We start from the raw sequence: 69695 nt of genomic DNA, 5'->3' as shown, positions 1-69695 counted from the left end.
AATTACTCATCCCTCAAGAAAAACCTCTCTTACAAAATTTATTAAAACCCATGTATATCACCTATGGTAAAACTATTCATTTTTGTAGGGATAATCAAGCCCAAAGAAGCTCAATTGCAAGGCTTAGTTGACCCAGGCCAGCTCACATGCAAATCCTAGTAGCTGAGGCTCACGTGAGCTGACCAACCAAATTTTAGCACAACTTAACAGCTGGAGCCCATTGCCATCAAATCCTAGCTTGTCCAATTAGATCAAAAGGACATGTGTCCTTTAGGGGTTAAACCCTTTCTTCACAAGCTGAAATTCCATCATTTCTCATGTGACATAAAACTGAAGTGACATGACAGAAAGCTGGGAAGTTTCAGCCAGCTGTCCCTTCTTTCTTCTCCAACCCATTCAGTCAAGAACCAAGCGAAGCCATGACCAAGCCATTAAAGCTCCTAAAACAACTTGAAATCAGTTCATTTTCATACTAAAAACGTGTATTCTCTGGTTCATGGGCCAAGCATATGAACCTCAAATGGGGAAACTTAAGGAAATGTGGTTTGAAGGGCACTAAGGGGATCCCTACAGAGTTCTCAACAAGGGCTCCAAGATTGACACCTGACTTGGGGTGATACAATATGCTCGGAACTCTGATTCTAGTAGCAGCATAACCAAGATCATTAGCCTAATGCATGCTTTAATCCAATCAGACAAGGCTAATCAGCATTCAATGTTAAGTCAAAATCTCAGCTGTTATTACCCAAAACAGTAAGAACCTTGTAAAAGTTGAGCTTACCACTCTTAGCCAAAATCCTAGGAATGGTTCTCTAAGGATTTTTTGAAGATTGAGGAAGATTTAACATAGATTATTTGCTAATTATCCCCTCAAACTCAAGTATAAATGGAAACTCTCCATTAACACTTACGGGGGAGTAATATACACTAAGAAACACACTAATAGAAAGGAGTTCTTCCTTAACCTCTCTGTTTAAGCCTTCTCTAAGCTCTGAAAAAGTCGCTGAGTTCTTAGTTTCAAGCTTAGAACTGTTGATGACTCTTTTTTTGGCCCACGTGGTACTACTTCATTGGCAACCCATGCCACATTAACATATTATTGATTTTTTTGGGTAAATCTCTTCAAAACTCAAAATAAGCTCATATCTCATTCAACTACATGGATTGGGCTCACATGGCCCGTGAGATCCTTAATTCAAGAGGCGGATTCATGGTCCAATTTCCTTTTCATCAATTGGGATCATAACCCATGATATCATCAACATCAATATATGGATCGGGCTTAAGCAATGAATCAAAGCTCACGGCCCATATTACCTCTCTTACACTCATGGCAAGCGGTTTCTTTAACAAGAGCCCATATTTACACAAAATGACAACAAAACTCGAGATACGTCATCTCATCTTCGGTTTATGATCCAAGCTCATAAGTCTCTTTAGGGAAACTTTGGGAGTCGTGGTTTGGAAGGCCAAGAGGTATGTTCAGTAAAGTTCCAGTAGTTTAAAGTTGATAAAAGAAATATGTTGCTTGGCGTGTCTTCTCTAACTCCCTGAACTCTGACGAGTCCGTGTGTAGCGAGTAACATATGGTAAGCATCTCTTATCACATAGCACTTTAGATGATAAAATTCCCTTTTTATCTTTTCCTAAAACTTAATATTCATTATGTGACAAATACTCAATATCTCCAACCATCTAACTGTTGAGAAAATAACTGTTCATTCAATCTCCAGCTGTTGCTATACAAATTTAGAAATTTCATTATATTATTCTACATAAATTACATTACCGCTTTCAGCTAAAATCCAATTCAAACACATGGCCTAATTTGATTGACTATCTTTTATCTCCAAATATATACAAAATATTCACGATATCTTTGATACACAGTTGTTGTTTGCCACAATCAGACCATATATTTCTCTGCTAGCTGCCAGAGCAGAGCATTAAATGCTCTTCTTACTCACCAAGATTAAGTCACAACACAATGAGGCCTTGACTAAATCTCTAAAGCTTCTTTAACTTTCAGCCAACCATTCTATTATTTACCAGAAATGTGTTGTAATAGAACCTTGCACCAAAAACAAAACACTCGAAAAGAGAAACATTTCCAACTGAACCCCAGCAGTGTATCCAGCATTTGACACCTAGCAGGAAGTGATATCATTAGCCGTTTAATGCTGAAATCCTAGTAACTAGTTGCTATACCCAAAATAGCAAGATATCCTTGAAAGAGATCTTACTATTTTTCAGCCAAATTCATGAAATGACCTCTCCAGCAGTCTGAAATCACCCAACTAACCTCATCTGCTTTTGCTCAAAGCAAACAGCTATCTTATGACAGCTGTTTCAGGATAGCTATCACAGCTTTTCCCTGACAGTTGGGATAGATTTTTCTTGACAACTGGGACAGTTTTTTTAGAATAGCTGTGACAGCTGACCCAGCCTGAGCATTACTGATTTTTCCACATTTGGGTAAAACCAAAACCAACTAAAGAAACTACCTTTCTCTTGCTAAAATACCTTCCTTTTCTGTTACTCTTTCCCCAGCAGCTCTTACCCAAAACAACAAGAACACCTTAAAGTTAAACATACCATTTTTGGCCAAATCTTAAGATGGATTTTCTGAAGATTTATTGCTAGTTATGACAGATTTTGGCTGATATTCTTTGCTAAAATACCCCTTTAAACTTAGCTCTAAAGGGGACCCCTCATCAACACCTCAAGGGGGACACCAATGGAGAAGGACAACTCTCTCATAAACTTCTCTCTCCCTCTAATTATCTTCTTAAGCTCTTAATTTAGTTCTGAACTTCTGATTTTTTTAGTTTCTAAATTAGGAACCAAATTCTTCAGCCCTTAACTCATAGATGCCCTTCATTAGCCTTCATACATCCTCCTGTAGAAAATCCCAGCAGCTTTGCTAAACACACTACAACACTATTACTCTCTTATACTCATTATCTCACTCTCCATATTCTGAAGATACATATATCTTGCTGCCCATCTCTCTAAAGATCTCTTTCTCCACTTCTCTTACACAATATCATACACACTTACTACACCATTACATATAACACACCACAACTCTTCTAAGCTTCACTCTTATACTCTCTCACTTTGAAATTCTATTGTTTTGCTGCCAATAAACACATCTCAATACTCTTCTACACCTATCTTACTGCTCCTATCTCCAAATATCTAAACACATCTCCATACTCTTCTCTTACAAAATCTCTCCTCTTGGAAAGCAATCTCTACAATTTCTCCAGCAATTATAATCTCATATTTCTACTATCTTTAACCTTCATACCTCTCATATTTCCATATATCATACATATCACAAATACTATATCCCACAAAACATCTATATTTTTTACCATCTCCACACTTCTCAAGAGATATCAAACACTCATACTAAAAGCCCTTCTCATGGAAGGCATGAACTTCTATTACTAAAGCCCTTCTCCTAGAAGGCACCAAGATCTTATATCAAAGCCCTTCTCTTAGAAGGCACAATTACTTCTTACAAAAGCCCTTCCCTTAGAAGGTACAAATTACATCTTACAAAAGCCCTTCCCCTGGAAGACAACACTATTCATAACTTCACAACAATTAAAAGAGCGTTGTCAAAGGGGAAACTCATTTAAGTGCATGATAAAAGGAGCAAGCTTAACCAGCCTCTACACATAGTTGGGCATACTCTTTCTCCCTCCAGTTGCACCCATTTTGCCCTTTCAATTTAGAAGTTATCATGGCAAACTGCCTCTCTACCGCTGGAGTCATTCTACTGGAATCCTATCAGCTCATTAAAGCTATATAGCTGGGGTTACAAATCATACAAAGATAAGTGACTTTACTTTCTTATCTTTAAATTTACATCATTCAGTATATGATTACTTCATATTTAAATACATATTACTTTCTTTCAACTATTATTACAACTATTAACCAAGGCTTAATTTAAATGCATGATAAGAGGGGCAAGCTTAACTAGCCTCTACCGCTGGCATTCTGCTGGAATCCTATCAGCTCACTGATGCTACACAACTGGAGCTATAAACCATACAAAAATAAGTGACTTTGCTTCCATATCTTTAGATTTACATCATTGAGTACATGATTACTTTACCTCTAAATAAATACTACTTTATTTCAACTGTTATTACAACTACTAATCAAAACTATCATATCAAACGCATATTGTATATTTATTTGACTATTATCGTGATTCTTAGACTTTGGCTTTAATGGTTTTGTAGGCTTAAAAATACGCCGGTAGCCATTGGATCACGTGACCCAATGTTGAGTTTTGAAGGCAACTCCCAAAAAAAAACCCGGGCTTAGTAAGGTCATCCCTCCAACAGACCACACGTGGTTGGGCAACCAAAAAAGGCCCCCGAACAGAAACTAAGTTCCCTAGCTCCTAGCTCAAAAACACTCCTCATAACTCTACTCATAAATACTCATCTACCCCCAGCAGAAAGCCCCAACAGTTTTACTATACACTCTCACTCATTACTCATACTACTCACAAATGACTCTCTCTACTCACTACCTATACTATATCCACGAGCATGCCTTGGCACCATAATGATCTTGCTGCACTAGCTAGAATCTCTCTCTCTCTCTCTCTCTCTCTCTCTCTCTCTCTCTCTCCCCCTTCATCTCATACTAAGTTTTTCTCATTATTTGTTATAATGGAACCCATAATATTCATTTACTATTGAAGGTTATGATGTAACTATCACTATAGAATTTTTTCCCTCATATTATTGTGTTAGAAGACTCTTCTCCAGAGCCAACAGATGATGAGTTTGAAAATGTGGATACTTACCTTAATTTGTGAAATAGTTAACAGTTGGAAGTTTATTCTGTTTGGTCTTACTTTACCGTTGGGCTATCTTCTGCAGAAACATTTTACCGCTGGACTATTTTCTGCAGAAACATTTTACTGCTGGGCTATTTCTTACGGTATGTTTTTTTTTTTTTTTTAACCATGTTGACGTGTTTGCTGTAGGGATTTTTTATGGGCCATTCTTGTCAGCCTCAATCTAGGCCCAAGGCATAAAATACAGTGAATTCTTTGGATTTTCACCGATAGCCTTTGGGCCATGCATCAAGCCCATCGTCGAGTTTCGGTTTAGGCCCCCAACCCAATATAAATCTCATTTGTCGGAAAGAAATTTTTTTTGCCCCCAATAGTTTTCAATATATATATATATATATATAGTTTAATAGCCCTAGCAAGTGTTGATTAGGAAAGACCGCCCAAAATAAATAAAAAATAGCTCAATAGTTTAAAACTTGACCCAAAATAAATGAAAAGAATCAATTTTGGATTGGGAAGAAAAAGCCCAAAATTGGAAAATATAACGGCTTTAAATAGTTCAAATCACGTCTTAAATACTGCGCTTCCCATGTGACCATAAAAATAAGATGTGGTGCGGTTATGATTTGACTAAACTGCATCACAAAGTGTGTTACTAAAAATGGCCTAAAACTACACCGCACTGCACTGCAAACACCTCTAGTACACATGCACAAAGTATTTGTATGTGTCATGCGTGCTTCATGCCTACATGGCGAATCAACAGTGATATTTTCATCCTTAGATAAGATATTAATTTCTTATCGATCCTGATGACTTTATTCATTGGTCAATATAAAATGGGATATTTATCGTTGTCTCTCTTAATATTGGTTAGGTTTCCCTGCAAACAAATACTAAAACTGAAGAGACAAATCATTTTGGTCAGCCAATGGGTTAAAGTCCATATACGTACATACGCATGCTTCAACAATGAATGTTGTTGACAAATAGGTTTTGAATAAGTCTTATACCACATAAAGTAGCACAATTCATACCACAACTCGCCCATGTGGCGAGTTGTGGTTGATGGAAGAGTGTGACATTTGTTGTGTCATGGGCGAATTGTGGTTGGTGGAGGAGTGTGACATTTGTTGTGCCACTTTATGTGGTACAAGACTTATTCATAGGTTTTTGGTAGATGATTTGTAAATCATTTACTAGCCTAAGAGCTACCTTGAAATCTATTCTAATCCACCTAGGGATTCACATTAATTCACCTTGGGATTTGTGTTAATGTCTTAAGATTTTTCCAGCTAGACGTATTAATTCAACTTAAAATTGAGTAATATTAAGGATATTACAAATTTTACAACATAAGTCTTACACATGGAGATGTCACTGATTAAAAATAAAAATAATAATTCAAACATTAATTTTATTATGGTGTTTAAGTGAGACCAATTATATTCCTGTTACATTAATTTGTAAGCTTTATATAGTAGAATGCGTAGCAAATATAACATTTTCCATTAGGACAAGTGTCATCCCATTTTGAGATTTTTGTCCACTTCGACGTACATGTTTTAATCCTCCTTTCCCACAAATCAATTTTTTACGGTGTTCTAATTTTTACATTGTAAGGGAATTCTATTGTATCACATCTTGTTCAAATTTCCTCCACACAAAATATATTGTTTTGCCAGCATCTCCAAAACCCTCAGGGGCAGAGAACCAGACACACTACAGAATGTGGTTGAACAAGGTTCACGTGCTTATTTATTGGCATGCATGTGGACTTACGTGCCAAACTAAGAAAAACAACTTTAATCGAAAGTGAACTGTACCGGCATTATCATTTCACAATTATTATCATTTTCGGACCTTTCTAGTGTTTAGTTAAGTACCTCAATTATAGGACTTTTAGGTAAGTCAGTACAAAAAAAACCTCTTTACGTAACCTTGAAAAACATCACACGTAAATATAAACAGCATTTAAAGATTGTGACTGATATTATTAGCCCTTCTGTCCACTTTTATTTGTCTACCAGTTCGGCCTTGGTGGTTGGGGGGGTTTTGTAATCACCCTTTCAATGGTGGATTGTTTGCTATTTGTCAACTATCCCATTTAAAATGTCTTAAAATATTGGTTATATTTTAAAAGTTTAATAGGTATAATTTTTTCAATTTTAGTTTAAAAATTATTATTCATTTTCTCTATTATTTTATTAGAGTTTAAATTAGGAACATAATTATGGAAACATGTATGTTTCAAACTCAATTAATATCTTTTTATTTGATGTGAGTTTTGAAAATCGAACTATATGATTGCATGTTCTTATTATATTCTCTATGCTTGCGAAATTTCAAGAAGATTAAAGATCAATAACTATGTCATTAATCAAATATTTAAATTTCAAGTCTTTGTGATCTAAAATTATGAATAAAAAATAAGTTTATTGATCGAATAGTAAATAATATCCAATTTGAATGAAATTTGACATGTATGTTAAGAACATAAGGACCATGATATCTAACGGTTAGATTTTCAAAATTCACATCTAATAAAAAGATATCGACAGAGTTTGAAGGATTTTTTTCCAAACTAGTTTGGAGAGAAACTTTTTTCTTAAAGGATCTTCCTTAAAAAAAAAAAAAAAAAAGATTTTCTAAAATGGATAAACAATTTTCTAAGATGGAGAGAAACCTTTTCCTTAAAGGATATTCCTTTAAAAAAAAAAAAAGATTTTCTAAGATAAATAAACAATTTAAGATGAGGGAGTAAAATTAAGGGGCCAATGTTAAATTAGAATGCTCTACATTTCAAATGAAATGAAGAGTATCCATGTCTTGGTGAAGACTTTGTTTTGTATTTTTTTTAATCTAATAATAATATATATTGTGTCATATTAGTTAAAAATTATAAATGATATGATACTATGTACATATTTAGAAATCAATAATACTTTCTTATATTTTCCAGCAAACGTGGAATTCCAAAATCAAACTAGAAAACCTTTAAAACTTATTCCACATGGACTAGATTTAACACCACACTTTCCTCCATATGGAAAATTCTTGTGTAAATTCATTTTCTTCTTATTTCCATTTTTATTAAAAGGGTAATGTTATTATTAGAGAGCCTTAGGGCCTGTTGGATTAGGGAGATAGAAAAGTGGGAGGATAGAAAATAGAGAGTAGATGAAAAATTGAGAGAATAGAAAAGATTTTAGTTTTACCTCATGGTGTTTGATTGGGGGCGAGGAAAAGTAGAGAGTTAGAAAACTCTTTTATTTATTTAAGAAGAAAAATGAGAGGATAAATAATGTAATTTGTATAAATTTACTCTCATGCCCCTATTATATATATATATATATATAATTTCACATTATTTTTTTATTAAAAATTTGTATATGAATGAACACTTCATTAAAAAATATATGTAAATGAGCATAAAAATCCAAAATAGATGAAAAAAAAAATCCAAATGAGAAGGGGAAAAAAAAGATGAACGCAAAAATAAACCAACAAGAAGTAACTGAGAGTAGGGATGACAATTTCGCTCCACTCAGTTTGATCCGCCCCTCCCTGCTTCGCCCCACGCGAATTTTCCCCACCCCGCAAAGGTGATGGGGTGAGATTTCAGCCCCGCACCATGGGCCGGGGCGGGGATGGGTTGGGTTTAGACTTTTTAGATCAACCCGCCCCGCATTGATAAATGTTAAATTGTAAATTTTTTGTTAGGTTCTAAAGATTTAGATTTAAATATTTAGAATCATATTTGTATTGTGTTGGCAAACCGAGAACAAAACATGTCTAGTCTAGGATTTTAGGCAATGCTTAAAAGTGGTTGTTTCAAGGTTCAAGTCTAGCTGATTGTAGAAAAATGGAGTGTGGTTCTGCCTTGCTTGACCGATCGAGAATTAGGCTCGACTGATCAAAAATCGTAGGTCCAGCTTTTTCTGCAGAATTTTAAACAGGCCCAAGCTAGCGAAAACATTTAGGGTTTCATTTACACTGTGTTTGGTTGGGGTGAAAATAGAGAGGATGGAAAACAGAGGGAGGAAAATAGGGTGGAAAACAGTGTTTTCCACTGTTTGGCAAAAGAAGGAAAATGCTGAGGATGGAAAACCCGATAGAAAATTTTCTCTCCTAGGTCCACAATTTTCATCCTCCCAAATTTGGGAGGAAAATTGTGGAGAGAAAAGTGCTCTCACAACACTTTTACAGAAATGCCTTCATAGCTACAAACACAACAATCTTTCTCTCAAACATTTCTAAACTCAAGCATAATCAAGCATAATCAGATTATCAGAATACATACTCAAAAACACAATTTTAAAATTAAACCTACTTGGTGGATGATTTTGCCTCACATAGGTAGGATTGCTTTTATAAAGAATAAACAGTAAATTGGTATTTGAGTAAGATTGTGACTCTTGAGATTAATATATTTTTTTGTACAAATATGTACATGCTTGCCTATGCAATTTTTTTCCTCTCCAACAAACATAAGATTGAGTGAGTATATAAGGGGATGCTGCAATTGTTACATAAAACAATAGATTCCTCAAAACACTCATTAAAGCACCTTCCATAACTCAAGTACACAACCCAATTCCACAAAAACCTCGTACCCATTAACTTAACACATAGCCTCCCCAGCCTACAAAATTGAGAAAATTTATCATGTACTCACCCTTTCACATGGAGTGGATTTCTACAAGGGTGGATACATGCATGTATTTGATACATGTAATATCACCTCAAATTGACAAATAATGAATACGCCATGGTAGAAGCACAATACCTTCCACAACTATTCAACAACAACAACCCATGTTACATTCTTAATAGCTCCTACCTAAATTTCGTTATTATGCACATGGAGTAGAAGAAGAAACACTTCCAATTCCAAACCCTACACCAATATACCCCACAACACAACTGACAGATTTGCATACTCACAATCAAAAAAACCCACACCCACCCGCCTAACTAGTCTCCCATTTCACTACTCTGCTGTTCCCCAGTTCCCCTTTTCTTGTGTAACCCCAAATTCATTTACAAATATGGAACTCAGTTCTTTAATCTAATGGTTAAATATAATTAGAACAACACATAAAGAACTGTACTTAAATTCTTTTCTAATTCAAATAATTTTAGTCTTTAATTTGTTTTATAACAAATTTGGGGTACACAAGAAAAATGGTAAAATTTAATTTAACGGTGAAATTATTAAAATAAACACAAATAAATACATATATATGAGTTACGTTAAGTTACACTTTTTTTTTTTTTTTTGAAAAATGAAGAACCTATTTGTGTTATTATAGTACTTCATAGTTCTTTTTTTTTTTTTTTTTTTTTTTTTTTTTTTTTTTTTTTTATCAAATGAGTATATTGAAAAATCAACCATTGGATTACATATTAATTTTATACTCTCCATTACTTACAAAATATCAAAATGATAAGAGATTAATAACCATCTCAACATAATTTTTGTTAAAATTTCAACCATTTTCTAATTTTAAAATCATAGGTAGAATATAAATGTATAGATCAAATAGTAAATAACATTTGATTAACTTAATATTTAGTCTGCATATATTAAGAATAAAGACAATATATAACTCAATGACAAAATTCTCAAAAAATTAATTTTATAAAAAGTTATGATATTGTTTAACATAGAAAAGTTCCACGAGCTTCCAATTTGAAGTGGTGCTATTTATCTCAACGCTGAAGGCATAAAACCTCCAACTAATTTGCTTGAAGTAATTAATTATGTTTTTTTTTTTTTTTTTTGTTGCCCACATTGTTTCTTCAATACTTTCAACCAGAAACTAATCACTGTTCACGACGGGTGGACCTATACCAAGATAAATCGCTGGTCCATGGAGTTTTTTCAAAGTACTGGTGCTTGGACTTGAACTAAGGAGCTTTTAGTCAAACCCAAGATAACCATTTTGAAACCGAGTGCCCAACCACTCGACCAATCCCACTGGGTTAAGTAATTATGTTTCTGATACTTGAAAACTAATCTTTCAATCAATAAACGTGGTACAATAAGTCAATAAGTCGGTGTCACAACTGTCACAACTATCAAGTGATGAGTTGTAAACAATAAAACTGTGTCAATCCACGCATGGACCAACTATTGACAACGACTCACGTGAACAAATTGCAATAAAAATTGTGAAAATTATTATATTAAATAGACATGCATTTTGAAAATAAGAATCTCATGAGAGGACACTTTACAATGTCACGCGTTTAAGTAAAAAATAAATAATAATTCTTTATGTGATAAATTATGAATAATAAAATTGTAGACTTACGTGAACTCATTATTAATAACACGTACGCTATATAAGTGAACTGTGATAAAAGTTATGAAATTAACTGCATTAAATAGACATAAATTCTGAAAGTGATAGGAGGACATTTATGCCACGTTTACGTAAGGAATAAATGAGGTTCAGTAAGGGCGGTGAGAAGTGGGAGCTGTATAAATGGAGGTTGCTGTGAAAGGACGGTTCTTCTGTGTTGGGATTGGACAGTCCAAACTCTACAGTTGAGTAATAACTATCCACATCTAATGGTCGAGAAAGTATACCATGTTTCGGTAATACCAATTCAGTATTTGTTTTAGTATTTCCTACTTAATAAATGAGTAACACTTGTTTCAAAAAATCATATCAGGCTATTCCAATAAATTAATCATAATTTTCTATACAATCGGGAAGATAAATTAATCATTTATTGGAGTAGTCTGATGTAGTTTTTTAAACAGGTATCACTCATTTACTGAATAAAAAATATCAAAACAGATGCTGAATTGGTATTACCGAAATATGGTATACTCCTTCTACAGGTCACCACATACTTTAATTTCTATAGAGGTCCGGTTGGCTATGTGGCATGCATCATATCCGTACTGACTTGGACAAGTAAATGTGAGACTATGTATAACAGACCTACCATAAGGTTGATTTGCACATATATGCGTCAGCAACAGAAAGTTCTATATTTGTATTTGTATTTGTATTTGATAGTTTTCTATGGCTACTAAACCAGGAATTCTCACAGACTGGCCATGGACGCCACTTGGAAGATTTAAGGTGGTGTCCTTATAAGCCAGTGCTCTCTCTCTCTCTCTCTCTCTCTCTCTCTCACACACACACACACACAATCTGTGACTTGAGTTTAGGTTGTAAATGCTTGTTTGTACAGTTTATTTTTAAGTTTTTGGATATGGGGTTGTTTGAAAACGTGCACTAAAATGTGGCATATGAACAATGGGCCGTATGATGGTGAGGTTGGTAAGTGTTTGAAATAACTTTGCTGCAGGGTTAAACACCTTAATATTTCATCCATGCACGGTGGATGAACAAAAATTCTCTGGTTTAGAACTATCTGCTACCAACATATGAAAACTAGGAAGACAATATATACACACACACACACCCACACTCTTCCCTATTTTTAATGTGGGTTAAATTTTCTCTTTTTTATGATAATCTAGGCAGTTTCTCAACACAGCTTCTTAAGAGCAAAAGTTAGAAAATGGTTTATTAAGGATGGTTGTAAACAAACAAGTGGTGGATCAATGCAAGTTCAATCTTTCAAATTTTTGTAAATTTCACAATTTTTACCACAACTATCCTACGCAAATAAACTGTGATTAGCTGAATATAATCACTTTTATGTAGACTCAATTCTTTTTACCACTCATAATTTGCGACGTGAAAAGTTATAACAAAAATTGTGGTATTTTGTGCGAGTATAGAGTTTTACTTCTAATAATTTTCTGCAATCGCCTTTCCATACTTTTTGGTGGTGTTTGTTGGACTTGGCTTGAGTTTGACTTAAGTATGGTGCTCTAATGAACTCGGCCCATTAAAATAGTGACACAAAAGTAAATAGTGTACCATAGGATTCAATGACACCCGTTAAAAGTGATGACACTAGACAAGACGGATTCAATGCAATCTCAATTGTCTAGTGTACTAAAGCTTTTTAGTTTACAAATGTTTGTCTTACATTTTATGTGTGTGTTGGGGGGTTGTGTTCAATAAGTATAACATTAAACTATATGTATTTAATTGATTAGGACAGCCTCATGAATTACATTATATATTATTTGATATGATAAGAATAGGTCTTTTCAAATATTCTTTCTAAGTGGGCATATAAGTTTATTAAAAAAAGAAAGTAGGGCATATAAACATTTTTGCCTTGTATTATTATTATTATTGTCGTTGTTGTTGTTGTTGTTAATCCAAACTTTTGGTTTCTGCTTTAACCAAATCATTGTTGTTTAATGTGCTTCTTTTTTTTTTTTTTTTTAGTACGTGATCCTGGCTCCTTGGGCCATTCATGGCACCTACTCATTCATAGTTAAGGATAAGAGTGAAAGGTCCCTTTCACTCTTCCTCATATTTCCATTTCTGCTATGGAGGATGCTTCACAACCAAATATGGATTAGTCTTTCTCGTTACTGGACAGCCAAAGGCAAGAGCTCGATCGTTGACAAGAGTATCGAGTTTGACCAAGTTGACAGAGAAAGTAATTGGTCAGTAATTATAAATTAATACGGATACATACATACACACGTACAAGTGTATACATAGAAATTATAATAATCTTAATTATAAATTTGGTGTGTTTTATTTTTTTTTCCTTACAAATATATTTGGGCAGGGATGACCAAATATTGTTCAATGGAGCCTTGTTCTACCTAGCAAGTAAGACATTGACTCAGGCAGAGAACCTACCATTGTGGAGGACAGATGGAGTAATTATGACGTTTCTTCTACATTCTGGTCCTGTAGAGTTTCTCTATTATTGGCTCCATAGAGCACTGCACCACCATTATCTTTACTCTCGCTACCATTCCCATCACCATTCTTCAATTGCCACAGAGCCTATAACTTGTAAGTTTTCTATGTATAAAATAAGGGTCCGGTTAGAATATATATTAATTATCTATTTTAAGAAATATTTATGAAAAATTGAAAAAGTTGACAAAATAATTAATTATTTTTTTCATAAAAACTTTTTAAAAATAATTTATTAAGTAAATAAAATATTTTTTTGCATTATTGGGCTAGTTACTCGCTCTGTTGGTAGGTGAAAATACTTAATCTTTTTTTTTTGATGGGTGAAAATACTTAATCTGACCTGTCCTGTTCATTGGACTCACATTTACCAAGAATATAGTAAGTTGCTATAAATGGTAACTATAAATATATTATTTAAACTGATTTTAAAAAAATATTATTTAAAAAGAGGGTTGTCACTTATAATCATTGCAGTTGCAACCCCATTTAATTTTGGCCACTGACACTGGACAGAAACCAGTCCCTTAATTTTAAGGCCATTTAGTAGAAGTGATTAAGTATTGTTATTTAGTTTTTAATGTTGTGAAAATACATGTTTGAATGTTATAAAAATTCGTATCAAAAGTGTTATTATTATTTAAACACTGAAAATTATTATTTAAACGCAAGTACCAAATAGCCTCTATATTTTCTAGAAAGATAGAGAAAGTATTTTGGTGTGTTGCTACATGAGAGATTAGGGTCACTAGTATTAGGACAAAATGGGCTTTTGCCCTTTTCGGGCAAATTAATTAGTTTTATACCCCCTTTCCCAAACTAAGTAGGGAAATGACTCTTTTTTAAAACTCGATTTATGATAAATCGAGTTAGAAATTTTTTTTTTTGAAACCCTATAGTGGCGTTTTAATAAGCTTATAGTGACGTTTTTAAGACCTATAGTGATGTTTTTTTAACTCAACTTCAATGAAATCGACTTATAGGCAATTGTTTTTTACCTATAACTTGATTTCATTGAGGTCGAGTTAAAAAATGTCACTATAAGTCTTAAAAAACGTCACTATAGGCTTTTTAAAACGCCACTATAGGGTCTAACTCGATTTATCATAAATCGAGTTTTAAAAGAAAGGCATTTCCCTACTTAGTTTGGGAAATGGGGTACAAAGCTAATTAATTTGCCCGAAAAGGGTAAAAGCCCATTTTGTCCCTAGTATTAACAAAATATTAGTCTATGAGACAGATTGTTTTACCCCACAGCGTCTCTCTCTCTCTCTCTCTCTCTCTCTCTCTCTCTCTCTCTCTCTCTCTCTCTCTCTCTCTCTCTCTCTCTCTCTCTCTCTCTCTCTCTCTCTCTCTCTCTCTCTCTCTCTCTCTCTCTCTCTCAATGACAATCTCAAGCTATTATAGTAAATGGGTTGTGTGTCCGTTAAAATATTGTTTTATGTTATTTTTTTTTTTTTGTTTAATGTCATATTTTTGACCAGCTGAGCCGATAGAACTAACTTTTTGAGTTCTGCTTATCACTTTTGTTGTATCTTCAACTTCTCTCATTAATTTATTTCAATTTTTTGTTAGTTGTACCTTACACTAAATCATCCTTAATTGTGCTCTTTAACATTTTCCATAATAAATTAATCATAATGATGATTTAACACATTTAAAAAATAGTTTAAAGTTTCATTTGGTTATATTTTTATTGATGTAGTATTTTATTGGTCTAGGTTTTAAAACAATTATTATTATAAAAACTTGGATGTTCTTATAATGAGAGGTAGGGCCTTTTTGTAGTGGGGCCATAACATAAGCCTAGGCTAATAATGTCGGCGTTTTTTCGTATTGAATACCATAATAGGTTTATATTCGGACATCATATGTTCGTATGAGTATGACTGAATGATTTTGCATTTTTTTTCCCCAAATTTCTTAACTGAGCAATGTTTTCCGATGATTTATTAGTAATAAGCATTTTATATTAGGATTGTCGTTAAATTTAAAAATTAAATTTCTATCAGGCACATATAAAAAATTATACTTAACTTCAGTTTAATAAATAAGAGAAAAGCTAACGAATACCTTAAAAGTATTGGTTTATAGAATATTTTTAGAAATTTTTATGGAAAAAAGAAAAAAATAATTGATTTTTTTTTTTAATTTAAATTTTTTTTTTATAGTCCTATAAAAGTTAACAAATACCCTAAAAGCACCCAAGCCCAATCAGCTGTAGCCTAAACTGTAGGACTATCAATATTAAGACATTATTACATGCACTTTGATACAAAATTTTGTACCTATAATTTAGTATGGTACCCATGATTAGGATCTTAATTGGTATGCATCATTAATCATGAATTGAAAAAATCCTAAAACATTGACATGATTAAAGATTATTGTTTAGGTTGAGTTTAAGGTCAACCAATAACTCAATCACGTGAGGGAGCCAGTACCATTAATATTATAAGACTCTTAGGGGGTGTTTGTTACTGTTGTTTAAATAAAAATTTTTGGTGTTTAAATAACATTACACGTATTTTCACATATTTTTTCACCCACATGTATTTCCACAAAATAACAACAATGCTACTAGAAATCTCTTACCAAACGGGCCCTTAATCATTGACTTTTTTTGTTATGAAAACTCACAAAAATTGCAAATTGATTGCTAGTGGTCCTTTATTTTATTTTATTTTTATAAATCCATTTGTTTAGGTTGAACTAAATGCAATCATGCAACAATATAAAAATCTTAAAATTCCAAACTTTTTACGTTGGTTCTCAATCTCAAACCGCAGATGACAAAAATGTCAAATACATATAGTCATTTGACTTTCAATTTTGGATGGATCACTAAGTATAATTATTTAACAAAATAAAAAAACCCCAACCTTACAATTCTGCATAACAATTAACAAATCCCTATGTATTATTGGTAAAGGGAGTTTGGCTGGGGGAATTAGGAGCATATATTCCGATGGTTGAAGACTTAGAAATTAATGTGAAGTTACATCAATTTTGGAAATGTTAGTGGGTTCCAGCTAGTTCAATTGATAAAGTTTTTAATGATTGACTAAGAGATCTGAGGTTCAATTCCCGCCTATATCAAAAATTGATTGGTGTGATGATAAAGAGTTATCACCAGGAACGAATGCCATATGTTGAAACTTTCTCAAAATATTTTTTTAAAAAATGTTATTATCAACAATATTATTTATATTTTCAATAATTGGAATAATATTTTTTGGTGTTCACTTTTCAAATGTTTCAAGATATCCTTACTTTATATATATATATATATATATATATATGGTTTTATAAGGTACAACTTTGGATTTTTATGTGAATATCAATTTAGTTTCTACATTTCCAATCTGAATAAATAACTTCTTAAATATTATATATGATAGAATCTTTCACTAATTTTTTTTTTTTTTTTTTAAATCTTAATGGAATTAATCATATTATATGACAATTTTTTTTTGTTTTTTCAGCTGTCATTCATCCATTTGCGGAGCACATAGCATATTTCGCGTTGTTTTCCATACCAATGTTAACAGCAATACTTACCGATACTGCCTCTATTGCATCCATTGCTAGCTACCTCACATATATTGATTTTATGAATAATATGGGTCACTGCAATCACGAGCTCATTCCAAAATGGCTCTTTTCCATCTTTCCTCCACTGAAGTACCTCATGTACACCCCCTCGTAAGTCTATCAAGCCCTTTCTTTCACCTTAATTTCTGTTGCCTCTGTCCCATATTGTTGGTAGATTATGAAATTTATTTATTCACTTTTCAATTAGGACTACATTTTGTAACATCTTAAAATGAAATTAAAAAAAAAAACTAAAAATTTAGAACGAGAGAGTGTTTTAGTTGTAACAATCTTTTTGGTACAATTTCAACAATAATTCTTCTTTTTTATTAACAATTTAAAAGTTCGTCACTATTACACTCCTTTATTTTGTTGCAAAATTTAATGCGTTTGTTTGTTTGCATTATATATAATTTAAGGGTTTTATTAATCTATGCTCTTAGAGCATTAGTATTCACTTTGGTATAACGCAAAATATACTAATTTTAGCATCAAAGCACAAAAAGCATACATTATCCGGACTTCCAATTGTAAAAAAAATAAATTATAATAGTGCTACAGTAACGTCTTAGATGAAAGACACTACTGTAGCGGGCTTGTATAATTTTTTATTACCTTTATTCTCTCTCCCTCTTTCACTTTCTCTTCTTCTCCCACTCTATCTCTCGTCGTGTCACTATTCTCAGTCCCTCTCTTACATCTCTCTCTCGTTCAAGACTTGCCTGTTAAATATTAGCATTGATACACCATATTGAATATGCTAGTATGGATGCAGAAGCGAAAGCATAGAGTATAGAACACAATAACACACGAGGGTTACGTGGTGCAGTCTAACGGCCTACATCCATGGAGGAAACCTTAAAGGGTTACATCAATAATATATTATAGTGTAGTACAAATCTTGTGTTATAATGAATCATAACATGTGTATATATAGTAGACTAAACCCTAGACTAATAGACTTCTAGTACAAGTAGGAGACTTGGTTTGCAAACAAAGTAGAATTAGACTTAGGCCTATACTAATGGGCTAATATATCTCTAACACCCCCTCTCAAACTCAAGATAAAAACTTGATGAAATCTTGAGATTTGATAAGGTTGAGAAGATCCCTTGAATGAAGTTTGGCTTTATGACGGTAGTTTGAGGAAAACAATGGTCTTGCAGTGTTGATGTGACTTCTAACAGTGGCATGACTATATCGGAGAGTTTTGACCGCAGTAGTAGGAAACTAAAGAAGATGAATGCAAAAAAAAAAACATTGAGGAAGACAAAGATTGCTTTTAAATATACTGCAAGGACAGAAAACTATGGCCACAAGAAGGTGGCTCTTATACCAAGTTAAATATTAGCAGTAATACACCATGTTGAATATGCTAGTATGGATGTAGAAGCGAAAACATAAAGTATAGAACACAATAACACACGAGAGTTACGTGGTGCAGCCTAACGACCTACATCTACGGAGGAAACCTTAAAGGATTACATCAATAATTTATTATAGTGTAGTACAAATCATGTATTATAATGAATCATAACATGTGTATATATAGTAGACTAAACCCTAGACTAATAGACTTCTAGTACAAGTAGGAGACTTGGCTTGCAAACAAAGTAGAATTAGACTTGGACCTATACTAATGGTCTAATATATCTCTAACACATCGGAGCTTCTTGGGTCGTTTGCATGGAGTTCATTTCGGGGCCTATGGGTTGTGGCGAGGTTGTGCGTGGAGATCGGCGTAGCGAGGTGGGTTTTGATTTTGGGTGGGTTCTGATGGGGTTTTGATCGGCGTGGGTTCCGTGGGGATCAGGTTTTGATAGGCGTGGGTTCTGTGGAGATTAGGTTTTGATCGGTGTGGGTTCCATGGAGATCGAGTTTTGATTGTGTGAGTCCCAAAATAATGGGTTTGTTAGTTTTCTAATTTAATGAGTTTGTTGGTTTTTTAATTTAATGGCTTTTGATGGTTGGCGTGTGGCGTGGTGGTGGTGATTGTTGTTTTTGTAGTTTTTTGTGGTGGTTGTTGGTGGTAGCAGCCGAGTTTCAGTGGTTGGGTGGTGGACGATGGTGGATTGAGTTGAGTATGGGTTTGGCTGGTGGTTGGTTGCTGGTGGCTAGGGGATGAGCTATTTGACTTCAAGTGGTTGGTGGTTCAAAGAAAGAGACACCAAGGAATAGAAACAGAGAGATGGGGGAGAAGGGAGAGGGAGAGTTATATGGTAATATATTATATTATTTTATTGGGTAATTTATATTATTTTAATGATTTGTATAATAAAATAGAAATTGAGATAATGAGTGTATTGTAAAATGGTATGGTATAATAGATAAAAAAACTTTTAAGATGATAAAATAAGATATTTCTAAAAAACCGGGTGCTAATGCTCTTAGAGTATACATTAGTAAACTATTTTTTTAAAAAAAATTTACGAAAAAAATGAAAAAGTTACCAATTGTTTTGACAACATTTTTAATTCTCCCAAAAATATTTTTAAAAATAGATAATTAATGTGTGTCCTATAAGGACATATATTAATTGGATCCATAATTTAAATTAAAAATGAATTATGTTTGAACACTTTAATTTTTTATTTACAAGATAGTACTATATTTTATCTGATGAGAAAAGAAGAAGAAGAATATAATATATTAAATGTTTGTCAATGAATAATGACCTTCTGCATTTTTTTTTAAATATTTTTTTTTTATGAACCAAATGACCTTCTGCATTCTGCAACACCATTCCCAAACTCGAAATATTGCATTTTGATGTATTTATACACACTTGTCAACAACAGCTTTTATGCCAAAGCTAACATTTTGGTTTGGTGCATCCACGTACATTTTACCGGTTGTTTTTAAGATAATTGTTAATAAATTATTTTGAAAAGTATTTAAACTTTTTTTTTTTTATGAAAAATTGAAAAAGTTGTTAAAATATTAATTACTTTTTTTTTTTTATAAATTTTTTTCTAAAATGGTTCACTAACAAATCCCCTTAAAGCATTCATTAACATTTCTCTCTCTCTCTCTAAAAATTGAGAGAGAGTTTTACTAATGTATGCCTAAATTATTTTAAAATTTTTTTTATGAAAAAGTAAAAAAATTACTAGTTTGTGTTGTAACATACTTGTTTTTTCCTAGTTTTATGATATTTCCTTATTAACAAAAAAAAAAAAAAAAAAAAACTTTTTAAAAAGTTTTTTTTTTTTTTTTTTTTCAATTCTTCATAAAATATTTTTTAAAATAAATAATTAATAAATATTCTAAGAGCATACATAAATAAACCCATATTCATATATAAACTTGTCCAGCCTAGGTCAACGAGTGGGTCGGGAAATTGCTCAACCCTGCCTGTTCAATTGTTAATGCATGTCATTTTCCAAATTAAAAAAAAAAAAAAAAACCAACAAAATATGCTAAATTCAATGTCACGCTCTTGATATATTTTTTGGTCGGAGTTTGGACCACTTCCGAATTAAGAATGGTTTTGTCTTTTCCTATGAATAGGAATATGATTGAATTAACCTTAAAAATAAAAAACAATAAAAAGAAGATTAAATAACATTTGGTCCTTTATTTTAATCCCCATGTAATAAACATGTCATTTTCATACCTTATTTTTCGTCTTCCTCTTTGAGACTGTTCTTAAAATATTTCATTTATGTGAGTGATGCATGTGTCCCTTAAATTTAAATATAAACCAGAACCTACCTCTGTGACAAGTTTTTTTTCCCCCTACCTGGGTGACTGTTGATATAATTAATTAAAGATGATCTTGTTAAAATTATAGCAGTTAAATGATTAAATATATATAAATTTTTAATAATTTAAGTTTTTTAGATAATTAATAATTTAATATGATTTCATATTAAGGAGAAATTTAGATCTATACGTGAAATGAAATATTAAAATCATGACAATGATTACATTTATCATTTTTTAATAATTTAAAATTTTGACACAATAGATAATGGGTCCTGTCAGCACCCGTTAAGAAAGAATTAAATAATAAATAAATTACACGTATATTCACATTTATTGAAGAAAGAGAAACATTTTTGAAAAGTTAATTTTGTTACAAAAATACCATTCTCTCTGTCTTTAACGTCTGAAGCCTTTCTCTCTCTTCTTCCCTTCTCACTCCTCCTTCAGTCCTTCTCTCTTGGTCTCTCACTCTCTCTAACGTTTCAATCCCAGGGAAAAAAAAAGTCCACCAACACCACCGCAACCGCCAGATCTGTAACCCATCCACCACCACCAGATCCGTCTCACTCCCTCTCTGCTATCTCAATCCTCTCCCTCGTATCAGCCATGGCCAAAGCCTTGAGCTCCACCACCGTTTCTGTTAGCTGTGCTCACCGGCGCCACCACCACCTCTATAGCCGTCGCTCTCCTTTCTCTCTTTCTGCCTTTGGTTCTACTTTTCCTTCCTTTTTTTTTGGTTGTATCTGGGTTACTTTGGTGAATGGGTTCAATTTGGAACGTGAAAAGCTTGACAATTTGGCTTGGGTTTGAAATTTGGGTTTTTGTAGATCTGAAAAAAAAGAAAAAAACTCAAAAGGTACCGGCTTTGAAAAGTACCAGCTGAGGAAAGGAAGATTGAAAGAACTTAAAAGGGTATTTTGGTCCTGTTATAAAATGCCTAATTTTTTATGCTTTACTGACTTTTTATGTCCGTTTGGATATAACAGGAAACTGAAATTGAAAATTGAAAAATACTGTAATAAAATAATTTTTAAATATGTGAATAGTATCATAGGACCCTAAATTGAAAAAGCACTATTTACAAAAGAAAAGTAAAAAAGTTACAGCTGAAAAAAAAAAAAAAAAAAAAATCTGAGACAGAAACGTGCGTTTGGGAAGCGTGTCACACTTCCCAAATGCACTCTTAGTGCCACGTTTCTATGCTTTTTTCTACTCTCAAATTCAACCTTAACGGCTGCTGAACAGCACCCGTTAACAGAAGCCATAGATAATTTAAGAGACACATCAATTCTAGCTCCAACAGTAGAAGATGACCCCAAAAAAAAAAAAAAAAAACTCTCAATCTCGTTTCCTCTAATTGCATCACTTTCAAGCATACTCACTCTAGATTGTCAGTGATTAGGACTTAAGAGTGGTGCTGGTGTAAGCTTGGTAAATTGTGCATGGGTTGGGATAGAATGGCAACAGAGCATTGATGAGGATGAATTCAATTGTGGATGTTTGGGTTGGTTGATTGGTGGGTTTGAGGATTAATTTTAGGGTGGCATGGTGTGTATTTGTTAGGTGGGTCTTTGCGTGGCTATACTCTCATTGTCGATTGCTGGCAATAATATTGATAGGAGAGAGTAGTGGCCCATGGTGGTTTCATGCTTTGTTTTTTGGTTGTAGTGGAGCTGTTTTAGCTAGGCGTGTTGGACTTAGTTGTGTTGATTTGTAAAGATTTAAAAGATATGGTGTTTAGCTTCATAAAATCTTGTTTACGTTGGTTTATTTAAGGTGAAAATATTATTTTGGTCTCTATATTTTGTGGTTACAATTAATTTGGTTCCTATATTTTGGTAACAGTTAATTTGGTCCTTGCTATTTTCAACTTGCGGTCAATTTAGTCCCTACCATTAACTTAGTAACGGAAAAAGCATACATGGCTAACGGTGTGCACAGTTGGCACATTTGATATTGACGTGGCAAATAAATTAATAAAAATAATGTTTAATAAATATTTTAAAATTCCACGTTGGCATTTCCCCCCAATTTTAATAGAAATAAAAATAATTTTTATTTTAATTTCACGGTAGAAAACAAAATTAGGAATCTCAGATTTTCTTTGATTTTCATGGATTCCAAACACAAAATCACCTTCTTTATTTTTCTATCTTAAATCCTTAAATTCATGAATATATTCCACAACATCTCAACTCTATACAATTGAGAAACATCTTGATTAGAAGTAGCCAATAAGAAATTGGAATTTTAGAATACAAAAAATTTCAACAAATTATTCCTAGCAAACTTTCTCGGTAACCAAACATAAACCAAAAAAGAAAAAGAAAAAGAACAAGAACAAACCCAGATGGAAACCCTCTCATTTCGGGTTGGTATTTTTTTGTTGAGTCCAATCCTATGGCTTAGATGGGGACAAGTCTAGCTAAATTTGTTTACAAAAAATCTAGATAATCTGGTGGCCAAATATCCCCTTGAAACCTCAAAAAACCAAATCAAAACACCAAACCCAGGGAATCTAAAATCAACCTCAAAACCCCATTTTCCAAAACCTAACAATCAAAAGAAAATCCATTACAAAGGAAACAAACTTAATCATTGGGTGGCTGTGATGAGATCTTTGTTCAGCGATGGGGTTTGGTGGTTGGTGACAGCGCAAGGCAGGAACGGTGGCGGCACAAGGCAGGATGGCGACAATGGCGCAAGGCAAGAATGATCGAATCATCTCGGGTTGGAGCATGTGTGGAGCTTCGATTGGTGTCATGGCGTGGCTGGTGGCAGCTCGGCACAAACCCAGAACCCTGAACACGCATCCCTAAGCTCTTGCTATATCTCTCTTTAATCTGGTAACCTTGGCTCTAGTTGGCGTGTGGGGTTTTCTGGTCTCAAAATTGGTTTGGTGATATCAAAGAGTGGGTTTGTTGTCTGTGACCCTAAAATGTAGGGACCAAAATGGTGTTTTCGCCTTAATTTAATAAATGAACAAAACTATCAAGTCTAAGAATCGACTAATAAACAAGTCACAATTGATCTAATTAAAAAGATGACATTGTTAGAATATAGTTAAATAATTAAATTCATTATTTTTTTTAATAGTTTAAGTTTTTTGGAAAATCAATAATTTAACACGAAATTATATTAAGGGAAATGTTAACAGGCACCGTAAGGTATTTGTTAAGGATAATATATTGTGGGGTTCGCTTAATAAAAAATTGGTATAAATTGATGAGGGGACTGAAAATATTAATAAAATGAAAAATGGAACTCAAAAAGTTAGTTATTTTTTTATTTTTTATTTTGGTTCTGCACCTTATAAAGTTAGTAAAAAATCTAACATAAGAGAATATGATTTGACATAAAGTTGTTTGTTAATGGACGCTTTACAGTGCACGTTAAACCTTTATATTAAAGGGTAGTTTAAAGTCCACATGTGTGGGGAAGTATTAGAATTATGGTTCAATGAATTAGTTATATCCAATTAATTCAAATAATATAGTTTTAACTATAATTTATTTATTAATTTAAATTAAAAAAATTTGTTAATCAAATATAATTTATAAGTAGAAATTTGTGAACAAGTAAAAATTTTATTCGTGGTATTAGTATATATGGAAAAAATAAAAAGTTTATAAAATAGTTTACGAACAAGCTAGAACTTGTTTGATAAGAAAATAAATCAAGTTTGAATATCTAATATAGTTTGTTGATGATCTTGAATTTGATTTATGTTTAATATAAAATTAAATAAATAATCATGAACTTTTAATATGCAATTTGATTCGGCTTGTTTGTATCTATAGATTTTGTAAAATATGAGTGCTCAATCATCATCATCATTCTCAATATAATTATTATTCCTATCTATAATGGTTTTGGTTTGGGCACAACAGGTTTCACTCTTTGCATCATACACAATTTCGTACCAATTATTCACTGTTCATGCCACTCTATGACTACATATATAGTACCACGGACAAATCTACAGACGAACTATATGAAATTTCACTCAGAAGGGAAGCAGAATTACCAGATGTAGTGCACCTAACTCATCTAACTACACCTGAGTCCATCTATCATCTCAGGCTTGGTTTTGCCTCTTTGGCCTCCAAACCATACACACCAAAATGGTACTTCTCATTGATTTGGCCTGTGACGTTGTGGTCTATGATGTTAAATTGGTTATATGGCCGTACTTTCATTGTTGAGAGACACCGTTTTAATAAACTCAGATTACAAAGTTGGGTCATACCAAAATACAGAATACAAGTAAGAAATGATTTTTCTATGTTATTAACTGTTTACTTATATTTGTTACTTTCTTTCAATCATATGTGATTTATATTTCTCAATACTTTTGAGTGCAGTACTTTTTGCAATGGCAAAATGAGACTATAAATAACTTAATTGAGGAAGCCATACTGGAAGCAGAGGAAAGAGGTGCTAAAGTATTAAGCTTAGGTCTCTTGAATCAGGTAAGTTTTAGTTCTTTCTTGAATTTTTTTATTTTTATTTATTTTTTCTATAATTTACTTTCCAACTCTAGGTGATATATTCATCATGATTTTCAACTAAAATACCCCTTCCTTTATTTTCTTTGCTATTTAATTTCTCCAACTTTGCTGTCACACTAACAATTTAGATAGTCAATTAATGTACTTTCCCATGCACCCATAGATTATATATATATATATATATATATATATATATTATTTATAGAATCCCTATAAATTTCAAGAATGATGTTAGAGATAATTATAAATTTTAGTATATAAACCTTATAAACTAATATGTTACCAATTACCAAAAAAAAGAAAAAAAAAGTAATTTAGACTTTATTTATTATGTTATTGAAATGATACCAACCACATTATTATAATTATGTCAGTTTATAAATATTTTGTAGTAAAATTGATAGTATAACTTTATGTTATTTTTACTTTTTGCTTAATATAATTAAGTTGGGTTGGGGATTCGAGCCCAAATTTTCATATTGAAATAATCGGATCTAATAATGTTGTTGAGTTATAAGACTCTAGACAAGTACAAACTTTAGCATTCTCTAGAATTTAATGGCCTTCACATGAAAACCTTCAATTTTATTTTGTTTTTTATAAACTTTAGTCTATAGGGTACATATCATTATTATTAAGAAAACCATTTCCATATGAATACATATCTGCATATTCCATTTCTTTTTTTGTCTTTCAAACTTCACAGTTCATATTATCATCATACTTTATCATTGGATGCAGGAAGAGGAGCTTAATAGATATGGTGCACTTTATGTTGAGAGGTACCCTAAGCTAAATGTGAAGGTCGTAGATGGGAGTAGTCTGGCAGTTGCTGTTCTGCTAAACAGCATTCCCAGAGGAACAACCCAAGTGGTTCTTAGAGGCAAACTCACCAAGGTTGCTTACGCCTTGGCCTTTAACTTATGCCAAAGGGGTATCAAGGTACGTTTATTTTGTTCAAGCCAACACAAAAAGAAGGGCAAACTCGATTTTGGGTCACAGGCCAAGTCCGGCTTAGGATATTATCATATTGTTTTTTTCTTTTTGGGTATGTTACAGTCCAATGGACTTTTATGCTAACACTTTCTTTTTTTTGATGAATTAATGCTAACACTTTATACTTTGAAAGCTTGGTGTTATTCAATGTTCTGTACTTTTGCTGCACTTTACACAATCGAATTAATTGATACACAACTTGAACATTATGAAAGTCTTCTTGGACTTTTTTTTTCTCACTTTATGCTTTACAGAATACAAAAGGTGGGATAGAAGATTTTTATTCTACTACACATGTATGTGGCAATCAATTTATATGACTTTTTTTTTTTTTTGAAAATGGAACGGATCTATTACTCATTTAAATGTAAGGAATCATAATACAATGCCTCAATAGCTAGTGGGAGAGTATCCTCCGACCAGACTATGTCTTCAGTTACATCTTTCACATATCTGGCTAAAACATGTGCCACCGTATTTGCACCTCGCTTAATATGACTAAAACAAACCCATCTAATCCCATTGGCCAGCCATTGGATATCCTGTATTATGTGCCCAAGCCGTGACTGATCAGCTCCAGATGATGAAAGTGAAGACATTACAGCTGCATTATCCCCTTCAACAACCAAGTCTATAAAGCCAGCGTCAATGGCGAACTCCAACGCTCTTCGACAAGCTAAGATTTCTGCCTCTTCACTGCCTCCAACCGGTGGACCTTTTGCAGTCATTGCTGCCATTACCTCCCCCTTGCAATTCCGGATTATTACTCCCACCCCAGACACGTTTAGGTCCGAGAATATGGCTGCGTCAAAATTCATTCAGAAAAAAGGGTCCGGTGGCGGTTTCCATGTGCTTACGCCTGTATCTGTTTGAACTGGAATATCCAACTGATCCTGGGACTGTTGGAATTCATTCAAGTAGTCGCATGCTCTCTTGTTCAGCCACCTCGGGTCCACAATCTTTTTCCCATGCACAAGTGCATTCCTCTGGTTCCATATTAACCAAGCTTGCACAATGAACAGTTCGAACTCCGGTATGGTCAGGCGGTTAAGCATTTCGATAAACAATTGAAGCACATCTTGTTGACCATGATGGCTTTTTTGCAACCTCCCACAACTCCCTGCCCAAACGTCCTTTGCCATGGCGCAATTCCACAAGGCGTGCACCCCTATTTCGGACTCCCTAGAGCAGAGCAGGCACACGTCCTCATGAATTATTTTCCTTTTCACCAGGTTTGCTTGGGTAAGGAGGGTGTTTAGGAATGCCCTCCATCCGAATACCTTCATCTTGTTGGGCACTCTAAGCTTCCATAGTTTTGACCAAACTTGCACTCCAAAAGGACCCGTGGATGTCTCAGCCATCTCTTCACTCTTCTTCAAAATTCTCACAGCATGGTAACCCAATCTAACTGAGTATTCTCCCTTTTTAGTATGTAGCCATGTTATTGCATCCAAGGCTTGTCTGTGGCTCAGTGGTATCCTCAAAATAGCATCGGCATCTTCTTTGTGGAATTTCGCAACAATTAAGTCGCTCTTCTACTCTTTCAGGTCTTGATTAATTAGCTCAGACACATACCATTCCCGCACCTCTTCCTCTGGTGGGTGAATCACCCCATTTGTTGGATGATTCAGAATCCACTTATCTGTTAACACCTTCACTTTTGATCCATCCCCAATCCTCCAATAACATCCGAATTTCAGAATTGGTATTGCTGCCAATATACTCTTCCATACATATGAACAGTTTGGTACTTCCTTTGCTTCCAAAACGTGACACCGTGGGAAATATTTAGGTTTGAAGCACTGGTACAGTAAGGAATCTTGTTTCTGTATTAGCTTCCACCCCTGTTTTGCCAGCATGGATAAATTGAAGGTTCTTAAATCCCTAAAACCCAAACCTCCCTTCTTCTTGGCCTCGGTTAGTTTACTCCAACTTGTCCAGTGGATCTTCCTCTCCTCTCCTTCCTGCCCTCGCCAAAACCTTGCACACATTGCATCGAGTTCATCATAAAGCTTTTTGGGCAATTGAAATACCCCCATGGTGTATGTGGGGATCGATTGTGCAACTGCCTTAATCAACACCTCTTTCCCGGCTTTTGATAACAGCTTACCCTTCCACCCTTGGAGCTTCTTCCACACCCTATCTTTAAGGTAAGCGAATGAGTGATATTTTGCTTGACCTACCAATGTGGGTAGACCCAAATAGGTCTCAAACTGGTCCACCTCCTTCACTCCCAAAGCATTTATGATCCGGTTTCTTTGCTCTACATGTGTATTCCTCCTGAAGTACACTGAAGATTTCTCCAAATTTATGCATTGTCCTGAGGCTCCCGCATACACTTGCAAGATTTTAGTAATCACCTGCACCTCTTGCTGCTTTTCTTGACAAAAGATTAAAGAATCATCTGCAAACAAAAGGTTCGTGATCCTTGGGGCTCTCCGACAAATAGAGACTCCATGTATAAGCCCCTCAGCCTCTGATTTCTGCAACAAAGATGTGAAACCTTCTGTACACAATAGAAACAGGTAAGGTGAGAGAGGATCTCCTTGACAGAGTCCCCTGGATGGAGCAATAGTACCATATGGTTTCCCATTTATCAAGACTGAATAAGCTGGGGTGGTGACACAACACATAACTCTATCCACCCATATTTCAGGAAAACCCAATCTAACCATAATGCCACGAAGGAAATTCCACTCCACACGATCATAGGCTTTACTAACATCCAGTTTAAGAGCAAGAGAGCCATTTTTTCCTTTTTTCCTACCATGCATGGTATGCAGTGTTTCATATGCTAATAGTACATTATCAGTAATCAGGCGGCCCGGGACAAAAGCACTTTGTGTTGGGGAGATTATTTGTGGGAGAATTTGCTTCAATCTATTGGCTAGGACTTTAGATATGATTTTATAAATTACATTATATAAGCTAATAGGGCGGAAGTCAGAAATTTTCTCGGGTGATTTTATTTTGGGGATAGGCACAATATGAGTGTAGTTTATTTCAGGCACCATATAATCAGAATTTAAAAAGTCTAACATTGCATTAGTGACCGAGTCACCTACAACATGCCAAAACTTTTGGTAAAAGAGAGCATTCATACCATTGGGTCCTGGAGCCTTCGTTGGTCCCATTTGGAATAACGCTGTTTTGACCTCTTCTGCACTAAACGCATTGGATAATATATGCTGCATTTCAAGAGTAATCTTTGGATTAATGGTGTTGAGACAATCCTCCATTCTGTCACATGCTCTTGCCTTAAACAAATCCTCAAAATAACCCACAACCACGCCTGCCATCTCCTCCATTTCCTCCACCCAAATATCATCTGCATTTTTTAATCTTTGGATATGGTTCCTCCTTCTTCGTTGGGATGCTTTTGAGTGGAAGAACTTTGTGTTTTTATCCCCATGTTTCAACCAATAAATTCTCGACCTTATTCAGTAAATCTCTTGCTTGCGAAGAAGAGCATCAAGGTTTCTACTAGTCACCAAATATTCAGCTCTAATCTCTTCAGTAAGATCAGCTGAGTTCAGTTGTTCAATCTACTTCTGTAGTCTCTTTATTTCTTTAGCCTCGGGTTGTACTTTTGATGAACCCCAAGCCTATAGGTCCAAAGCACATGCAGCAACTTTTTGCTTTACCACTCCAAGCCTTGTAGCTTCGGCCCCACCTCTTTCCCATGCATCTTTAATTACCTCCTCACAGTCACCAAACAAGAGCCATGCTTCCTCAAATTTAAAGCTCTTTTGGCCTTTGTACCATGACTTATTGGAACTTTGTACAGACAATATGATCGGCAAGTGATCAGAGGCGTGACTAGATAGATGTGTCACTGTGGATAATGGAAATTTAGTTCTCCAATCAGCCTTCGCTGTAGCTCTGTCCAATCTCAATCTAGTATTTGCTTTGCCTGGCCGCTTATTATTCCATGTAAATTTGTAGCCATTAAAGCCCAAATCTTCAAGTTGGCAATGATCAAGAGCATCCCGGAATGCATCCATTTGGCTGTGTTGTGGCGGTCTCTTGCTCAACTATTCAGTGGACTGCAAGATGGCGTTAAAATCGCCTATACATACCCACGGACCATCAACCAACATCCTGAGATGTTGAAGGAGTGCCCAAGACTTGACCTTCTGCCCAGCTTCAGGCCAACCATAAAACCCAGTAAGAAACCACACCAATCCGTCTTCCTCCACAACCTTGGCCAATATGTGATTTGCTGTATAGTTGATAACATCTAGCTGGACATCACCCTTCCAAAGTAAAGCTAGCCCACCCCCTGCATTTGGATACTTCACAATAAAATGGTTAGTAAACGGTAAGTCCCCACAAAATTCATCAAAGCCTTCTTTATTAAGTCTTGTTTCCATTAAAAAAACAAACCCTGGGAGCTTGATCCCTCACAAGATTGCGAAGGCTGCGAACTATCCAAAGGTTCCCAAGCCTTTGGCAATTCCAGCTTAATATTTTCATTGCTTCCGACAAGGGTGATCATCCACCCTCATCGATATCTTGTCTGAGTATCTGTCGTGAACTTCGATCTTACCCCTCTTCCCACCATGTGCTTCAGTACTCGTATCACCCTCTCTGTCTCTTATTTTCGTGGCTGTCCTTTTCCTTAGTACAGATTGAATTTCTCCACCCTCTTTTTCCTTAGGCCCACGATCCACATGTTTCATTCTAACCCACATAGATTTGGGCTTTGGCACATCCGGCCCATCTTGCATGTAAATGTCCACTTGTTTGTTTTGCATTGGCTCCATCGTGCTGGCCATATTCTCCATAATTGATACGTTAAACCCAGCTGTCCCATGCACATCAATGCTTTCCTTATAAGCATCCGTTGCTGCCTTCAAATTCAGATCCATGCACTTCAATGCATTAACTCCAGCCCCATGCACGTCACTACTTTCCTTACCGTTGTCACCATTACTCCATTCATTTCCTTTCTTAATTCTAGCTCCGCATTAATCACGGAATGTTGTAACGGAAGATCCGTTATGCCCCCTGAATCACGCGATTCACCATGCTTCCGTCTCTTTGCCAACCTAGGGTTTTCTTCAGAAACTTCCTTCGCCGCTACCACACCAGACTTACGTGTTACCTGAGTTCATGGGCATCGTCCCCTGTCTTCTCTTTCGCTGATCAGGCCTTTTGTGTTTGCTCTGTATGGCGTTTCCTTGGTGATTGGCTACGACCTCCCGTAGCTTTTAGCCATTCCCCATATTGGTATTCAACCTCAACACCACTCTTTGCTAGCTTAAAATGGCTCTCACAGTGGCGCAGGTCATGTCCCAATAGGCCACAATAGTGACAAAACATAGGCAGCTGCACATACTTAAATGTAACCCATGACCGTTTACCATCAGACCCTGCTAGGAATCCACCACGTCGGAGTGGTTTTGAGACTGGTAGCGCTACCTTCACTCTCATAAAATAACTGGGGTCGTCCTGCTTCCTTCTCTTTTCCACTTCCACTACTTCTCCCAATCGGCCCCCCACTTTCGTAGCCACACGAGTGGATACCATATCAAAAGGAGCCCCCCATATCTGGATCCAAAGAGAAGCCTGGTTCAATTACACATTCTCCGCTGTCATACCTTTTTGCCAATGTGTGAGCATGAGCAGTTGATTATCAAAGGACCATGGCCCACCCTTCTAGATTCTTTCCAAGTCAAACTTTGTGTTGAATTTAAATTGAAATAGGTTTGCACCCACCTCAATAATCTGCAGTTTTTCCTCCAATCCCCAAGCTCTCCGTAATGTATTTTTTGCAGCCTTTTTGTTGAAGGGTTTGCAAGTAAGAAATTTGCCAATCAGACTTAAATTGCAGCTCTCAATCTCCGATCTCCTACCTTCATCAGAGATATTTATTGTTTCTTCTTCCTCAACAGTCAGCTTCATATTCTCCAAACAATTGATCACATCATCCGCCATTGCACTCAGCTACTTGACACACTTAGAACAAGGGTAATAAGATGAATGAGAGTAATAATAGGAACAATACCCTTAGGACTAGCTAAGGGAGGGAGGAGCTCGTAATGTACGAGAGAGAAGAGCTCCTACAGAGAGGAGAGAATTTAAATGACTTTGGTTTGGCCTATAATATGGTAAGAGAAAATTTCTTTACCTTCTCTTAGAATAGACCCAAAAAAAAAAAAAAAAAAAAAAATGCATGAGCACGAAGACATTATGCCTTGGCCTTTACCTTATGCCAAAGGGGAATCAAGGTACGTTTATTTTGTTCAAGCAAAATCGACGTTGGGCCACAGGCAAAGTCTGGCTTAGGATATTATTATTATTATTATTATTATTTTTTCTTCATGTTACAGCCCAAAGCATACTTGGGGGGGGGGGGGGGGGGGGGGGTGTTTGTTTAAAAACACTTTCATACCTTGTAAGCATGGCATTCAATGTTAAGTACTTTTGCCGGGGCAAAAGAAATCTAGTGCACTTTTCACTGGCAAATTGATTGCTACATAAAGTGAACATTATGAAAGTCTTCTCAGAACATAGAAGTTTTATTTAATACAAAATTTATGTCACACTTTATGCTCCACGAAATATACAAAGTTTATTTATTTACTTTTTATTTTAAAGTTTCAACTTATGGTGTCTGCTCCTGATAATAACTTTTTATTATTAGACCATGACATCAATCGGTTTTTGGTGTAAGTGGAGATTGAACCCTATATCTAATTTAACTATCAGAGACTTTACCAATTAAGCTAACTAGAACCCACACAGAATATACAAAGTTGGGATAGAAGATTTGTATTCTTATTTGCATATATGTGGCAATCATTTTGAATAACTTCAGTTTGACTTAATATGGTAAAAAAAAATTTCCTTACCTTCTCCTTAAATAGGGGGAAAAAATGCATGGGCACAAACATGATAAGACATGAAACACAATGATATGATATTTTTTGCAAAATTAAGATGTGACATTGTGGGTATATGACAATTAATTAGTTAATTATATTAATCTTTAGTTATAATTTACTTTTAGACACATTTATGAATGTTTTAAGTTTTCAAAATATATAAAAATGATCAATATCTTTAAAAATATATTGGAAATCAAATGATTTTTTTTCCAAATAGAAAAACATTTTCTTTTTTCCTCCCAACAGATTGAGGACATGCCCCATGGAATGTCCCAAGCATGTATGTGTGTGACTTTTGGGGTGTTCATGCTTATATTTTTTTATTTACTTACAATACAGGGGGGAGAGGAATTCAAATTCAGGTTTTATAATTTCCTTATTAGGATAATTAGGTAATTCTATTGAACTACAAGACTATTTAGGAAATGTATTTGTGCTTCTTAATTAGTTAAACATTGGAGAGAACGAGTTCTTTTCTTTTTCTACATTCATATGTTGCCAAAAAAAAAAAATTATTCATAACAAGGTTCTAATTCATTTTTAATCTAACATAATTCAGGTGCTTACAATACGAGAGGATGAGTTTTTGAAGCTAAACAAATCGTTCAACACCAATTCTGAAAGTAATTTGATATTTTCAGTAAGTTATTCTCAAAAGGTAAGTCTATGAAATTTTTACTGTTTTAGTTCAATTATATTCATATTGTGTTATTAAAGAATACTAGTGTTTAACCCGCGCAATGCGCGGGATCATTTAAAATCTCATAAGTAGAAGAAAATACAGGTAATTGCTTTAAATATATATTATACATTGTTAAGACTCTTAGTCATTACAACTCTATTTTTTTTGGTATTTACGAAGGATCCTGACAAATTACATTGAAATAAACAAACATGTTTTTCACTGTATAACTAACCCTCCTAAAAAAATAAGAGATCAAAATGATAATTTGTGTATAGCTATAAAAATGGTTTCATTAGAAGTAATAAAGTTGTAAGAATTAGATATCATTATATTTCTTTAAAACAAAAAAGAGGAAGAGAGGAAAAGAAATGGAAAGAAAAATTTAGATTGTTAGATTTATATATCTGAACCATGGCATACTATTTTAGAAAACAACGTTTTTTAACTTATCATATTTCTTAGGTAAAACTCCATAGTGTTCCATTAAGCAACTGAGAAGAAAAAATAGCCACAATTGACATTATAAGGAAATTTTTTATGTATTCAAGCAGATATATAACTGATCCAAACAGCCACAATACAATTATATACACTATATTGACTTGGTAGAAAAATTAAAATAACTAAAAAAATAGAGATGCAGTAGCTGAACACACATAACTTTTTACTTTACAACAACAGAACAATAGGGGAAAATCTATTTATTTTATTAAAGCAAATCCTGTTGTCTACATTCTTCATTCAACTTATACACTTTGAAATCAACCATTTTGGGACCATCACAGTGTCTAATATACCGAATTGTGAAATATAATTACATTTTATAGTAACGCTGTTCTAATCTGTCAGCTTTATTCAGTACATTCAGTTTACTCTTCCAAAGAAAAAAAAAATTAACAATACTATGAAATACATAAAGACTCGTAGGGTAAGGTAGTATATACATTAGAGTTCAGTTTTTTTTCTTCTTTGTAGCAATTTGTTTAGTACTCTTTTGACATTTTTGAAGCATTTGGAGCGGCATTTGTAGCAATTTGTTTTAGTAATCTTTGAAATATATTACAAACCCTTTATTTAATCAAATATTCCTTCCTCTTGTATTTTATATAAATGGAATTCATGAAACTTTTCACTCACTATTATGTAATCTTCTATTCATAAGATAAATAAATAAAACTAAAGCATCTATAAGCACTCAATCCAAAACACTAAGATACACACAATAAAAATAAATAAGTAAACAAAATAAATAAAGCTAACAACAACATTTAAAAAAGCCTCCCAATAAACTGAGTCTAATAGCCTGAGCAGTACAAAAAGTTAAAAGAAACAAAGTCTTATAAGCATTCTAATAAATTAAAGACATATATCAATAAGGAAATATCAATAAAATTTACATTAAAAACTCAGTAATTAACATTAAAAACAAAAAATTTTACTTACTAAAAATTACAAAATAATTTTACTCCTCAAACATTCAGATCTTAAACCATCCATCTTACAAAACGTAAAGACAATCAGAAAGGAAAACCAAGTAAAAGCATTGTTAAATATTATGTGTATATATATATAGGCAAATATTCCCTTAGGAAAAATTATTACAGGCCAACACCAAAAATCTTATAAAAAAACTATCATATACTTATTCAAAGCAGCCCAAAACACCAAAACCTACAAACATTGAAAAAAAAAAAGGTTTAGAAATCAATCATTATTGAACAACTAACATGTTTTAGGTTGTCCCTCATGAATAAATACAAATCATCTAATGACTTACATTGTCCCTAATAACAGTAAATAATTAAAGATTATAACTTGAGGCCAAAACATTGAAAGAAAGAGAATAAACGTCCGGATTTTAATTCAAATTCAAATAACAAAAATTAGCGTGAGGATGTGAAATAAGAACTGAAATTAATGATTACATAATCATCACGAATAGAAATTCAAATCCTTCAAAACCAACACAATGTAATCATTGAGCTACACTGAATAGTAAAATTTAACAAAAACAAATAAGCCAAAAATTAATTGCAAAGCCGAGCAAACATAATAATTAAGATTCATGGACTAATGTAAAAAATTAATTAAAGAATAAATGAATTAGTGAATCAATAAAGAATAAATGAATTAGTGAATCAATATAAGGACACAAAATATTATTGTTCTTTGGTCATTCAGATGGAACCAAGAATAAAAAAAAAAACGTTTGCATGATACTTTTATTGGCTTTTAAAATAAAAAGGTTATGATGGTAAAGAATTTGGCTTCCATTAGCCAAGGATATATATAAATAAATACTTAAAGCACATCAAACAGTAAAACTTAAAGCAAAATTTACACTATATTTTGTAAATACAACATAATAGTTCAATGTCATATGACCAGTGACTTTTATGAATAAGTAAACTTAGTATATATTTACACCCATTCAAAATAACAGCAACAACCAATAGCCTAAGGTAAATTGTAATTGCGAACTTCTAAATTTTAGTATGTATTTAGTGTTTTAACTTAATTCCATGAGCTTACAGATAAATATAGTCACTATTCTACTAACAAATGTGCAATTAAACAATTAGGAAAGAAATACATTAATACATCAAAACAAAGAACCATAAACTTTGCATATGAAAAAGAATCCAACAAATTTAGACAATATTTATACATTTTGGTGAAAACAGATTCAGTTCTTACAAAATATAATCTTGAACAACATTGAACAAACAATTTTAATTTTAATTTCATTATATGGGGTTCTTATTGTCAAGGAATTCATACATAATAATAGAGCAGACATGAAGATGTAGGAAAAGGCAGAATAAATATGTTTTAATATTATTATTAAAAGACTTTTCTAAATTAGGTTGAAGAAGATCACTAAACACCAATCCAATCTAACCAACAACACAAATATACATCAGAATTGAATCTCACACCAAATACCCAAAACAAAATCAATTGTAACCCAAACACCTTAGTTAAAACAAAATCTAACCCATTCAATCATGAACTGATATAAAAAAAAGACTTTAAATTTTGTATTACCGTTCCCAAAACTACCTATTGCAAAGAACAAAAACCTCTTTCTTCACTTGCAACTCTTGGTTTCGCCCAATTTGGAGGTTTTCTTGGCAAATCTAAAAAATGTTAGTCCAATAAGAGAGAATAGAGTGAAAAATAAAATTTTCTTTCAAAGAATGAAATATGACTCAATAACTTGTATAAAAAAAACTATAAAAAATTTGTAAAAACAAAAAAGCTCACTGTAGAGAGAGAGAAAGTATGAAGAATGAACTATAGTTTTAGGTTTTTTGTCTAAAATAATATAATGAGAAATTTATTTGAAACAGTGTAGAATTCATAACTACCAGTAGAATGGTGAAATTGAACAACAATGGTGGCAAAGATAGTACTGAAATAGTTTGCTTAAGGGGCCAAACGAATAGGTACATTTTTCTGTGATGGTGTCCATCTATAACAAAACATGGAATGCATAGTGAACAAATCATCATATGTTGTTTAAAACAACCAAAGGCAATTAACTAATGCAGATACCAACAAAAAAGGACAACAACTTAAAAAAGAGTATGTGTTTTTTTAAAGATAAATAAAGCCTAGACAACAACAAAGACACTTCTTCTTCAACGTGATTAACTTTAAACAGGACATGAAAGAAGATAATAAAATATGAGAACGCAATAAACAACAAAATTACAACTTCCAATGTTCAAAACCTTAAATGACATAGAAGTATTAACTTGATTTCTTTTCACTCTGCTGCAAAATATGAAACAACAGATACCAACATGCGAAACAGAAAATTGGTTTACAAAAAGTTATTTAAAAACAATGCAAAAAGTTATTCAAAACAATGCAGATTTTATAAAATAGTGTACTACAATACAGATTTTTATGAGACAATGTGCAGTGTAAATTTTTGAGACATTTTATCAAACACACATCATACATTATTGTTGCAACCATTCCCTGCCTATAATATGATCAGAGAACTACCTTGTTGTCAAAAGAACTACCTATAATTTCAAAAATAATAGAATACCATAATACCTCCAAAACATAGTCAAATAAAAATTTCAACAATAAGTGACTCTAATATAGAGTATAGTCGAAACAGACAACACAATAGTTACAGTTCCAAAGCCAAAAAAAAAAAAAAAAAAAGGCCATTTCGAATCCTTTCAAAATCGTCCATGTTTCTATATGCAATCAAGGAAGACTCCATTTAGCCTTGCAATAATAAGTGCAACAAAGTATCCAATAGTGAAAACCCAATATGCACTTTAAGATATTTCATCAACATAAAAGTAACATTCTAGGCAGCAAAAATCCACACACTACAAAAAAACAACAATGAATAAAACATGACAAACATCAAAAGCCAAACACAAACAGAGAAACCAAGATATTGAATCAGAAATCTAACAAAAAAGCAAAAGACACTATACAATATTGATTTAGTATGCACTCTATAATGATTGCAAAATTACCCCCCAATTTATTGGCGGTGTGCATCTGTAACCATAGGTTTTACGAATCAAGTTTGTACCCATCTAAAATTATATATATGGCAAGCCACAGTATCCGAAACTTGAATTAATATATCACATATATCAATCCCAGCACACAGATTTATCGAACAATAGTTCTTAAACAAAATTATGCAGGAATCATGTCACTCTGTACTCTGCAGGCACTTATGTAAAAATGAAAACAGAACTTGACCTTTCAAATTAATTCAGAAACTCTTATTGAAGTATTATAAATGGTCTTATTAGTGAGAGGACCCTTTGTAGCATAAGTAGTTAGAAATGAGAAGTTAAAGACTTTAAATAAACTGGAAAACTAAACAAAACATAATCAGTTCAAGAAAATTAAACAAAACAAAACTCAAGAAATTGGGGGAAAAAAAAGGAAATTAGGGAAAAAGGCAGCCAAACTTTAAACCTTGATTGAGTAATGCAGCAAAACAGTATTTAACAGAGTCTTAAAAGGAAGCTACAACCTATTAAGAAAATCAACCCTTAATGGACATATATAATAAATATAACTTCTGTTAGCAGAGAAAGTAAAACCTATTATGTGAATAGAAAATCGATACAAATTCAGCCCACTACCTTCTTTTTATCTCTTCATTGGGTTGCGCAGCAAAATTTTCAATAAAAACTCAAGAACTAACACCAAAGGGTGAATGCATGCACATATGAAAATTTATGTGAACATGAAATACTTTATGAATCATATACTTTTAATCTGAAGTATAGGTGCACATCAAGTAAGAAAATGCTGACCTTGGGTAAAGGTGCACTTTTGTTTAGTATTATTTCTAAATTTACATTTCAAAGAAGGCAGTAATTAAATAATGAAAGAATACAATTCAGAATTCTAGGGTTCTGCCATTCTTGTCCATGCCATAAGAAAGAGAATGAACATTCGAATGAACAAAGCATCTAAAGAAAGAGAATGAACATTCGAATTTCAATTCAAATTTGAACTCAGAGGATTGATTCGAACCTTTCGTCGGTCTAGTTCCGATTATGTTGACCACAGAATTGCGCCGATCTCTATCTCCGTATCTCAAATCCCTAAATTGACAGCAACCCTAAAGAAGACAATAGGGTAAGAGATTAAACCAAAGCTAAGCCGTCTATTTACATAAATTAAACAAAACTACTCCTAACCAAAAAACCTAAATCATAAATAATTCCCAAATGAATCTCCCAACAAAAGCCGAACTTTGTAAAACTAAAAAAGAACATATGGGTGGCAACCCTAACTGTCGATCCCTAACTCCGTATCTGAATACCTCTGGGGCGAATGTTTGAGCGCAAGATTTTTTTTTACCTCCTTCCCTTTCTTTGTATTGCAATATCGATTGTTTTTTTGGTTTAGAGAGAGAAAATGTTAAGCGTTCTTATGAAAAGGAATCGGTAGGGTTTTTTTGATTGCAACGTTTTTTATTTGTTTATTTTATTTTAGTTGTGTTTTTTTTTCAACCGGTTATTTAATTTATATTTTTTTAATTGCAAACGTGGCAAAGATTTTAATATAAACAATTACAGCCAAACGGTGTTAATTTTTTGAAAACAATATAATGTATCGCTTTTTAAAGTTACACATGTCTGAATTTTAGGTAGGGACTTTTCCTATTTGTCATTATCTCCTTAATTCTAGGAACTCATTTTCTCTCAGCTTCTGCTTTTATATATATATATAGATATAGCAACTTTGAACCTTAGAAACAGTAAAATCATTATGAATTTTTGTAGATTTGGTTAGTGGGAGATGGATTGGATGAGGAAGAACAGTTAAAGGCGCCCAAAGGAACATTGTTTATTCCCTTCTCACAATTCCCACCAAAGAAATTGCGCAAAGACTGTTACTACCATAGCCCTCCAGCAATGGTGACTCCAAGGTCTCTCGAGAATATGCACTCTTGTGAGGTTAGTAGAGAATCCTTCCAAGGTCTCTTCATTGATGCCATTACATGAATATAGAGAAGTTAGAAAAAATAAAGTGGCATGCATGTCATATATTGTGGAAAGTGGAAAATATAATTACGTTCGAGCTAGTTTCAATATTAACATATTAACATCATGAAGCGTGCAAACTAATGATCAAATAGTAGTTACAGATAGAGGAGTAATTCTTATGTACTCTCAGAGTATGGTGAATGGTCCACTCATTAAATTCATGATGAGATTCACCATAAATGTGAGAGGAGGAAACACTATTTTATTATACTCTGAGTGTATCTAACTTTTACAAGTTGGTCAACTTGTAAAACTGTTACAAGTACTATTATTGGATTAAACAAGTTAGTTTGTGCATATTTTTAAATTGTAAAATTTGCAATAATTTTAGAATTTTCCAATACCACTATTGCTCAAGAGAAACCTCTTCAACTATCACTTTGTATTATAAAAATCATATATGATACATGTCATATCAAAGAGATCTATCTACGAGCCTCTCCGTTTCACTTTAATGAAGTGTATTTCATGATTAAAAGTTTATTTGTTAGGTTTGACAGTGTATAGAGTACCATATTAATGATATAGCACCTAAATACACTTTTAGATTTGTAACATTTAATATGAATGATAAAATATATCAATTTCAAATGGAGAAAATTAATCCTAATACCTAAATTTATAGAAAACGAAGGTTTCTTTGTCGGTATTGAAAAGACTTCTTCAAATGAAACCTTTGAGCCCATTTAACTTCTTCCATTGGGTGGTAATGCTGGAGGAAAGAATTAGTATTTGTGAGCATAATTAAGCTAATCAAGACATGAATAAACCAAAGTTTTTACATCTACAAAACATACATATATGTGTCCTTCGAGTAATTCTTAGCTACTCCCAGAGTATGGAGAATGGTGCTCTCTCCTCTTCAACTTAATTTTGGATTTATCACTACTTTATCTAAAATGGTAGAGAAACTTTAATTTTGGGTAGTCTAGTAATAATTGAACATGTTTCTTTCAATGCAAATGCAAAGCATGCACACTTTTTTTTCTCTTCTTCTTCGTTTACAAGAGTTTGTGTTTTGAATATGTGGCAGAATTGGTTTCCAAGAAGAGTGATGAATGCTTGGCGTATAGCTGGGATTGTGCATGCTTTGGAAGGATGGAATGAACACGAGTGCGGCAACACAATGTCCAACACTGAGAAAGTTTGGCAAGCAAGTCTTCAACATGGATTTCAGCCTTTGCTGCTTCCAACTGAATCAAAATGCTAATAGCTTACTATAAGATATGAAAATGTACCTGCCTGAGATATTACATCAAATTAATGCTTGATGGGTTTGATTTTGGTAAATAGACTGTACTAATACTTCTCAATTTGGGTTTTAACGATCTCTCTCTCTCTCTCTCTCTCTCTCTCTCTCTCTCATACAAATCATTTGAAATTCTTCTATTGTTATATGAGAAAAGTTAATGGATACCCTCAGGTTATTAATTTAAGAAATATTTTTAAAGAAAAAAATTGATTTTTTGGCAATTTTTATATTTTTCATTAAATTAATATCAAAAGTTTCTTAAAATATCAATTAACAACTGGTTTAAGGACACCAGTTAACTAGGAGAAAATATTTGGTATCAAATGGTATCATGTCAGTGGTATCAAAATTTAATAAATGTAAGACATATCAACAAAAAAAAAAACCCACTAACAATTGAAAAACATATGTTTGTGAGTAATTATTTTTGTATAAATGTTTCTCATTTATTAGATTTTGATATGGATAATAACGTGGTATATCATTTGATACAAAATATTTTTTTCATTAACTAGGCCCTTATTATATTGATTCAGTTTCAATAATTTATCTACAGGCTAATTAACACCAAAGTTGGGAATGCGTTGCTTTGAAAAAACTAAACTTACTCAAGCACAGACGCATAGACTGATAGACAGACCAAATACACACATTTTGCTTGGAAAACTAAATTAACACAAGCAGCCATCGATTTAAAGGAATGCAAAGTTTGACTGAGCTCATAAATATATGTGCTATCTTAGTTTAAGTTGGGTTAGGTAGATTGTCTATATTTGAACTTCACGTAACTGCAATTTATATATGATTCAACTGATTTAGTCCGATATAGATTAGCGTGTGTTGTGTGCTGTGTACAGTTATATTAGGTGACTATTCAGTATTCATACATGAGCTTCTTGCCTCTTCGTTTACACAGTCAAGAGTATTTTTTCTTGTAGACAATTTTTTCTATTGGCACAAACTCGGAACAAAAATGAAAATCTCAGTGAGAAATAGACATTAAGATTTATTATCATAGAATAATCATAACACGTGTCTGTTTAACATCAGCTAATAAGTTCAGCTCTTATATAGTTTTTATGTACAGTTTTTAAAATTTCACTTTTTCTTGCATTTCTCACTTTTTCAAAAAATTTCAAGGTACAACTATATTTTAGTACATTTTCAGCAAAAATAATTCAATAAAAAACTAGATAAGTTGTTTATTGGGTTTATTGGTTTAATTCCATGGTCGAATGTACGTTTGCTTATGCTTAACCCAAAATAGAAAAGCATTAATGGAGGTCAGACTCATAATAACTTGATTCTTCAATGCAGGCAGAGCTGGAGCCACCTATACAGGGAGAAATTATAGAGTCCTCTGGTGGACCACATCACTTGTCTACCATTCCACTAAAAAACTTTCACTTGTTTAAAATTGCTGAGTCAGTAATTAATTTCTATTTAAAAAAAATTTCTAATTAACAATTTTAAACAGGTGAAAGTTTTTTAGTAAAATGGTGGACCACATCACTTATCCACCATGTGGATCTTATAATTTCTTCTATGCGCGGGGCCATGCCCCCAAAATGTTTTGAATTTTTTTATTGTAATATAAGTATATAACTACTAGCCTCATCACAAGTTCTTTACGCTAGCAATGAGGCTCTTTCTTTTTGGGTTTAGTGTCATAGTTTTCAATTCATTCATTAAAAAAAAAAAAAAAAAAAAAAAAAAAAAAAAACTCAAATCAACATGTACCTACATATAAACACAATCACATTGGTGATGGTGATTCCTCTTCTACTTTTGACTTTAGAACTGTTAATGTAATTAAAGAAAAATGTACACTTTCACCCTCGTAGTCTCATCTTTACTTCCTATATAGTGTATTGGACTCCAACAATGCAATCTCACTCACAATATGTTCATAAATATTAATTAAAAAAAAGAGGGAGAAAAAGAAACCTATAATTGTTAACAGGGTAAAGTAAATACGAAAACCCCTAATGTAAACCCAGCGAAATAAATAGCACAAAAAAAAAAAAAAAAAAAAAAAAAACCACCAAAGACAAAATTTGATTCCTTTTGTGTTACTAAACTACCACCAAAATAAACTATTTTTTCTTACCATTTGTCAATTGGTACTAAACTATTAATAATTTAATAAACCATGATCTTTGATTTTGTTCCACAGTGTAGACCAGTTCAATCATAGAGGTAGGGACAGGGAATGAATGGAGAGATAATATGATAGTATGTGCAGAAAAATTGAAAAAGAGACGTGTGTGATATTTTTAAATAAAGATAGTGTGTGCTAATTTTTAGGGAAAAGATGTGTTAAAGATGTGTGAGAAATTTTTTTTATAGAAATTGTGTGAGAATATCTAAATTATTGATAGTATCTCCTTAAAAAAGAAGAAGGATAAGTAGTAAAAATTTGATGGAAGACAATAAGTGGGTTAAAAAAAAAAAAGGGGTGATTGACAGCGTAGGTTTTGGAGAAGTTGTGGTTAAGTGGGATATTAGTAGAGGAATCCTCTACTAAACAAATTGTATAAAAAAAAATTCAATTTTTTTTTTCTTTTCTTGAAAGGAATAAAAAATGCACATGCAAAAATAAATAAATGCAAAACAATGCAATGCATGAAAGCATGATTCCAAAAACAGATAAGAAATCAAGCATGAAAGTCCTACTATAGAAGGGAAGAATTAAAGTAGAGGACAAATAGAAAGACAATTAAGTTTTAAAATCCTTTATCACCCACACAGTACAAGTCTTTGGCCGTGAAGATGAAAAGCCAAGTGTCCTAGTATGTCTACTAAAGGACATATAGGAATTAGAATTCTCCTAAAATTGAGTTAAAAATCTCAGAACTTTTAATAACTCGCCAATAATAGACATAAAGCTTTTAGAAAAATGATGAGACCTATTAGACACTCACTTATGAGAAAACAACATGGAACAGTTAAGATGATTGTGACCGAAAGCATCACAATAGTGACAAACATGAGTAGTTTTAGAACTACTAGATTTTCTAGAAGGAGGTCTAACCTTGGGGTTTGACAGAGACATTGACTTAGGACAATTTGGCCTAATATGACCAACAATATGACAATGATGACAAGTGGGGACAAATTCAATATTTTCTTTTTAGCCTATGAGGAGTTTTAGACATAGATTTAGAAACTTTAGCATCTATATCGGATTTTTTATTTCTGTCTATCCTAGCAATATTAGCTTTCAACTCTTCAATATTCATTTTAAATGGAGGAATATAAAAAATCTTTTTCTTTTGAGTTAGGCTCAAAAACAAGTTTGGCACTAGTTTATTTTTCAACTTCAGTTTTAGATTCACTTAGTTGCTCTTCCAAACTTTTAATTTTGTCCACATGAGATGAAAATTGATTTTTTAAATTCACATTTAATTTATTGGATTCATCAAATTTTGCAATCAATTCATCTTTTTCAAGTTTGACCTTCTCAAATTTAGCCTTTAGTTTGGTAAAACTTTTAAAAGACCTGACATGAAATTTATAAAGCTTACAATAGGCATCTTGAATATCATCATCATCATTCAACACAAGATCATGCAAATCAAAACAATCAACAGTTTCCATGACAATAGGAGTCAATGGATTACACAGCAAATATTAAAAACCTAATCTAAGTGTGCCTACTTTGATACCACTTGTTGAATTATAGATTGACCCCGATTAATTACTTTAATTACCTAAGTTGATTAATGTTAGGGTAATTTTTTTTATTACATCTAATTTTATTTAAGTACCACCTATTCACTTTCAAATACACACACCTTAATATATTTAAAGCCCGAGAATACTTATGCTTGGCAATATTTGAAAAGCCCATGATTCAAGTCCATGGCAAAACAATTTTATCAGTGGAATTCAAATCCATAATCAAGCCCATGATACAAACCCATGACGATTCATTCATCCAAAGCCCAATTCTCATTGGCAACATCGAAGCCCAATTCTCATTGGTAACATCAAAACCCAATTCTTATTGGCAACATCAAAGCTCAATTTTCATTGGCACTACTTCATAAAAAAGAAAAGAGTCCAAGATTATCAACGCTTGGCAAAGAAAAAATATCACGTTAAAATGTTACCATGGCAATCATCTTATGAAAAAACTCATTGAGAGCTATCTTGAGGATTATGTTCTCGTATTATAAAACCCATGAAATACATGGACGTCATTTGCATTGTGACATCCATAATATACACCTTCAAACACTCATGGTAAACATTCAAACCCACAAGATCATCATTTAAGTCATGATGCAATTATTAGAAACCATGAACATTATTTGCAACATAGAATTTGTCAAAGTAAATATTATTTATAAAAGTATTTTGAAACTTGTCCTATTGTTTCAAACATTACAAAAGGAGAACTGCCCTTATTCATTCCTAACCAAAAAGAGCAACTAAGGACTCATACAAGGGAACCAAACCTTTGAGAATGGACTAAAGGTTATCCCATCAGTTTTTTGTCACCCTCTACCTAAGGTGAACAGTGCCCAAGGGCTGTCATATCAGCTGGTGTCTAAAGAATGATGGAACTCCATCATCTTCCTCAAAACAGCACCTCCAGTGGAAGGGGAGCTGAAACCAAATTATTCAAACTCCAACAAATTGATGGTAAAAATACTAAAAAATGTTCAAAACGTGATTCATGTGCCAAGCCCATAAATCCTAAAGGGGAAAAATTGGGAACATGTGGTTTGGAGGGCATAAAGGGATCTCCAGTGGAACCCCCCTGAAGTAGACTAGAACTTAGCACCTGGCTTGGGGTGTTAAATCTTACTTCTCAGGAGTCCGAATCTCAGTTGCAGCATTAGGATTCGCTCTTGATACACGCTTTAGATCACAATAATCAAGTTTAGCCCCAAGAATCCTGGCATTTAATGCAAAACGCTCTAAAATCTCATCATTACCCAAAAAAGCAAAATAGCCCTCTAAAATGGATTTTCCTACTTCTGATAAAAAATCTCAAAAAAGCTTGACTCTGATTCATCACCTCTGAGTGGTCATATGTTTTTTGGACCCTTGTCAATAAATACTTCTCTGAAAACTCCATTATAAAAGCATAAGCAAACTAACCAAAAAAACCAACTAAGCCATTCCTCTGAGACTCTGAAATTCATTGGCCATTTTTACTAGTGGTTCAACTCTCTTCTAGCTCACCATCCATCACCTTCAACCCATACCCATTTGATCCCAGATATTATTCTCCTCCCTTTACACTACCACAGCTCATAAGTGTCTTCCAGCTAGCCATAAACAACCCATTACCCACAAAAGACTTCAGTCTCAGTATCAACCCCATCTCACTCACTCAAAAGTAGCCCACATTCATCTTATTCATGTCTTATAAGTTTACACCCACTAAAGTCTTAATATAGATACTTGCTGCACTGAGTTGGGGATCTTTCTCTCTCTTCACACCATGCCAATTCATCCTCCATTTTTTCTTCCTAGGAAGCCTTTAATCTTTATCTTTTACTTTTCTGTTGAAGGATATGATGTATTTGTAACAATTGAACTTTTCCCTCACATTGATGTAATGATGGCTGAAAGCAACATAAATTCCTCTTGAATGAGACACATAAGGACCTAAAATTTGCTTAAATACTATCTAAATATTGATGGCTGGACTGTGTAATTCCACTTTTACCGTTGGACAATTCATCTTTTGGACTTAAGTATAACTTCACCCTTACCGCTGGAGAATCTATTTCCCTTGAACTATCAAAACAAGACCACTAATGTTCTAATTAAGTATTGTAACGAATTTTTCATTGGGCCTTTGTTGCTGTTTTTTGTTAAGTACAGTCCTTTTTTGCTTGGATAGGCTTGTCATCACACTAAAAGCCTATGGGTGTAATCTCAAAGAGCCCATAGTTGAGTCTCGGTTTGGTTCCCCAACATTTCATTCAAAGGCATCATTTTCCTTCCTTAACAATTAATTACATGCAAATCATGGAGGCACACACAAATTACAAAATAAACTAAAGTGCAGTGGAAATTAAATTGTCCCGGTGATTTGTTGACTAATGGGGAAACCTCTTACAAAGAAAAAACTCCACCGAGTGATTTTTAAGTCACCACTCTCAAGAATCACTAATCAAGAATCAAGCGGTTACAAATACAAGGAATCTTACCATTATCCTGAACTATCCCAATGTACCAAACTACAATTGAACCTTCATTCCAATCCCCAATTAGACTCGATCTTGTAAAGTCTTCTTCATTTTTTGCATAGATCCCAGTATGTGACTAACTTCCCAGCAACTGATGTTTGTTGTTAGATACAAAGTTCTTCACTTCAATGCACATTGAAGATCTGGAAAAACTTGGTTACAAAAATCCTAAGGCACACAAGAATGAAGTAGCTTCTCCAAAAGTATATGAATTCTCTAGATGAGTCTTTATGTCTTTGATGACTTGTAGAATAAAGCTTTTATACCCTCTAGGAGTTTAGTAAACGAAACCCTAGTGATCCAAGTCATCATGGGCCAAAATTTTGATCTAAGAATTTTTTATTTGCATAGCTCGATAGATCAAGAGGTGTCGAGCTAGTGTTGAGGTCCATCATTTAATCTCGATAGATGCTAGTGTCGAGACTAATGTTGAGGTTCACTACTTCAGCTTTTCTTCACTTGTTTCTTGATTCGATTTTCATGTCTTCAATGATATCATTTGTATTGGTTACTCAACATACTTCATGATATTTTAAACACATCTTAGATGTAACCTAATTACAAGTAAAATACATTTTGTCAAAGGATATGCCAACACATGAAAAGTATGACCCTAACAAGTATAAATAAAATTGGGTTATATATTTTACTATATATATTTTTAATCATTCATAAGTAATTTTAACCATTTATTTATTATTAAATAATATATATGTTTGTTTTGTTTAGACCCCTTAAACTAGATTGTTTAACCTAATATATTAGTCAAGTGATTACTTAGGTTAATTATTCAGATCTAGGTTAAACAATAATAAATCATATCATGCACAACAGTGGAAAAGTAAATAACACCACGATATGATAATCCAAGAAAATCAATGAAATGAACCGTTTCAAGATAAAAACCTGAAGAGGATTTAACCTATTTATCCTCAAGGTAAAGCAAATCCACTACAAGAGAATCAAATTTTTTACAATCAGATTTAACCCTAAATCTATTGCTACCTTAAATAGTAACTTATTGACATTGCCACATGCAAGTTTTGAATCCACAGATTCCTTCTCTTCTTGGATTTATAGCAACACAAGCACCCACGCTTGTGACTTTGAGATCCCACTCAAAAGTTTCAGACCACCTTCAATTGTTGATCTTTGTAGCAGTAACTAGGTTCTACCACCGCTTGATTGTAGCTCTTGCTCCGGTAGACGCTTGTGTAGTTAGAAGGTACAAAACCTCTCAGATCTCACAAAAAGTAATACACAAGTCTTCCAAAAGTCTAAAACACGTAGCTAGGGTTTCCCTTTTATATGTGGACAAGTTAGATTGAAACCCTAAACGTTTTCGTGGGCTTGGGCCTGGTTTAAAAATTTTGCAAAATCTAATTTTTGCGATTCTCAATCGATTAGGCCTAATTCTTGATTGATCGAGCTTGGCAGATTCTAACTTTCGTTTTAGCAATTAGCTTAAACTTGAAGTTTGAAACATACACCTTTGAGCAATGCCTAACACATACACTAGACATGTTTTGTTCTCGGTTTGCCAACACATACAAAAAAAAATGATTCTAAAAATTTAATCCTAAATATTTAGAACCTAACAATATAAATGAAATAATATCTTATATTACTGATTAAGGTTAGATAAATATGTTACAAAAAAAAAAAAAAAAAAAAAAATTATAATGTAAAATTATTGAGTAGGAACCATTTTTTTCTTAGTTAGTACTCATTTGCACTTGCAAGGCACAATGATGCCATTTTGTCATCCTCAAAAGCTGGAGCTTCCATAACTTCTTACCTAATTTGTAATCATTGCATGTAATATTTATCTACATGTGAGATATGTGGGATTCACATATTATGAGAGAGACACTATGCGCATCTAATACATATACTAATTGTTAGGGTGTAGTTGTGATTGATAATAACAGCATAACATGGTGCTTCATGCACACAATAAACACGCTTGGTGGATGATTTTGCCTCACATAGGTAGGATTGTATTAATTTATAAAGAATAAATAGTAAACTGGTATTTGAGTAAGATTGTGACTTTTGAGATTAATATATTTCTTCATACAAATATGTCCATGCTTGCCTATAAACTTTCACTTGGACATATACAATTTTTTTTCCTCTCCAACAAACATAAAATTGAGTATATTAGGAGATGCTGCAATTGTTAAATAAAAATAAATAAATAAATAAAAAGATTCCTCAAAACACTCATTAAACCACCATCCACAACTCAAGTACACAACCCAAACCCACAAAAATCTCATACCCATTAACTTAACATATAGCCTTAGCCTACCAAACTGAGAAAATTTATCATGTATCTAGTCTCTCATATGGAGTTGGTTCCACAGTGTGGAGTCCACCCCATATGAAATGGTCGATTCATGTATATCTGCTATAAGTAATACCACCTCAAACCGACGAATATTGAATACATTATTGTAGAAGTACCACTTGCCACAACTATTCAACAATAGCCCATGCTACTGTGATTCAAAACCATGGTATTCAGTGGTAGAGCCAAGAATTTGTTTCTAGGGGAGCGAGCTATCATGACTAAAAAATATATTTTATTTTATAAATTGGGTCATGCTAACTGATGCTCTTAGGGCATTGGTTAACAATCTATTTTAAGAAAGTTTTGACACCACTTTTAAGGGAAATAAAAAAAGTTGCCAAAACATGAATTTCTTTTTTTGGTCATACAACACATAAACTTGTAGTGCCTACTTTCTCATCAACAAGTCGAAGTCACACCAAAATATAATGAAAAAAAAAAAAAAAAAAACCCATTTCTACCTTTTCCTTATTTTTTTTTTTCTCTACCAATTACATTTCACTAAACACACTCCTTGAATTTACAAAGATTAAAAGTTTCCATTCCACCCTAACCAAAATCCCTAAACAAATTTCACACATTTTTGTGCATGCGCACACACAATTGAGACAAATCTTCTGATTTAGAGCTCTTATCAAACATTTCGAGCCAATAACTTATGTTCCAATTCTACACTCGACCTCTGGCTTAAATTTTATTTTATTTTTGGTATTGAAATTGCAAGCAGAGCATCAAATTCAAGCCAAAATTATGTCTTGGTTTTTTTTTTTAACCTAAATTTTCAAGATTCGTAATGAATAAAGATTTCACTACATATCTAATTTTCCCGCAGTTTCTCGGAACCAAACAACACATTTAGAGAGAAAAATAAATTGCAAATTCACATTTTCAAGAAGGTTTTGTGAGTTTTCATGATATAAATTTTCACTGAAAGAAAACATTTTGAACTTACAATTTGAAATTTTGTTCGAGATTTTCCCAAAAAAATGTCGCCGTTTTCGAAGCATTAGCTAGCTAGGGTTTCTGAGAGTGTGAGAGAAGGGTGAGAGCAAAAGAGAAGTTCAATTTTATTTTATTTGTTTGGTCAATTTAATTTTAGGCGTGCTTGCCTTCTTTCTAATGCTCTTTACCCGCCAATTCTTTTATTTTTTTAATTTATTCTACTTCATGAAATTACATTTTAAACCTTATTATTATTATTATTATTATTATTATTATTATTATTATTATTTTTGAATAAATATTTTATTAATCACACAAAACAAGCTGAAGCCAAGGCAATGGATGAGGCAACTCTATTTCCATGGGACATCGGGTTCAGAGATGTCATCTTTGAAATCGACTCAAGCAGTACTGTATGTCATGCTCTTGAAGACCCTATTTCTATTTCTAATATGGTCTCAGGGACTTGCTTTAGATTACATGAGTTTCGGGCTTTTGAATCCTCGCTTGTGGGGAGACAAGGAAATAAGCCAGTACATACTTTGGCAGCCTATGCTAAGGATATTGACTCTTCTATAACATAGATGGAAGATTGTTCACCATTCATTATATCCTTGGTGATTCAAGATGCTATGTTGTTTTCTTCGAATTAATAAAAATTAGCGTATTTCTTATAAAAAATAAATAAATAAATAAATACAAGAGGGAATGGGGCTGGATCCATCTCCAACCATAGTTTGGACAACACGAGGCGACACAGAGAAGATGAAAGAAGGCCTAGTACAAGACAAAAGGACAAGTGGGTAGTAGACATGTTATCCTCTCTATAAACAAAAAATAATAGAACATTAACAAAAGATTTAGCCAAATTAAGAAGGGTAAGGTTTTTATGTGATCTGGGTTGTAGGAATTTTTATGCAATGCCCAAAATCATTCATGTATATTTATAGTTACATGACATTTTTAAATAGTCGTGTAACTTGCTTAAATAATACATATAGATAGTTTTTTTAATTGTCACGTAGTAAATTGCATAAAAATTTGTGCAATCCAATTTGCATAAAAACCTTGTCCAATTAAGAATCTCTTCAATTATAACTTTGATACTCCCAGCGAGGGGATATATACAACTTTGACCTAAACAAACAGACTACGAGAAAGAGAGGAAGTGCCCTTGTATTATATTTGAAGCCACACAACAATGGGTCCTGGCATAGTGGAGATTGGCATTGTTTTTGTCATTTTATGAGGTGGCCCATTAGGGCAATACAATGAGCAAGCCCATTAGCTTGCATGAGTAGTGAGAACATGGAAAGGATTCTTTTTTTTTTTTTTTTTTTTTTGGAGCTAAAACATGGAAAGGATTCTTGAAAGAAAAACATTGAAAGACTGGATCTAATATCTGTTTGGGGGCCTTTTTCAGTTGCCCAACCACGTGTGGTCCGTTGGAGGAATGACCTTGCTAGGCCAGGGTTCTTTTTGGGGAGTTGCGTCTGGAACTTAACATTGGGCCACATGGTCCAACGGCTACTGGCATATTTTTAAGCCTACAAGATCATTAAGGCCAAAATCTAAGAATCATAATAATGGTTAAGTAAATATGTAATATGTGTTTGATATGATAGCTTTGATTAGTAGTTGTAATGACAGTTGAAATAAAGTAGTATTTATTTAGAGATAAAGTAATCATGTACTCAATGATGTAAACTTAAAGATATGCAAGCAAAGTCACTTATTTTTGTATGGTTTGTAGCCCAGCAGTGTAGCATCAGTGAGCTGATGGGATTTCAATAGAATGCCAGCGATAGAGGCTAGTTAAGTTTGCCCCTCTTATCATGCATTTAAATGAGTTTAAGCCTTGGTTAATAGTTGTAATAGTAGTTGGAATAAATTAATATGTATTTAAATGTGAAATAATCATATACTCAATGATGTAAATTTAAAGATAAGGAAGCAAGGTCACTTATCTCTGATGGTTTGTAGCCTCAACTGTACAGCTTCTGTGAGTTAATAATATCCCAGCAGAGTGACCCCAGCAGTAGAGAGGTAGTTTGCCATGATAACTTCAAGATTAAGGGGGGAAAAATGGGTGCAATTGGAGGGAGAGAGAGTATGCCTAGCTGTGTGTAGGGACTGGTTAAGCTTGCTCATCTTATCATGCACTTAAATGAGTTTTCCCTTGACAATGCTTTTTTGGTTGTTGTGAAGTTATGAATAGTGTTGCCTTCCATGAGAAGGGCTTTTGTATGGAGTATTTGTGCCTTCTAAGAGAAGAGTTTTATGTAAGAAGTAGTTTTGCCTTGTAAGAGAAGGGCTTTTGTAAGAAGTAGTTGTGCCTTCTAAGGGAAGGGCTTTGATATAAGATCTTGGTGCCTTCTAGGAGAAGGGCTTTAGTAATAGAAGTTCATGCCTTCCATGAGAATGGCTTTTAGTATGAATGTTTGATATCTCTTGAGAAGTGTAGAGATGGTAAAAGATACAGATGTTTTGTGGGATGTAGTATTTGTAATATGTATGATATATGGAAGTATGAGGGATATGGAGGTTAAAGATAGTAAAAATATGAGATTATAACTGCTGGAGAAGTTGTAGAGATTGCTTTCCAAGAGGAAAGATTTTGTAAGAGAAGAGTATGGAGATGTGTTTAGGTATTTGGAGATAGGAACAGTAAGATAGATGTAGAAGAGTATTGAGATGTGTTTATGGGTAGCAAAATAATAGAATTTCAGAGTGAGAGAGTATGAGAGTGGAGCTTAGAAGAGTTGTGGTGTGTTATATGTAATGGTGTAGTAAGTATGTATGAGATTGTGTAAGAGAGGTGAAGAAAGAGATGTTTAGAGATATGGGGAGCAAGATATATGTATTTTCAGAATATGGAGAGTGAGATAATAAGTATATGAGAGTAATAGGATTGTAGTGTGTTTAGCAAGGCTGCTGGGACTTTCTGCTGGGATTGTATGAAGGCTTATGAAAGCATTTATGAGCTAAGGGCTGGAAAGTTTAGTTCCTAATCTGGAAACTAAAAAACTCAGAAGCTTAGAACTTTATTGAGAGCTTAAGAAGATCCTTAGAGGGAAAGAAAATAGAGAAGTTTTTAAGAGAGTTCTCTTCCATTGGTGTCCCCCCTTGAGGTGTTGATGAAGGGTCCCTTTTAGAGCCGAGTTTTAGGGGGTATTTAAGCAAATAATCTCAGCCAAAATCTGTCTCGACTAGCAATGAATTTTCAGAGAATCCATCTTAAGCTTTGGCCGAAAATGGTATGTTTAGTTTTAAGGTATTTTGGCTATTTTGGGTAAGAGCTGCTGGGGAAAAAGCAATAGAAAAGGAAGATATTTTAGCAAGAGACTGTCATAAGACAACTATTTGCTTTGGCCAGAAGCCAATGAGGTCAGATGAGTGATTTCAGACTGCTGGGAAGGTCATTTCATGGATTTGGCTGAAAAATGGTAATATCTCTTTCAAGGGTATCTTGCTATTTTGGGTATAACAGCTGGTTGCTGGGATTTCGGCATTAAATGGCTAATGATATCACTTCCAACCAGGTGTTAAGTGCTGAATGTACTGCTAAGGAAGCTTTAGAGATTTGGTCAAGGTCTCATTGTGTTATGACATAATCTTGGTGAGCAAGAAGAGTATTTAATGGTTTGCTCTGGCAGTTGGCAGAGACATATATGGTTTGATTGTGGCAGACAGCAGCTGGGTATTAGAGATATCATGAATATTTTGTATATAGTTGGAGATTAAAGATAGCCAATCAGATTAGGCCATGTGTTTGAGTTGGATTTTAGCTGAAATAAGTAATGAGATTTATGTAGAATAATATAATGAAGTTTCTAAATTTGTATAGCAACAATTGGGGATTGAATGAACAGTTACTCTCCCAGCAATTAGATGGCTAGAGATATTGAGTATTTGTCACATGATGAATATTAAGTTTTAGGAAAAGAGCAATGGAGAATTTTATCATTTAAAGTGCTATGTGATAAGAGATACTTACCATATGTTACCTGCTACACACGGACTCGTCAGAGTTTAGGGAGTTGGAGAAGACACGACAAGCAACATGTTTCTTTTATCAACTTTGAATTGCTGGAGCTTTACTGAACATACCTCTTAGCCTTCCAAACCACGACTCCCAAAGTTTCCCCAAAGAGACTTATGAACTTGGGTCATAAGCCGAAGATGAGATGGCATACCTCAGGTTTTTGTTGTTATTTTGTGTAAATATGGGCTTTTGTTGAAGAAGCCGCTTGCCATGAGTGTAAGAGAGGTAATATGGGCCGTGAGCTTTGATTCATTGCTTAAGTCCAATCCATATATATGTTGATGTTGATGATGTCGTGGGGTTATGATCCCAATTGATGAAGAGGAAATGTGGACCATGAATTTGCCTGTTGAAGTAAGGATCTCGTGGGCCATGTGAGTCCAATCCATGTAGTTGAATGAGATATGAGCTTATTTTGGGTTTTAAATAGATTTACCCAAAAAAAATCAATAATATGTTGATGTGGCATGGGTTGCCAATGAAGTAATGCCATGTGGGCCAAAAAAATGGTCCTCAACAATATCTTCCATAATGGGCTCAATGGGAGAGAGATTTAGAGCACTAAATTGGCTTAATGACGTGAATTATATTCTATGTCAATCTCTCCAAAACTCCCCTTTGATATGCCAATTCTCAATATATCCAAACAAGATCACCAACATTTACTATTTCAACCCAAGTAGTAACGATTTGGACTACAGTTTTTTTAATCTCTAAGCAAAGCAAACATTGTTCGTTCTAAGTTCTAGCTGCCACAGGTGAAATCACTACAAGAAACTTGATCTTTTTCAACCCTTTTTTTTAAGGGTTCACTAAAGTTTGTCAAACAAACACTAATGTGGCACACTCGGGTGACTATTACTAGACTTATTGAGGACCTTTGAAATAAGCTAACATAACTCTTACAATAAGTTTCTCAATTGTTGAAATAAATGTTGGAAGATAGGGTGGGCATACTTGCGAGTTTTCGCTTTAAAACTTATAAAGATTTTTCAAATTCATCCCTTGAAACAAGATTGGAAAACAAAAACCCTCTCTATTTCATTCAAACTTCTACAATTTCAGAGTATTTAGGCTCTTCCTCTCTTATTCTCTTTGATTTCTTTTTCATTCGATTGCTCTATCTCTCTCTAGTAATCACTCTCTCTATCATTTTCTCAACAGAAAATTTGGTGTGCAGGAATCTTTGATCGGAGTAAGGAATATTTTGATGAGCTAGGTCAGCAACATCGACGAGAACTACAGTATTCTTTGTTACTTTCTCCGATGAATCTTCCGATAGTATTTTTTTTATTAAAAAAATTGATATTATCTGCAACTATTAATTGATGAGTTGAAAAAATTATGGGAAGTTGGTGTTACTACTTTTGACTCCTTTAGAAATCAAAATTTCAATATGTGTGCAACAGTTTTATGGACAATTAATGACTTCCCAGCATAAAAGAATCTTTCCGGTTGGAATACAATGGGTGCTTTGGCTTGTCCTTCTAGTCGTAATGAAACAATTTCTCCTTATTCAAAAAATAGAAGAAAGTTTTGTTTCATAGGGTATCACTTCTTGCTAATTAAAGATAGGTGGAGATTGAAATCTAAGAAATTTAATGGTAAGAAAGAGATTGGTTTATCCCCCTAAACAACTATCTAGAGATAATGTGCTCAGTCAATTATGTGATCTTGAATTCTTGATATTTAGGAGCGGAGCGAAGAAGAAAAAACATGATGAGCTAAATGAAAAAGATAATTGGTTGAAGAGTATCTTTTTCAAATTACCATATTGGAGAACCTTATTATTAAGAAATAATTTAGATGTTATGCACATTGAGAAGAATGTGTGTGATAGTATAATTAGGACATTGATGAGTACTAAAAGAAAAAGAAAAAGAAAAAAGATAATTAAAGTCTCATCTTGATCTAAAAGCCATGGGCATTAAGGAGGAACTCCGTCCAATACCGTGTGGAGATTATTTAGAGTTGCCATCTGCATGTTATACTTTATTTTTCGATGAGCAAAGAGAGTTTTGAGGAATGTTATACTTTATTTGTCGATGAGCAAAGAGATTTTTGAGGATTCTTAAGGAGGTAAAGTTTCCTAATGATTATTCTTCAAACATTGCTAGATGTGTGGAATCTAAAAGACTTGAAGATATTTGGACTTAAGAGCCATGATTACCATATCTTGAGTGGAATCTAATAGATGGATTGCTACCCGAAGAAGTGTCTGCAAAAGTGTCTAAACCACTAATTGTGCTAAGTAATTTCTTTAAAGCATTGTGCTCAAAGATGCTAAGTGTGGATGATTTGGAGAAAATGGAATCTAAAATTGCAATAGCACTTTGTTAGTTGGAAATGATATTCCCTCCATCATTTTTTGATGTTATGATGCATTTACTTGTTCACCTAGCTAGTGAGGCTATGATTGTTGGACCTATCTAATATCAGTAGATGTACCTAATAGAAAGATACTTGCAAACACTAAAGAGTAACGTTTGTAATCTCACCCCTCCAGAGGGTTCTATTGCAAAAGGGTATTTGATAGATGAATGCTTGACATTTTGCTCAAGATACTTTCATGGTATTGAGACTCGATTTAATCGAGTTAGGCGAAATTGGGATGGAGATCATATATAGCCATACGAAGGATTGCCCATTTTTTCTTCAATTGGTCGTGCTTTAGGTAGGGGATATATCTCACATTAACTTAGTCAAGAAAAGTGGATGCAAGCACATCTATATGTCTTGAAAAACCGTGATGTAGTGCTCCCATATATTGAGTAAGTTGAAATGTAGTTAATATTAATTTCTCATGGAGTTAGCTTTATTCTTAAACTTCTAAGTTGTTTACAATGTAGTTGCATCTTGTGTTATCTAGGGAGCACAGGTACTTGATCCAACAAGCAAGTGTTAGGAATGTAGAGAATCAACATAAAAAACAGTTGTGAGAGTGGTTTGAAAGTCATGTAAGTTCTATACATATGAAAATTATTATAATTATTCTAATGCTTGTTTGAGTCAATTATAATGATGTATTGATTTTGAACTTGTTTTGAATAGATTACTCAATTATATGATGAAAGGAAAGTGAGCAAACAACTCTTAGATCTAACTTGTTGACCATTTGAAGAAGCCGTATGTTATAATGGGTACATTGTCAATGACTTTAGATTTCAAAAAAATGAAAGCGATTGTAAGAGAAGAACTCAAAGTTGTGGAATCTTGGTAAAAGGAGATGCAAGTATGGGCAATCGTGATTATTATGGTGTTTTAATTGGTATCCATGAGTTACACTACATGGGAGGCAATAAGATTGCAATGTTTAAATGTGAATGGAGGGATGTTGACCATCATGGTAGAGGAATTATGGTTGATAAGTACGGTCAAATTCTTGTGATTGTAACACGTTCATTAAAGAGTAATGAACCTTTCATGTTAGTATGTCAAGTTGAGTAAGTATTTTATGTGAAAAATGCAAAGAATCCTCAATGGCATTTTGTAATAAAAATAAAACCTTGAAATTATTACAATATACCATCTTTAGAGGAGGAAAATGATGATGAAGAAGAGGATGCTGATTAAGAGTCATTCCAACAAAATGATTCACGTGGTCATCAAATGAGTTTAACAAGTACTAATGATCAAGATGATGCTATTATTTTATTAGATAGGACTGACATACCAAGCATACTTGTAGATATGGATGATGTTGATATGAATGAATGAGATTAAGTGTTTTAAAATGAATGTAATTTATTTACTTGAAAGTTATGTTATTGTCTTATCTAAATAGTTTTATGTTCTTTTGTTTTATATCGTGTATTTATGTATATGTTTGATTTATATAGTAATATGCATGTATTAACTAAACTAATTAAATATGCATATGATGAATAGTGTTAAACTGTATTGGATTGATCAAAGCAAGAACTTCTATCAATGGCTAATGGAGGTAGCAATAGAGGAGTTGGCACAAATGGTGTTATTAGAAGTAGAAATGATTTGGCTCATCATGGTAAGCTTTAAATTATGCTTTCAGGTTTCTTAATACTGTATTGAAGATACTATTCAAGTAAGTTGATGTGATCTTTATTATTATTTTTCTCTCCATAGGGAAGAAGAAGGGGTGATGGCCTACTCAGAATCTTAAATTGGCCAAAGAGTTTAAGGGAGGGGAAAATATGAGATTGATTGGTTGAATGGAAGACCTGTATGGCCTCATGCTCGTGATTCAATAAATGAATGCACACAACTAGTTAGGGCACAACAAAATGTACCTCTAAAGTTCATAGATTGGAAAAAAGTACCCTATATCAACAAAATGAAACTTTTTGATAAAGTATTGGTAAGTAGTATAACAAAATCTAGTAACTACTTCTATGGTTTTTTATGATATTCTTATTTGTGTATTTATGTTTCATTCTATTGTAGGAGTATTTCAAAGTTGAGGGTTGAGAGCAAGAGGTTTGGCGATAAATGGGTAGTTCTTACTCAAATTATTGTGACTACCTAAAAACAAAGTGGTTTATACCATATGGTAAAGCAACAGAAGAAGCACGAGCAAATGTTCTGCCTAGACCAGAGAAGAATGATTGGAATTGTCTTGTGGATTTGTGAAGCAATCAAGATTATATGGAACCATTACAAAGAATTTATTATCAAATTTATTCTTAACTATTGTCTTGTGGATTTGTTGGTTTATGGGTATATTTCTTAGGGGTTTATGGGACCGACTTGTCATTCTTAAATGTAGGACGAAAAATCAGAGCAAAAACAATATTGTCCACACTTCTGGTTCAAAGAGTTTCCAACAATGCAGCGTGGAAGAGATATATGCCAACAATATTGGGAAGTTCAAAAGCATTTTTTGGTGTAAAATGTCATTTCTAATGAGTTCTTGTGAATTTACTGTTTGGATTTTGATGAATTTAGTTGATTTGGTTGTTAGATTAGATGATGTTCTAACATGAATTGTTTCAGCTATGCCTTTTTATTATACTAATTTATACACAATATCATGCTAAGTGGTTCTGGTTAAATACATCAAATATGTTTTCTGGCTTAATCTTTTTTCTTGTTACCTTTCTCAAGTTTTTTTGTTGGTTTCACTATGCATATAATAGATCAAGTTTACATATGTTTTCTTGTTCAAGTATGATATACAATAACCTCTGTTTGATACTCTATAATTCAAAATTGATTTCTTGGGGTTATTTAGTTTTTAAATGGACTCAAATTTGTAAAGTTTTTATTTATTTGTTTGTTTATTTTCCTTGCACTATTTTTCTCTAATACATGTCTAGTCCTTGATAAATCTATTTTTATAATAATTTTTTCTGGCATTATTCATAAAGCATTTATTTTTAACAAGTTACTCTAGATGTGCATGGTGGACATACTAATATATTAAGACATTAGCTTGGGATCCTAGAGAGTATATATTCATAGTATATTTAGAGAAAAAGTTTGTGCTTGCTAACATGCATCTGTTAAGATTGGCTGAGAAATTTGTTCTACAATTTACTTTAATGCATATTTTGCAAGGTTTAAGCTTCTAGGATCATGTGAACAGTAAACAGTACATGTGAACACTAATGCAAATAGTGATAGAATGTCAAAGGAGAAGAGGGGAATGTGCCTCAATACTCAAAAACCCTAGACTTTTCTTTGAATCAAATTTCTTCTTATTGGAATATTTAATTACTATATGCTTTCTATTTGTTTTGTCAAATGGTAGAAAGAGAAGACAGGTCATTACCCTAGTAGAATCAAATTATTTGACATCACCCATGTGCAAACTAATGGGCAAATAGTAAATGAACCAACACAAGAAGCATTGGTATGAAATCTTCTAATTATATTAATATAGCTAGTATATTTTTATGTGGTTTTGTTGCAAGTTATACAATTACTTTTCTTTTTAAATGGCATTGAGGAATCTCACTATTCAAGTGAATGAGGGGACATTTAAAATATCTCAAGACCATATGTTGGAGGTGTTGGACTTGAGCGTCATGGATAAGTTCGTGGCTATGGAGCTGGAGTCACTCCTACCAAGTTATGGCGTTCCTCCTCATCTAGAATGCGTGACCTTGAGAAGCGACTCCAAGAATCTAAACACAAATGTTTGGAGGCTGATGTAGAGTTGAAAGAAGAAGTAAAGCACCTCAAAACCATGCTTGAACAACAAGCTATTCAAATGGTAGAACAAAGAAGACCTTTTGAGGAACAACAAGCTAGTCAAATAGCAGAATAAAGAACAAATTATGACAATATGATGACGCAAATGTTGAGTTATATCACCTCACAATTAGCTCAATCTAGTAATGATCACTAAGGTATGAAGATCAACTCAAATAAATATAAAATTTGTGGAGTTATGCTACTATCTTAGACAATGGAAATATGTTTCTGAAATATTCTTTTGTGATCTATGTTTGTGTTCTAGTTTCAGTTCTAGTGTTTTTTTTCTTCATCGTCTTTCTATTTTATCTTTTGTTTCTCTAATTGCTACTTTCCCTTTGTTTTTGGTTGTGTTTACTACCTATATGATGAGAATCTGCAAAACTTAGTATAGATTGTGGAAACAATTTCAGCTTGAAGTCATTTTCTTTTCAAATTTGATAGCTTTTTTTGTGGATTTTACAAATTAGTGAAAGAAAATCAAATGGGTAATTGGGAATTGTAATTAGTATTTATAAGTGGAGCTTTAACATGTGGGGTGTGTTTGAATTGGATTAATCTGTGAATGTTTGTGTTTTTGAAAAAAAATTGAACTTTCCCATGTGTTTGGCTTTATGTGGAATGACAAATTATGTGATGAAGTTAGAAGAATTGGTATTTTAGATTGTCAATCTTGAATTTTGGGTCCACTGAGTTTGTTTAATTTTGATATTGAGGCTATGTGATTTGCTACAAAAGGAACTGGAATTACTTGTTTGTGTGATTTGAAATGGAAATTGGAATGTGAGTTTATACAAGATTTAACATTAAGCCCTGGTTGTAAATATCTTACTTCCCATTAATATGTTAGTTATTCTTCCCGTATGAATGACATGCCCTGGTTGTAAATATAGGGCTTATAAATGTCATTTTGACCTTGAATACTCATTTTGAGTTTAAGCCTTAGTGCATTACCATTTTGAAATTTGGGTTTGTGTATTATTTGAGTTTACATTAAGCCGTTGTTTTGGATGATGAGGGTTCTTCTATGGGGAAAAAAGATAGTATTTTGCGGGCTCTAGTTGTGGGTGGTGGTGTTGGGAGCAATGGTGGTAGGATTTGTGGTGGTGGTGGGAGAGGATTAGATGGTGGAGATGGAGGTGATGTTGGTGGTTCATGGTTTTTGAAAGTAATAATTATGGTAGTTAGCAATAATGCTTACTACCAAAATATGATTGAAGCATAGCCTGGCAATGAACTTTTGCTTGGAAATTATGCAAAATTCTTGCAAGAGGTAATAAAAAAAAGAGCTTCTTTGCAAGTTTTTTTCTTTATAGAATTTGAGTTCTTGACTTCTTTGTTGGTTGCTACAAAAATTTAGGAATGAAAAAATAAATGATCATGTGACTCACTGTTTAGAATACTTAATATATAAAGTAAAAATTTTTGTTTGGAATTTAATGATTTCTTTTAACATGTGTATAGGTTTATGGAGATTTTGGAAAAGCAGAGGAGTATTGTGGAAGAGCAATTCTGGCTAAAGTGATGGAAATGTCTTGTCTTTATATGCTGATTTGATATGGCAAATAAAGAAGGATGCTGATCAAGCTGAGATTTATTTTGATCATGTTAGGTTCTAAAAGTTTAGAACAATTGGCAAACTGTGAACACAAACTTATCTAGTTATAAATTTTAGAATCTATAGGTATTATTAGATAATACTCAAGGTGATACAAGTCAAGATTCAAGAATATACAAGCTGTAGAAAGAAGAATTTGAAATTTGCTTGGTTCGATCGATCGAAAGACAGGCTCGACTAATTGAAATATGGGTCTGTAGAATTTTAAGTTTGGCCAAACAGTAGTTCAAGCCCAAAAAGGATTAGGGTTTCAAATCTACTTCTCCTAGTATATAAAGGAAAACCTAAGAACGTTTTTATAAGGCTTTTTAGAGAGAGAAGAGTGTGTCTCTTTTGTATCTAGGGTTTTGTACCCAAAAGGCTCTCTTATATCTTCTATCGGTGTTATTCCTTGAAGAATCTCAAGATCTGGTGTTGTAAAAGTTGTTGTCTTCTCTAGTCATCAAAGGTGTTGATGATCTAAACTTTCAAAGGTGGTCTTGGAGTCATAAATAGGAGAGTTTGTGTTTTTTTATCACAAGTGTGGGTGCTTGTGTTGCAAAGGCCTAATAGAGAAGGAGTTTGTGGATTTGGAGTTTGCATGTGGTCATGTCAGTAAGTTCTACATGTGGTAGCAATAGGATGTTAGTGGTCTAAATCTTATTGTAAACTTTGATTCTCTATAGTGGATTTGCTTTTTACCTTGAGGATAGCTAGGTTAAATCCTCCCTAGGTTGTTTATCGGTTTGGTTTTCCTAGGTCATCATATCGTTGTGTTATTTACTTTTCCGCTACTTTACATAATATGATTTTATTGTTTTAAACTAGTTCTGAATAATAAACCTAATTATTCACTTGCTTAATTAATTAAGTTAAACAATCTAGTTTACAAGGATCTAAAACCTAACAGATCAAGCTGTTAAAACTTCCCCAGACGATTGGTAAGAAGGCCAACTTTGTATTTGGTTGTAGTACATTGGACTTTGATGTATTTTATTTTGTTCAATCTGTTAAAACTGCCTCGAATGATTGGTAAGAAGGCCAGCTTTGTATTTGGTTATAGTACATTAGAATTTTGATGTATTTGGTTAGAGTACATTGGACTTTTGATGTATATGGTTGTAGTATGTGGTTTTTGTGCATGATTGTGGTTTCTAATATATATATATATATATATATATATTGAGGGCCAAGAGACCCTTAAATAACCTTATTTATCAAGGGTTGTACATTTAAATATTTTAACCCTTGGTTAGTTATAATTTATGCAAGGGTCAGCAATCCCCAATAAAAGATAAATCACTTGTTTTGAGGGCCACGAAGGCCGTCAAAATTTCATTTTCAACTGTGTAAGTTTTGAAGATTATCAAGGGTTGGTTAGACTCTTAAAAAAAAATTTCTCGAGGTTGTTTAATACATTTTTCAAGGATTTTGACCCTTGAAAAAAGCTAACTTTGTTGTAGTATGTGTATATATGTTTTGCATGTTGATCTCCCTAGCTACTTGCCAAGGGTTCCAACTAGCTTTGATATTAACCCAAGATTTGAAGTAATGGTGTTCGTTTCATGATAATTGACCTTTTATTATTATGTCAAACACCAATTAATTGATTATTTTATTTTTTTTACTTTTTTATTTTTTTTTTTGTGTAGGAGAGATTCAAATCTAAATTCCTCATTCTATAATAAAAACTTTTCCAATTAAACTAACTACAACTTACAAAGATATACTCTTCTTTTTTTTTTTTTTTTTTTTTTTTTTTTTTTTTTTTTTTTTCATTCAAAGGATGTCACAACACAGTGTCGAATAGAGGCTAATTGTGTGCATCTTTAACATGAAGATTAAGATGCTTGTTTCTTACCCACCACAATAGTTCTTTTTCTTCTTTAAGTCCTCTTTATACCTTCATTATTTGTAGTACATTTGGTAATTAATTATCTATATAGTTTCCACAATGTTGGGTGATGTATTGCCGAGAGCTCTATGCCTCAACTGGTATTTCTTGATGTTTCTAATGTCGATATTTAGGATTTAAATTTCTCATCCCCATTATAACAATCCAATAAAAAAATGTTCAATAATGCAATTGATATGAATTCATAATGATGTTTGTTGAAGATAATATTCCAAAAGGCCCAATTAAGTGTAAAACTCGTTTAGGGCTATCCTAGACCATGTAGTTCCTATATATATATATATATATATATATTTATATATATATATATATATATATATATCACCAAGGTGTTGTGTATTCATGCACTTCATCATATATTAAAAATGTCGCTAGTGTCAGCTCAATAGGTAAGGCAAATAGGCAACAGCCTAAGGTTATAATGAAAAAAGGCCCCCGAATTTTTACTAATAACAATATCCTTGTACCAATTGAAGAATTAATTAAGCCCCAAATATTCACCAATAAATAAAAAATATTTTTTTAATGAAAAACTAGTTAAAGAAAAATATTTTCATTAGATGTGGCAATGATTATTCATTTTTCTCAATTTTAGAGTGTAGAACTCATTTAATCTCCCCCACACAAATAGTGAAAGAACACATTAATTTTCCACTAGTAAATAAATTTATACTCAAATTTTATTTAAAGATATCAAATATATAATTTTATTAAAATTTTCAATCATAATTTTTTAGTATTTGGTTGCTTTACTTAATAGTGTTTATTTTAGTTGTGTAATCATTGAGTAATACGATGACTTTGTTTTAATTTTTAATTTTGCATCTTAAAAAAAAAAGATTTTAAATGAAAAAAAAAAACCAAAAGTTAATTAAGTCTTTTATTAATATTCAAAATATAAGAATAAGCTCCACTTAAAGTAGTCGTCCTAGGCTCCACAATGCCTTAAGCCAACGTGAGCCGATTGGCTCTTGAACCACGTAACTCTTTCTATTTTTTTCCCCTCTTATTGCTTCCACTTATCTCTATCTCAATCTCTACAATATTAAACTGTGACGCTCCACGCATCACAAACCAATCAACTAATGTCCAGGCCGGCTCAAGATAATTTGAGGCCTAAGGCGAAAATTTGAAAGGGGCCTTTTATATCTAAATATCACTTAAATAATTTATTATATATTTTTTTTATTTCAAATTTATTACTAATTCATACTTATTAATATGGATAATTCACCTAAAGTGAGCTAATGATACTTATTATATATGGGTTTTACAAACTAGCACATCACCAATTAAAAAAAAAATTATTCAAACATTTATTTATTATATTGTTTAAGTGATACCGATCATCAATTTGCAAGATTTTTTTTGTAAAATTTGTATTAGCTTTAACATTTTTCATTTACTTAATGGAGATTAGGTTGCATTTCTATTAATTCTTTTTTTTTTTTTTTTTGGTGGAGAAAATACTAAACTTGCTATAAAAAGCTTACAAACTGATGTGGCAATGAGGTGACCTTCAACAAAAGAATAAATGAGTATTGAATTATTTCATGGGATTAGTATACATGTCAATTTATAGGAGTTATATAATAAAACTTATAATATACTAGCATAACTCTAATATTTTAGGCATTGGAAAAAAAAAAGTATACTTAACTCACAATTTTCTTTAATTTAAAAAAAAATAAAAAAAAAACAAAAAAAAAAAACCCTTACCGCCCCCATATTTGGGGTCTTTCCATGTTAGGGGGCCTTAGGCCATGGCCTAGGCCTAGGGCCGGCCCTGCGTAATGTCTTTATAATGCCAACGTACAAACCAAAGGATCACATGAGGGGTGAGTCCACCAAAAGCAGTGGCAAATTTATATGCGGGAGTTGCTCTGTGATTAATATACATGTCCGACCGAAAAAAAGATAGATATCTGTACCGACTAGACTAGTAACTGTGCACTGGCTGAGTCCATCGTCAAGAAGCATAGTAGTGTATATATAGTAATAAATACACTGTATAGTATACTATATATAGAGCTTGATTGCACTGTTGCACATGCAGCCAGCTAAAAGGAAGTTTTAGTAAAGAAAGTATGGCGCTTCTAAACCAGGAATTCTCACTGACTGGCCTTGGAAACCTCTTGGTAGCTTTAAGGTGGTGCTCTTAGCTAATTCCTATTTATTTATTTTTTTTTTGCTTGGAAAATCTAATGTTTCACATGCTTGATGGATGCATATAACGTTCACACTTTCGCACCAAGTGTCTATATTTTTCAAAAATGACCATGTGTGCGAATAGTGTGTAAAGCGAGTTTGAAGAGATGGTATAACTTGGCCTGTTTCGGGTGTATATGTCATCTCTCTCATAGCAGGTGGGTTCCATAGATGTGTGGGACCCATTTGCTATGAGAGAAATGACATATACACCCAAAATAGGATATAGTTTTTTGAGCCTAAGGCAATTGAAGCCCACTCTCTCTCTTTATCCTGCACACACACTAACTCGCACAGTATGTAACTTGTGTTTTTGTTGCTATATTTTCTTGTTAAATGTAGCATAGTGGGCCATGTGACTGAAGGGACGTACGGTTAGCCAAGCGTTGAGGGTGGCAATTAAGTTTTTCTTGAAATTACTTTACTAGGGTTTAACACCTTAATACCTTATTGTTTAGTACACCATCGCTGTATATATGAACAAGTTTGTGTGACCAACGTAAGAAAACTAGGAAGAAAGTAAAAAAAAAACATACTCTCTTGGCGTTGTTTCTTAAGGATAGTTGTTAACATCCTTTTATTTTTGACGAGGTTATTAACATGCAGATGATGGATCAAATTCAAGTTCAATCTTTCTAACATTTGTACTTAGGAACTACTTATAAGACAAATTGAAAACGACCTAATATATTATGGCTACGTTTTGAGAATATATACGACTAAATTAAATGGTTTGCATTTTTTATACTAACTTCTCGTGGTTTCATTGTATCAAAGTATTTGATCTTGGCTCCTTGGGCTGTACAAGGCATATATTCATTCATAGTCAAGGAAGAGAGTGAAAGGGACCTAACAAACTTTCTCATACTCCCTTTTCTGTTATGGAGGATGCTTCACAACCAGATATGGATTTCTCTTTCTCGTTATCGAAATGCGAAAGGCAGCAACCTACTTATTGACAAGAGTCTAGAATTTGAACAAGTTGACAGAGAGCAAAATTGGTCAGTACTGCACAATATGGATCATTATAAGCATCAATAGGTATAGGGATAATATATATATATATATATATATACAATATTTTTTGTAATTATTGACATAATCTATTGTGATTATTGGTATTGTATAATAAAAGTTGTATCAATGATGGATCCATGTAAAACTAATGTGTTTCTTATCACAAATTACCCTCTTATCAATTTATATAAATATATATATATATATATATATAAATAATAGATGGTGTTTATTTTACACATACTATTACACACAAAGTATATACACTTTTTTTTTTCTTTTTGGCACTAAATTCGTGACCTGTGGACTTTGTGTGCATTATTTTTTATGTTAAAAAATTATGTCCCTAACATTACTCATATGAATATATGTATGTAGTCAAAAGCCTTTTAACTTAATTGGCATCTCATAGTATTTCTAATGGAAATGTTTTGGGTTTAAATTTCTTCTCCTCCAATTATCAAACTATTCTTCTCTAAGATCATACAATATGCCATAACTTAATGATATGATTGATTGTGGCTGATGAAAAATCACTTTTACATGAACTCATTATTTTTTTTTTTTTTTTCATCATGGATAATCGATCCATTCATAGCTATAGCACAGGAATTACATGCACCACTAAACATTTTCTATTGACAAAAGCTAATGAACATAAAAGTTAAGTACAGATTGTAATTGTCTAAAGCATGTTTTTTTTTGGTTATATTAAACTTCCGTATAGGGATGACCAAATATTACTCAATGGAATCGTATACTACCTATTCAGCAGCATGGTGCAGAGAACTTCACACTTGCCCATTTGGAGAATAGATGGAGTAATTATATTAATTCTACTTCATGTGGGACCGGTGGAATTTCTTTACTACTGGCTTCATAGAGGATTACACCACCATTACCTTTACTCTCGCTACTATTCTCACCACCATTCCTCAACTGTCACAGAGCCAATGACTTGTGAGACCTTTATATTTATTATCTTGCTTGTTGGTATAATATGAATTTTATCTACTAATACTTCCCCTTAAATGTATGCAAATAGATGGGAGATTTTCAGATTCAAAAATAAAATGCTCATTTTTATAATATACCTTAAATTAATAATTGATCCTAACAATGATAATTTTTTTGCTGTAATTAAGACAATAATAAATTAGCTATTTATTAAGATAATAAAACTTTACCACAACTTGATGATATGATTGATTGTGTGTTAGAATTTAAGTGTGTTTGTTTATGTAGGAGTAGAAGATAGTTTAGGATATCAAAAATCTTGCAACTCAACTGGACTTCTTAGTATTTCTAATAGAAACATTTAGGAACCCAACTGAAAAAAGAAGATCGTTTATAATTTTATAATTGAGTTTGATCCCATAGAGA

General features: G+C 33.1%; 1 protein-coding gene and 1 pseudogene across 2 annotated transcripts; both read left to right on the top strand.

Moving 5' to 3' along the window:
- The first annotated feature begins 11859 nt into the window (after positions 1 to 11859).
- LOC126723359 (very-long-chain aldehyde decarbonylase CER1-like) lies at positions 11860 to 41924 on the top strand. 2 transcript variants are annotated; one of them, XM_050426722.1, is made up of 10 exons: positions 11860 to 11934; positions 13165 to 13388; positions 13517 to 13749; positions 17139 to 17358; positions 24846 to 25221; positions 25320 to 25427; positions 26208 to 26408; positions 33915 to 34013; positions 40331 to 40504; positions 41628 to 41924. In XM_050426722.1, exons 1-10 carry the CDS (start codon positions 11875 to 11877, stop codon positions 41802 to 41804), a joined length of 1872 nt encoding a protein of 623 aa, XP_050282679.1. In that variant the 5' UTR covers positions 11860 to 11874; the 3' UTR covers positions 41805 to 41924. The 2 variants fall into 2 exon arrangements, with proteins under 2 accessions (XP_050282679.1, XP_050282680.1); XM_050426723.1 differs by lacking the exon at positions 11860 to 11934 and adding an exon at positions 12097 to 12135.
- A 20678-nt stretch (positions 41925 to 62602) lies between these two features.
- Positions 62603 to 69695, top strand: part of LOC126722395 (very-long-chain aldehyde decarbonylase CER1-like) — a 12583-nt pseudogene continuing 5490 nt past the window's right edge.

The sequence above is a fragment of the Quercus robur genome, chromosome 4 (genome assembly GCF_932294415.1).
Source record: "Quercus robur chromosome 4, dhQueRobu3.1, whole genome shotgun sequence".
Lineage (NCBI taxonomy): Eukaryota > Viridiplantae > Streptophyta > Magnoliopsida > Fagales > Fagaceae > Quercus > Quercus robur.
Note: the sequence above shows the minus strand (reverse complement) of the source record. Positions and strands in the feature narration are given on the sequence as shown.

Bases quoted from the DNA above. Each gene is read 5' to 3' on its own strand.
- LOC126723359 (XM_050426722.1), top strand. From the start codon at position 11,875: ATGGCTACTAAACCAGGAATTCTCACAGACTGGCCATGGACGCCACTT. The intron at 25,222-25,319 runs GTAAGAAATGAT...TTTTGAGTGCAG, and splicing joins TACCAAAATACAGAATACAA to TACTTTTTGCAATGGCAAAA. The intron at 40,505-41,627 runs GTTAGTAGAGAA...AATATGTGGCAG, and splicing joins AGAATATGCACTCTTGTGAG to AATTGGTTTCCAAGAAGAGT.